The sequence below is a fragment of the Phallusia mammillata genome, chromosome 3 (assembly GCF_965637545.1).
Source record: "Phallusia mammillata chromosome 3, kaPhaMamm4.hap1.1, whole genome shotgun sequence".
NCBI classification, from domain to species: domain Eukaryota; kingdom Metazoa; phylum Chordata; class Ascidiacea; order Phlebobranchia; family Ascidiidae; genus Phallusia; species Phallusia mammillata.
In genome coordinates, this window is record NC_137254.1 from 16873031 (window position 1) to 16945119 (window position 72089).

General features: G+C 38.3%; 5 protein-coding genes, 2 long non-coding RNA genes and 1 pseudogene across 8 annotated transcripts; 3 read left to right on the forward strand and 5 right to left on the reverse strand.

The window, feature by feature from the left end:
• Positions 1-2623: 2623 nt before the first annotated feature.
• LOC145219723 (uncharacterized) lies at positions 2624-3403 on the reverse strand. The gene has a single exon (XM_080087045.1). The coding sequence runs from the start codon at positions 3401-3403 to the stop codon at positions 2624-2626; it is 780 nt and encodes a 259-aa protein (XP_079943171.1).
• Positions 3404-22204: 18801 nt separating this feature from the next.
• On the forward strand, positions 22205-23488 carry LOC145219724 (uncharacterized). The gene is made up of 4 exons (XM_080087046.1): positions 22205-22378; positions 22583-22762; positions 22832-23031; positions 23218-23488. Exons 1-4 carry the CDS (start codon positions 22205-22207, stop codon positions 23486-23488), a joined length of 825 nt encoding a protein of 274 aa, XP_079943172.1.
• A 3662-nt stretch (positions 23489-27150) lies between these two features.
• On the reverse strand, positions 27151-27774 carry LOC145219725 (general transcription factor II-I repeat domain-containing protein 2A-like). Its single transcript, XM_080087047.1, has one exon. The coding sequence runs from the start codon at positions 27772-27774 to the stop codon at positions 27151-27153; it is 624 nt and encodes a 207-aa protein (XP_079943173.1).
• A 7-nt stretch (positions 27775-27781) lies between these two features.
• Positions 27782-28673, reverse strand: LOC145219726 (general transcription factor II-I repeat domain-containing protein 2A-like). The gene is made up of 2 exons (XM_080087048.1): positions 28199-28673; positions 27782-28113 (listed from the first exon to the last, which is right to left on the reverse strand). Exons 1-2 carry the CDS (start codon positions 28671-28673, stop codon positions 27782-27784), a joined length of 807 nt encoding a protein of 268 aa, XP_079943174.1.
• A 4910-nt stretch (positions 28674-33583) lies between these two features.
• LOC145218655 (uncharacterized) lies at positions 33584-35493 on the reverse strand. The gene is made up of 3 exons (XR_013857685.1): positions 35353-35493; positions 34019-34112; positions 33584-33960 (listed from the first exon to the last, which is right to left on the reverse strand). It is a non-coding gene; the product is annotated as an uncharacterized LOC145218655 (long non-coding RNA).
• A 4054-nt stretch (positions 35494-39547) lies between these two features.
• Positions 39548-49432, forward strand: LOC145219727 (uncharacterized). The gene is made up of 2 exons (XM_080087049.1): positions 39548-40366; positions 41130-49432. The coding sequence occupies exon 2, from the start codon at positions 47987-47989 to the stop codon at positions 49430-49432; it is 1446 nt and encodes a 481-aa protein (XP_079943175.1). The 5' UTR covers positions 39548-40366; positions 41130-47986.
• Positions 49433-59572: 10140 nt separating this feature from the next.
• LOC145218490 (uncharacterized) lies at positions 59573-62552 on the reverse strand (annotated as a pseudogene). Its single transcript, XR_013857628.1, has 2 exons — positions 60772-62552; positions 59573-60538 (listed from the first exon to the last, which is right to left on the reverse strand). The product of XR_013857628.1 is annotated as an uncharacterized LOC145218490 (transcript).
• A 6172-nt stretch (positions 62553-68724) lies between these two features.
• Positions 68725-69368, forward strand: LOC145218491 (uncharacterized). Its single transcript, XR_013857629.1, has 2 exons — positions 68725-68998; positions 69087-69368. It is a non-coding gene; the product is annotated as an uncharacterized LOC145218491 (long non-coding RNA).
• Positions 69369-72089: the final 2721 nt, after the last annotated feature.

The following is a 72089-nucleotide window of genomic DNA, read 5'->3' on the forward strand; positions in this document are numbered from 1 at the left end:
TAATGGCACTTCTACTTTGTAGTTACACATTGATCCATATCCAATACTACAAGTAATGGATATAACAGTCATCTAGTATCAATTTGTTTGTAAATTGAGGAATGTTGAATATATATTATTTCACAAGCTTTTCCAACTACATTACAGATCTTTATTGCACCAACAGCTGCCAGTGTGTCTGTATTTTTCATTTATAAATAACAAATGTAAATTGTTTTCTGGTGATATTCCATCTGCTCTAAATTGATTTCATATTTTACAAAAGAATAAAATGCTCGATGTTGCAAATGTAATGTTGCACTGATGTCGCATTTAAGCTTATGGTTTGCAACAATGAGCATAAAAAAAGCTTGGCATTTTTTTTTCACATAGAAAGGGTGCTGTCAATGGACAGGCTTGCCAACTCTAGTATACAGTATTCTAAGTGAAAAGGAGATTTGTCTCATCAATTTTTTTGCAATGGTGATTTTGTTGTTGCAATGGTGATTGTGATTCGACTTTCGGCGGATTCTCCACTGAGCCTGTGTAGCTCAGTTGGTAGAGCGCGAGAGCCGAAAAGACTCCTGTCGTGGGTTCGAATCCCACCGCAGGCTAGATTTTTCTAGCCTGTGCCTTGCTATATGCGAAATGCTTGGGAGACCAGCTGATTCGGTACACGCCTTTAATAGGCCTGGCGTACTATGATTTATCGATATGTATGCCGTGATCGCTGGTCTGCATCGACACTTTAGGGCTGATCCCAGTATGAATATGTTTATCTTAGCTGATACGGTCGAACTGGTGATCCCTATAATTTACTGCTATTCAAAACTCAACGAGCATTACCTTCAGTTCAAACATCCCAAATGCATCAGTCTTTATCTTGTTCTGACCCGCAAAATGTATTTTTGAATCAAAACTGACAAACAACTGTGAATCTTTAACAACAGTAAAGGTAAAGTCGTCACTTAACAACCTAGACGTGACGTAACGACAACCCATTTCCGCTGTTTGATTGGCTGAAAAAGCCCTGTTGTTCGAATTCGGAAACATTTTGGAAATATGCTATCCGGAAAGTGCAGTCAATATATCCAAGAGAGGAATTATGGACGATCATTTCAAGAAGTTAAAAGTCGTTTTTTGACTTATTTAACAAACCTCGCCCTATTTACAATATGGATAAAAAAGATAGCTACCTGCAATTCCACCAATGATCAGGAACAAAGGAAAAAGATGCAGGCCTGTATATTGCGATGGATTACCGCCTGATAACGAAAAGATGACAACAGACTTGTTTCTTCGGTGGATTTCATTTTCCAAAGTGTAAAACAGGTGGAACGGTTCTTCTTATATTTGGTAGTACAACAGCCACATTCAGCAGTAAGTGGAGATATACTACTTTTTTGCCTCCCAAGTAACAACCACTACACATGAGCTTTAACCAATTGACGAATCTGTGTTTCGCTCTTTTTAACATTATTGGAATCTGGAGGTTATGAAATATTGACGTGCCCCCCCCAATTGGACATAGCCCAGTTTGAATTTCATTTACTGTGAATGTAAATGTGACATAGCCCACTACATTAAATGAATATTATGGTGCAAGATGCAATTTTCATGCATGGGTATTAGATTTTTTTATCAAATTATTGTATTTCAGGAATAGTTAATGCTTGGTAATTGATATTTCTTTTTCATTCTTCTTCTTCTTCTTCTACTACATTAAGGGCATGGTAAAATGGATGGAAGTGTGAGGTTTTTATCACACAGTTTGGAAAGGTCCCTGAAGTTTTCCTTGGAAATTCCTAGCTCTTTGTTGTATAGTTTTGGCAAAGTAATCATTTTAACCTGATGCAAACAAAAGCTCCTAGTGGTAGAATACAAAACCCTTTGGTTCTGATTCCACGCCCAACTAGCTTTCTAACTGGCCACTGTGTGGGTTACTTGCACCGCCAAATGCTGTCTGTCACACTGATGCGTTGCAACAATAAAACGAAGGCTGTATTCCAATACGGAGTACCACAGTACAACGAAACTGGACAGTTCATAACAGTACAGATTAGTACAGTCAGTCAGGTCAGATCAGTTGGTACAAAACATTCAGTACAGATCAGTACAGTCTTTGACAGAGGAGTCCTAAGACAGAGCAGAATGAAACAGAACAGATTTCTGCGTTAGCAGCTCCCACACAGATTTACATTGCTTAGTGTCTTATTCAAATAGAAATACAAAAATAGAGAGTTTAGTTAAGCTACTAACACGAGAAACAGATAAAAAGTATACACGACTAGCGTCAGATTATCACACACATTTAAATTATCCATATATGAACTAGTACACTCCAATCCACTGTAGTTACCTCACACACAACTACTTTTACAAGAATAAACCCTATACAATACTAATTAACAGACCTATGCACTGCAAAACGGAATTACGCAATAACTTTAAGCTGCCTCGTGTAAAACGTACGGTAAACGACACGAGACACGACAATCACCACGCCACAACTAATAGAAATCGATATTGACACGCTTCACTGCATCTTGACCACAACATACCGGCCCCAATAATTGAACAAATGAAATTATTTACAACATAATGGGGTCAAGATGCAACAGACATTCATATATCAAAGCTGCTATCAGGCAGCTTCCTCCAGGAAGCATATTTTACGAATGTCCCTCAGGTAGTTCGAATTCGCACAGCGAATTCGAACTACTCCTTCGCCATCTGGAAATGTCTCCTCAATCAGGGCCTTTGGCCAGGCTCCACGTGGATTGTTCCCATCGACCATCAGCACGAGATCACCCGTCTTGAAGTTGCGTTGTGGTTGCAGCCATTTTTGTCTGAGCTGCAATAGAGGCAGGTGTTCCTTCAACCATCTCTTCCAGAAAGCATCTGCCAGAAACTGGGCATGTTTCCAGGATTTCCGATAACCATCTGCACTCACAAAATGTCCAGGTTCTAGTCTTCTAATCAGTAAAGAGTTTGGTGACAGGGCATCCAAATCTCTTGGATCATCACTCAAGGAAGTCAGTGGACGGTCATTGAGGATTCTCTCAACTTCCACCATAAATGTATGGAGTGACTCATCAATCAAAGTTCTTTTCCCTGCTAGAGCTCGTAGAATCTTGCGAACAGATCGAATGATTCTCTCCCACACTCCTCCTTGGTGGCTAGAGGCAGGTGGGTTGAAGTGCCACTCTGATCCATGCTGACAGCAGTGATTGTGGATCTGCAACTGGTTCCATTCGTTTAGTGCACTTTGTAGCTCTCGTTCAGCACCCACAAAGTTGGAACCATTATCGCTGTACAGGTGTTGGGGACATCCTCGTCGATTGACAAATCTGCGAAAAACCTGTAAGAATGAGGAAGTATCCAATGAGTAGGCTATCTCGATATGCACTGCTCGAGTAGCCATGCAGGTGAAGATACAGCCATATCTTTTGGCCTGGCTGCGGCCAACTTTAACTAGAATTGGGCCCATATAATCAAGACCAGTGTGGTAAAATGGTGGATGTCTGTGGTTGATTTGTGTAATTCTTTTGGCACTAGATTGCCAGACACTGGCTTGGATTGCCCAGTATGTTTCCAAAAATGATTGCTGAAACAAACACGATAAAATAAATCAAAGCAGTAAAACACTAAAACAAGATTTTACTGTTTCAAACTGTTTTATATCGTTTTTATATCGTATTGTATTTCGATTACAGGGACTGATGATGCCACATAGGCGAAATATATATTCCTTCATTTAAAACCGACTGATTCTGTTTAAACCAAGGATTTACAGTCTTTCGGTTTTACTGTATTAAAGTTCAAAAGGCAAACAGTGATCGTCAGTTTAAGACATGCTGTTGATGGTTTTGATCTATTACTAAAGTTATCGTTTTGATCATTCACTTGGACATTGGATCACCATGCACGACAGCAAAGAACAACGAGTATTCATGAGAATTGTTGAAACGGAGCCCAAAATCGCCTTTCTACAAAAATGCGTTAAAATGAATGTGCTGCTACCCTCTAACCAAAAACGGGGAATGGACTTCGATCTTCTTTTATTGCAGCAATCCCGGCGGGTTTTAAAACAGATAACTGAGATGCCGAAATCAAAAATTGCAGAAGTAACCTGGGCAAATATTTCGGCTAAGATCAAAACGCGCCTTTTACGTCACAAGCATGAAAAGCGCCTAAAGTTTGAGCGTAAATTCTGGTGGCTGTGGAAAAAGCAAAGAAAGAAAAGGCAGTGTCTGCAACCAACAAGTACGGCACATAAAGCAAAAAACAAACGCAGCAAACAGCGGTACCGGGCACGTAAATTCTGGCAGAACAAAAATCAAGCTCAATGCGACATGGAAGTTACAATTTTAAATAAATCGAGTCAAGTTCTCGACGATAACACTACATCATTGCTATCCCGTGGGCTTGGTTTTGCGCCCACTCCGGATTGGAGCAATCGTGTAAGAGACGAGGAGTGGTTAAACTTTCATTCGCACATAAGACGAGTAGAGTGGGCACGCGTCTTTAAAGATAAACCGTCTTTTGACTATGTCTCACCGCTGCCTCATAACCTAAGGCTTCCAAACAATTCCAGGCCAAACAAAGAGCAATTGGATGCGGAAACATGTATTTACGTTGACCTTGCTGAAGCGAAACTACGCAACTTAGACAGAAAAGCTCGAAAAGGCTTTCATTTAAGAAACAACCTGACGATGGCTCAACGCAAAGCACTGCAAGAGTTAAGAAAGCTGGTTAACAAACAGGACATAGTAATATGCAAAACTGACAAGGATGGCAAAATTGTGTTACTGGATTTTAAAGACTACGACTATATGATGAAAAAACAGTTGGAAAAGTTTAGTATTTTGCCAATCGATGATACCACTTTCATAAAAAAGTGTGGTGCAATTAGAGAAACCTGCGAATATTATGCAAAAGAACTCTACTCTGAAGGTGTAATATCGGAAGAAATACTTTTGTGTGCTGTTGGCGTGAAGGTTACAGGGCATAACTACCACAGAGTTTCAGGTGCTCGTGCGAAATACTTTGACAACCAAAACCCTGCATATGCTTATCCACTTCTAAAAACGCACAAGCTAACACAAAACGAGCTTACAACTGTTGTGGCCCGAGACATTCCCGTAAGACTGGTGCAAGCGGCTGGTCACACAATGACGTCGCGAGTCACTGCAATGATCCAATACATCCTGCAACCTATTGCAGTGAAATACTGTCAATCGGGAATAAACGAATACTGTCGGGACAGCACGCAATATGTGGATACCGTAAAGAAGTGGAAAGAAGCAAACTCAAATAGAGCTGAACAAATAGGACGTCGCATTATCATAACGGCTGCAGACGTCGTTGCCCTGTACCCAAGCCTTCCGAGGTCACTGATCAAAGATGCAGTTTCTGAAGCGCTTTCAGAACAGACGAACTTCAGCAGCAAGGGACAGAATCAACTACTGCACCTAATACTGTTCACCATCGACAATGTAGTTACCAAGTATGATGGAAAGTATTACACACAAACCAAGGGAATAATAACCGGAGACAACCATTCGGTATCTTTAGCTAATGTAGCCCTTCACTACATTATAAAGAGAGCAAAAGGCATATTACAGCAAGCACTAATTTTTAAAAGGTTCATTGATGATATTATTTGGGTTGCAAGCGGACCTGCTTCAAATAGACAGATACAGGCGGCACTGACTACGGGACTGGAGATATACAATCTTCAACTGACGTTTCGCAGCCTCTGCACTGCAAAGAAAGATGATCAGGTGGAATTTCTGGACGTGCTGCATGTATGTTTTCCCCAAAATCCTTTCGGTTTTATTTTGACTGATTTCGTTAAGCCAACTGCAATCAATCGCCTTTTTTTAAACGGAACATCACACCACCCACTCAGCATATTTAAGTCCATTGTTGTTGGGGAGGCAAGGCGATTGCGGAGACTTAACGAAAATGACGAGCGCTATAATACCAGCCTGGAAAGACTGCAGCAGAAATGTTTGCGATCGCATTTTCCGAAAAATCTAGTAATGCACAACCTTAAAGTTGCCAAAACCTGGACCTGGGACAGCACAACGGCAACAGAGTCAAAAAAGTCAAAAAAGAACAACACCACAAGACTTGTCTGGCCAACGGCTTTTCCTAAGTCGCTACAGATTTCAGGAAAAGAAAGGAACCTGCAACCCAATGTTTGCGTGGTTTACAAACGGCCAGCTACACTGGGAGGATTACTGACAAACTACAGGCGCATTGCGTGTGAAGAGCGTAAATCAAGCACAGCAGGCAGATCCCATCCATGTCAACACTGCGGCCTTTGTGGGCATTACGGCAACTATAAATCAATGGTGCCCAATACTACCACAATTAATACACCCGCTGGAGAAATGCGTCTCAAACAAACCCTTTGTTGCCGCGACTACGGTATTTATGTGGCTAAATGCATAAAATGCAATGCTTGTTATGTTGGCCAAACAAAGAACCCATTTGCTGTACGGTGGCGCGGACACAGAGCGGTGTGGAAAACTTTCAACTTCAAGGAAAAAAATGACAAAGCAGCTCTATTACGGCATTACGCCAGCAACCACACTGATATTTTAAAACAGAAACCCGACATCGCTACATGTTTCTACATTACTTTTGTTGAAAGACCTAATAAAGAAAATTTAGACTTCTGCGAGGCCAAATGGCAGAAAATATTGGACGCTACAATCAATATTCAAGAAATGGTCCTGCCTCGTATACGTTAGAAATTCCATCGGTACCCACCACCGTTGGTTTATTGCTGCATGCGCGTGCCTGCCCTACTTTTCTTATCTGTATTTTCATTTTTTTCTCCCTTGATTCAGTGCCCGGAGTTTTCGCTTGTTCTGGTTGTGTTTGAGGTTGGTTTAGACAGCGTTGACAGTTTGAAACAGTAAAATCTTGTTTTAGTGTTTTACTGCTTTTATTTATTTTATCGTGTTTGTTTCAGCAATCATTTTTATATCGTTTTTATATCGTATTGTATTTCGGTTACAGGAACTGATGATGCCACATAGGCGAAATATATATTCCTTCATTTAAAACCGACTGATTCTGTTTAAACCAAGGATTTACAGTCTTTCGGTTTTACTGTATATTAGTTTAAACCATGTTACGAATGACATACGGACTTCATGAACTCGGTCTGCAGCAACTGCTCTGCAAAAATAATCGATGTGGAAAACATTTTTCATAGTTCGCGCGACCCAATATGTGGCATTTGTGCTGCTCCTGCCATTATACAATCGGAAGCAATTCAGTTGCCCGTTTCTGACCACACTTAGTGCCGAAAGCATAGTATGAAATACATTTTAAACTCTGTTATACGATGATAGTTTGTTTTGTCCAAGTGGATAATTGTGATGTGTTAACTCAGTGTAGCGTTATTATGGCATTTGTCAAAACATTTGTTTATTTACCTGTAAGTAGATCTTCCGAGCTGTTACAGTGTTATATACTAACAGGAACACGAGGAAGAGAAATTATTTAACTTATTTTGGACATTCAGGAAATTGTAGGGTTTTTAAGTGTTTGTGGAGTCTTAATTATATCTATATATATAAAAGCTATTGCTGCCAGGCATAGTATCAAGTTTAAAGAGCTCTTATGGCAAATGTAATTTTATTCCGGCGTTTCGACGTCCTATACAGGTCGTCTTACTTAGTGTAAATAACACTGAATGCGACTAGTACAGTGCATAAACAAAGGAAAAAAGAATGGAACGTAGGCACGTCACAACGCAACGAAAACACCGCGCGATAACAAATGATTGGGCCTCTAATCTTTTAGCAGGTGCCTGTAGCACGCTGGAAGCATCACGTCTGTTTTGATGTTCATTGTGTTGCCCCGTTGGTGAATATTCCATGACTCAAGCAATAGTCTTTTCCTGTAGTCTGGCTCCCGGGCCACAACAGACGCTGCATTGAAATCAATGTGGTGGCATTGTGATATCGCGTGATTGGAAAGGGCCGACTTCTTCGCGCCGCTGTTGGCAACATCCCGTTGATGTTCTTTTCGGCGGGTGTTGAGTGACCTTCCAGTCTCCCCGATACATATTAACGAACATTCGGCGCAGGGAATAGAATATACAACACCACGTTGTTCAAAGGTCGCTATGAGTGCACAAGCGTCGTGCCTGATCTTTTAGGGAACGAACCACCCCTCTTTTCTGGTATGTGGGGTGATGAGAACAAAATTTGAAATACATGCCGGTATTCGTTGGCTTGTGGTACACTCTCGAGTACAAGACACTGTCATCGGTTCTTGCGACTTGAACATCTAAAAATGGAAGACAGTTTACCGATTGGAGTTCCATGGTAAACTGAATGCCTGGTTGCGCCTCGTTGAGATGCCGTAGAAATGCCACAACCTTGTTCTTAGCAATGAAAAAAAAAAAAAAAATGAAAAACGAAAAAAAATGTCGTCAAACATATCGCCGCCAGAATCTTGGTGGGTTGGCAAATGTTGATAAGGCTTTTTCCTCAAGAGCTTCCACTGTCATGTTTGCAACAACTACAGAGAAAGGGGAACCCATCGCTGTGCCTTGAACTTGCTGGTAAAAGCTTCCCCTGAATGTTAAAAAGGATTGCTTCAAGCAAATCAGCAAACCGTTCACAATATCCAACGGGACCCATGGTGTTCTGTCTTTAAGGCTATAGTCGTTTCAAATCTTGGATGATGCGATATGTCCATCGCCAAAGTGTGTGCGGTTTAAGTTAAACCAAGCAACTTAGTAATGCGAACTCCACATCAATGTTTTAAATTAGCGAAAGTTGGATAGATTGCAATGAACAAAATTAGCAAGATGAGGGTATGTTTTTCCTACCTCAAAATTGTAATTCACATAACCCTGAACAGGAATATGCTTTGCAGGTGGGACACCCACTTCTAAATAAGGATCTTCTCCTGCTTGTAAACCATCATCACTACGAGAAGCTTCTAAATTGTATGACATTATCAGGTTTGAATCCACCGGACTAATTAAGTATTTTTTATTACTTAACCTATGAAAATGCAATCTAAAAATGTAACATTTTTGTTTGCTTCGCGCTATACGTTGAATAAAACCTGAAAGGCTACACTTGTTTTCACCTGCCTCAGAAAGAGCGTCCAAATCAAAATAGAAAAATTAAAAGCTTTTACATTCTTTAGATGGCTACTACTTGAGTGTATGCTTCTTTTAAACGCTTTGCTTTAATGTGAACAAGTATAATATGGCCATGTGGTTGTTGTGAAACTGGGTTACCATTGTTCTAGAATTTAGATGACGTCATCCTTCCTGTGACGCTCTGTCGGTAAAGATAGAGTGACGGATATCGGAAGTAAACTAACAATGGCATAAAACTGTTAAGGGGCATGTAATACAGATACAACCTGTAGGCACACAACACCATACATGCCATTTTCATAACTTTCAGTGTCGTTTTCATTGTGGTTACTAAATGCAACACAAAACTGTCAACCACCAAAAGTTTTTGCAAACCTATTCCACTTGACTCTTGCTTTATATCGCATAATGAAAACAGCATGGTTTTACTGCCGTTTACATTAACTTAAAAAATCTTCTTGTGACGAATTCCTCAAACGTACTGCACATCTACGCCTGTGACTTGCTTTCTCTACAACAGCAAGCATTATACAACCACGAGTTTACATGCTGTTCGGTGCTCTGAGCGCTCAAATCAAAACATAAACACACCTGTGGGTGGAATTACAGTGCACGTTCGACTGATTGTTACGATATAGAAGTATTCGAAAGATAGCTGCATGTTCTGTTAAATATACGTCAATTAATATGATCAAACAATCTTTAGCAAAAATTACGTCACCTGCGGTAAATGTTACGACATGGAATTGTTTGATTACATTGATGACGTTCGAGCAATATTGATTTACTAGCTAAATTACAAAATCATTTACACAAGAACTGGTTAGTAATTTTTATTTTTTACACACAGATCAACTTTTGTTTCAAACAAACTAAGTGTTACAGCTGTTAAGTAAGGTAAATTTTTGCTGACAATTACTAAAGCTACTGAATGTTCACTGTGCAAGAAACTGATAATTCTGGTTGAATTGCGCGCTTTATAACACCAATTGTCACTAAGTACAATCATTACTACAAGCACACTTTGGTAATATTTACAAAAAGCCTTGTTGTGCTTATTTGTCTATGCGTGTGTTGTTAAGGGTAATTTTAAAATTTGATTTTTTTCATCAGCTGTCATTTCTGTAAATTCTTCCGCAACACGGAGAGGCAGGTCAGGCAAATCTATGACAGAAAAATGATATATTATCCAGTTTTGGTTCTTTGGACGGCCCCAGAATGTTGCCATAGTAGTGCTTAAACTTTTTACAAAGCTGCTAAAGGTGTCCAAGTATGGTATCTTAGATAGCCACATCTCTGTCGACAATGTATTGCTTTAGTTCTGAAGCGGTAATTTTAACAGTATAATCAATAAAGCCGAAACCCTACAATGTAGGGCCTACATGGATTGATTTAAACACTTCAGCGATTTAAATATGACGGCAAAGTAAGCCACGTTTGCAATGTAATTTTTATGACCGAAATTTTCAGTCAAATGATCCTCTTCGTGAAGGAACCATTTCGTTTCGCAGTTCATAAACTTGCTTGACCACGTGACAACCAACGCACTGCTGTGTGCAATAGCAATCCCGTGTGATCAGCACCCATTTCATCACACAAACAAGAAAATAAACGCTGGTTGAGTGGCCTCGCTTTAATGTAATTGACATATTTTGTTACAGAATTGAAAGTATCATCCAGTTTCACTGATAAATTAATTGCTTGCCTGTGCAAAAGCAGTGCGTCCATTTTGCATATGGTGCTTTGTCCTGAACTCTTTTTATCACTCCCGAATTGATTCAAGTACACAGAAAGCTGAGACAGGCCGGCAACATCAGTAGAATCATCTTAATTAAATTGCACAACATGGAGAAACATTTACTTGAATTACAATTTGGTCAAGAACGTCATTGGGCATATATTCAATCCTACGTTTTCCTGTTGCAGCTGATAGTGAAATTGAATCCAATTTTTTGCTTTCCTTTTCTCCAATCATGATTTTCACTACTTCCTTTATTGCCGGCATCAGCAATTTTTCTCCAATTGTATGGGCGTTCTTTTGCTTTGCAATGTGATAAGAGGCGACACACGAAGAATAAACATCAGCTTTGTTTACTGCAGTAAATGGTTTCATCACGCCTGCTTATGATGCGAGGGATTGCAATTTACGTTAAAAAAATCGGTTGGTTTGTTCACGCAGTCTGGATGTGTTTTTTTTTTCTAAATGACGTGTAAGTTTATTTTTTTTCATCGATTCTTCTGCCCGAACTTTATGGCAGATTACACACTTTGGTTTGCCATGAAATTCAGTAAAACCAAGGTTTCAAAATGCCTCGTCATATAATCTTTTTCTGGTATTTTTTGCTGCCATGCTAGTATAATGCTAAGCTTTACTTACACGCTACAAATTACTGTTACTAAAGCAAACTGTAAACAGCGTGAAATATCTTAACACTACTACTGCATAAATACCTATTCACTCGTTTTGGTGCCACCTTAAATAACACAAAGTTATAGTGTTGAGTCATAATACATGTTGTCCAAACCCATTGTTACGCGATAAATCCATTTTGTGTTTTTCTACTACCACGATTTAAATGCAACAGTAGGTAACAAGCTGTACTACAAAACAAGAGCAAAAGTTGCAATCTAAAACTAGCATAATATTCGTTTTATTTTCTGTGATCAATTTTAAAATGAAATAAATTAAATTCTGTGACTTATCGCGACCCCAGAAAAAGTTTAGGCGACCCCACTTAGGGTCGCGACCCATAGGTTGACGACCACTGCCATAGAGCATGTATTATTTTAAAATCTACATGATGTCAATGAAGCGCAAATTCATCAAAAATGTAACGGCGTACCAGCAGTAGTACCTGAATACAGTTTTTGTCGCGCCTCACTTGATTTCTATGATCGCCATTTTTATAACGCACTTCGAAATTGTTGAACCATGTCACGGTCGCTTAAGTGAAAACAAAATTGCTGACAATAATAGCAACCCATGGCACTGCAGAAAAAAGTTCTTCATAGAGTAATATAACGTTTGCTTTTATTTGGGTTAAATGTAAAACAAAGAAAGGATTGATGAGTTTGTTAAGTCTGTAACAATATAGCTGTTGTGATAATATAATCTAACATTAGAGCTGTTGTTTAAAGCGTACTCGGTCACTAACGAAAAACACGTACATTCAGTAGCAGTTGATTTTTCTCAGTAAAGAAAATTATCTAAGCAAAGAAACTTAAAGCATTTACATGTCCTAATAGTGCATTTATACCACAGCCAGGCAAAACTTAAGAAGTTTAGCAACATGTACCATTATATACGCGAACAAAAAAAGCTAGTTTCATAGTTTTACTAGGTAATTATTTCAATTCAAATTGAATCAGTTAAGAGTTTCGCGCAGTATTGACCTAGAAAGACACAATAACAATTTCAGTTTAGATTTTGTTCGGTGTTAAAATAAGCACTTTGTTGGTTGTGTGCAACAAAGGTTGTTTGCATATCGCAGTTTTGGCAATGCAAATCATAACAAACTATGTGATAATCAAATCCAGCAATAAGGCCTTGGATAAACGACCAAAAAGGGGACTTTTCACTTATTTCTTATGTTATGTGATAGTTGTTTACATTGATGCTACTGATTGTAAGACCTTTGTGAGTTTGGGTAAAACTTGTAGATCATCTGATACCTCAACAATCACAAATCACAGTACGCCAGGCACATTAAAGGCTCCATACCGAATTGTGATTCACCTTTCGGCGGATTCTCCACTGAGCCTGCGTAGCTCAGTTGGTAGAGCGCGAGTCTACGCCTTCCCATATGGTAGTGAATGCTTGTTGACCAGCTCATTCGGTATGGCGCCTTCAATGGGCATGGCGTACTGTGATTTATACATGAGTGTGACGTGATCCCTGGTATGCATAGATGCTTCAGGACTGATCTCATTTATGAATTTATGTTCATATTAACTGATACTGGTAAATCTGGCGATCCCCTACTACAAAGCTGAAATGTGCAGCATACGAGGCATGCAGTGGTGCTTGTGATTCAACTTTCGGCGGATTCTCCACTGAGCCTGCGTAGCTCAGTCGAAAGAGCGCGAGTCCCGGAAAGACTCATGTCATGGGTTCGAATCCCACCGAAGGCTAGATTTTTCTAGCCTACGTCTTGCCATATAGTGATAGCGCCTTCAATGGGCCTGGCGCACTGTGATTTACATATGAGTGTGCCGTGATCGCTGATCTGCACAGATGCCAGTTATGAATTTAAGTGATACCTCAACTTTTAATGTGTGGTTTACATCCAACATACGATAACATGTAATAAAAACTAAAGGTAGATGTCAAGCAAAAAGTATTTTCGCAATAATCACTCTTAAACTCTAGAAAGCAATGCTATGCAAAACAATTTAAAGTCGCACTTTATTGAACGTGTTCACCACCCCCGAGTGAACAAGAAAACAATATCCAAACAAAAGAATTCCAGTACTTGCGATTTAACTTCGTGATTAACAATGACGCTACGTTCGCTTTACAAAAACCCTTGCGTTAGAATACGTGCAACTGGCCTAGGTTGTAAACCACGATATAGTAAATTAAACCCAATGACGCTTAGGAAAGGACAAGCTTATTTGTCTGTTAACTTAGTTTTTTTTTTATCCACAGTCGGTTTATTTAAGACGTGGGACTAAATGACAATGAGGTGTTTTAAAACCAACTTATGAGTTCCGTTTCTGTTTAAACATCGGGAATTTATTAATGGATAATCAAACCTTTTTTAGCCACGTTTAAATGGTTAAATCTCTCAAATTTATTTTTCGGCAGGGTACAGGAACTTGTTTAAACGTCTTTAATTATTTGGATTAGCAAGTTATCATTACTAGCATTTGCATTCGACTAAGACCACAACACTTGAATATACCAGGTGAAATGTAAGTGTGATTTTTCTTTTATTATTTAAATTAGGACCCGGGTCCCCCTGTCTGGTCCCAGGCATAATCTTCCCCCGCTGGTGGGTGCAGAGCTTTCAAGATTGACTTGCCAAGGAACTGTGTATTTTTATGGAAGTTGTGTTGTGTCCCTTCGTTGTCGTTCACTACATAAACTCAATGATACTGTTTCAGATTTTTTCGATGAGTTAAAATCCTATTTTTGTGTCTTACAAAAACAAAACTCTTCCTGCTTTAACAATTTTTAAAATATTTTTGTTTTGTTAGGTCTTTTTCAAAATTGATCCCAAAAAGTGAGTTATCCTCCCAAAAAGTCAAAATGGTAAAATTGGAATTAAGCGAGATATGGAAAACAAAAGAGCCACATACACATGTTCTCATTGTTTCCGTTTTCGATAAAATAAGTGTTTCCGTGTTCAAAAACACTGATTGGCAGCAAAATGCGAAGAAAAGGAAGATAATTTTTATGAATACGTTTGTTATAAGGTAACGATGAGATGTTAAAAACAGTTTGTGTGGACATTCTCGATTCTGTCCTTTTATCTTAAAGTTAAGCTGAGCAATTATTATCCGCACTTAAAACTTTGGCAGTTTTGTCATGCATTTAAAACAAATTTACGCACAGACATTTGTACCTTATTGTACATAAAGTTTCAATTGTACAAACGAAATGCTAAAACCAGTTTTTGTTTTTAAAGTCACATTTCAACAACAAGAGAGCAAGTTTTGTTTTTAAAGTCACATTTCAACAACAAGAGAGCAAAATGAAACTTAATTTGAATTTTCAGGAATCGACACGATATTGCTGTGTTCAGGGTTACCAAATACCCAATATGGATAAAATGTGATCCAAAAAGCTTGCTATTGCCCGATTTGTTTAAAAGTACTATGATTGAGTCACGAATCCTTATTACCCAAATCGCCACACAAAATATGGACACCAAATTTCAAATTGAACTTGCTTCACATAACGAAGCGATATTTAGGAAATGTTTTTGTTTACCGGATGCATTTGCAAAGCAGGTAGTTTTGCTAAAAAGTGTTTTTGTTTTTCACATCTGAATCATTATATTTTTGCAGACATTTAAAAAAATCGTTACATTGCCAACTGTTTTAGGTAAGTCACACAATTAACTGGCTAAAATGCTCTACTTGCATGTAATTTAACAAAGTTGACCAGAGTAAAAACGAGCAGAATATTTACACGGCGGAGCAATTATTAAAGCAATGTTTGTGATGGAACAGAATTAATGGACTTAACTAAAAGACCATTGCCTGAGCGTTTTTAACAAAAATCATGTTTTAATTGCAGTTGATATGCCATCAACCAGCCAAGTTCAGGTATTAAACTTTTTTTAACATAATGCATGAGGGTCTGTCCACTCAAGTAAAAGCGCAATAGGGAAGGGTCCGGAATATTTCAAAAAAGTATAATGCTAGTTTTGTGACGAAACCTGATTTAAACTGATGAGTCGGCTATTAAGATTCTTTGCATACATTGAAACGAGTGCATAAGCTTTTCGATTTGAATGTCGCGTCACAGGTTCTTGTTTTACGAACGGCCGTGATTTTGCCAATAATTTTTGTTTACAAGTTAAAGTTGGTAAAAAATGAGCTTTATTTCATGTTCTGTTTTGGGCCTACATCTTTATATTCCATACACAGTTGCACGTGTTACGATAGTACAAAGCAATACTATTATTTCCTTTAAGCCCGGCGTGCCTCTTACCACAAACGAAATAGCTACAGAGAAATTAAACTGGAAAGCACAACACAGCATGAACACAGTTGGCTCGTTGGGAGGGACAATAAAAGTTGGAGGTTGTGAGATTGTTATTCCTCCAAGCGCTGTTGACGAGAATGTGGACATTCACGTAACCTCTTTCTTCCACGAAGTTAACCTCCCTGGAGAAGCAGTAAGTTTTAAACGTAGACCTACAAGCATTTATTCAATTAAAAACTGACAAAAGATATGTAGCCGGGCAGTTTAAATTTTACGAAAGGTTAACTTTAGCTAACTTTAACTTACAAGCAGATATAATTCGTGTTGCAAACAGACACCAGTGATAAGGGACGTATCAGCTTAAACATGCTGCTATTTGAATACATTGTGTTTACTGGTGATTGTTTGTACTTTTTGTGATCTCGAGAGCAAGGTTGGGCATTTAATTTGCCACACGGGACACTTTGTTGAGGCTATGTATGGTGACGGTCCATACTTTTTTAATACAACGGTAATGAGCTTTACCTCAAACTTGTTTCGCTTTCACACTTCTTACAACCACTTCCTTAACTGCGAAGTATTTGTATCATTTAGGATTCTCCTCTACAGAGTAATGGGCGATTGTTTTCAACAAAAACGATTATAGGCGCATAATCGTAATATTGTTTTGTCTATGATGTAATAAATTTTAACAAATCTTAGATGCGTTAGTTAGAAGAATTGCGTGAAATGGACCTTGCGTGTTGGAGTAGCAATTAAATTAGGTGTTAGCTGTGAACTGAAGCTGTCGTGTTGCTGGGTGAATCTAACCGCCCACGTCTGCTCAAAAAAACAGAACTTTTATACAAATATCAATCTTATAGGGGGCGATTTGGAGTCAGCGCCTTGGTAAGGGGGCGATTGAGCCAAAAAGGTTGAAGACCCCTGAGTTAAAGTGATTCGACATGCAAAATGATACAGAACCTATGTTAACTCATACAAAACACCAAGTCGAATAATAAGTGTCCTAGTTGCTGTTTTTGCAGAAATGATGATCAGAACGTCCAAGTGAATGTTCGTGGAGAGGATGTAAATATAGATCCTGCAGTTGCACACATGCTTAACGTTTATGACGCATCAAAGTCTCATGCAGAGTTTTCCCTATACAAGAAAAATGGAGAAAGTTTAGTAAACCAAAAGATAGAGGTGTCTATAAAGTCAACTCAAACCGGCAAGACTTTTGCCAACCGCATTTTGTTTTTGAAAAACTACTTGTGAGTTTGCAGCGTAACATGCATCTTGTCTTTTCGGCGTTATTTACTCTGTTGTTACTAATAGAATACACTATTTCCAACAAACAAATGCACCGCACGCACTATTTTGCACTGAATATTATTTTGTTTTTGTTTTTTAAGCTTAGCTGAAAACAAACACCTCGAACATGGGAAATGTAGAACCAAACACTTCCAACAACAAAAAGGATTCGACAGAGAAAACTGTCTTGACACAAAAATTTTTTGCCCAGGTAAGAATTTTAGTTAATTTTATCACCTTCTTCAAACAAAAAATAATAATCATCCTGGCACATCTTTGCAATAGGATAATTTCGTGCAGAGGTGGGGAACCTTTTGATTCACAAAGGCCATTGAACGTTTTATAAACACTGTATAAAGGTGAATAAAAGTGGCATTTTTTCACACATTTCTCTTCGACTGATGCAGCGTACAATGTCAAGGTTTTTTAAATTTATTTAGACATGGAAGACCGCACTTACTGCCCCAAAAAGACACATGTCGGCTTTCACAGGACAGGTTCCCCACCCCTGGGTTAGTGTTTTCAAAGTAAAGTTACCAATGAAATCATGTTAAGTATGCAGTACACTTACAGAGTTTAATATAGTCGACAACAGCAAACATATTCAGCACGTTTACATGCCTGGAGCAACAGTTGAAGAATCTATAGTTGGAACTATGGGGAATAATAATTTTAAAGAATGTAAGTGAGACTAATGTTTGTAATAAAACGTGACCATATGTCTACCGATTTCAACAAAACATTTTGATTCTTTCCTTGTGTGCTTTCAAGAAACACTATTTTTTAGACTTACATCTTGTATGGGATATGTGATCAACCAGACTACGTGAACAGGTGGACATTTTTTGCACAATTTTGAGTTGGACAGTTAAACACAAAAAATGGAGAAACTGATATTGCGTCATGTGCATCTGTCTAGCTAGCTCCTAATAGCTTTCTTTTGTTTGCACAATATTTTTGTGCCAAAACATAGCCGCCAAGTAACTTTTAACTAATTGCATAAAATCGTTGCTATATGTTGTATATGTCATCCTGATAGTTCAGATTTTTGAATGCAGGGCGGCCACCTTATGCCTGCCTCTCAAAACGCACAATTTTGGCTTACGTCCTAGATTTACTTGTGCTTGTTTTTGTTTCAAAAATTGTAAAAAATTCTCCGTTTCCCTTTTAGTAAAATCATTCATCCGGTTGTGTGATTCAGAATACCGCGTTTTAATGGCCGTTGGTACCTTGTCGTATTTTTTCTTCCGATCGGTCGTAAAAAAGACTTAGGTAGGACTTCTCGCAGTCCAATAGGAATGAACTTTAGTTTGATTTAAAAAAAATACAGTTATCGTCGACAAAACAGTTTGTAGAATGCATTGCATTGAATCAAATGTACAAAAAGCCACCACGCTTTTATGAAATGGCTTAGAAATAATGACCAAACAGCAGGGTGCAGTCAGCTGCACCCCCTTCTCTTGGTCCTAAAAGTGTTCTAGTTTCACCAAGGCGTTAAGCAAAAAGGGATTGAATTTTGATTGATATATTGTCATCAATAATATTTTGCATGCAGCTGGCAAACTCAATTAGCCAAAAATTTGTAATATCGCATTTTTGTTTGTTGAAGTCATACAATATGTTTTGTGTTGTGTAGGATGTAACTTTTAGTTTATATCACTTTGTACGATACATGACTTGTGCGCTGCTTCGGTCGCACTGTACTTTATGTGAGAGTAAAAAAAAAACACCTCACAGAAGTAAAAACGAAATCTTTCTTAATGCATGCGCCCTAAAATTGACTGCATGCCACACTTTTGCAGTGTTTTGTTTTCTTAAAATCTCACAAGCTGTTATCACATAAGTTTCAGACAAACACTGCAAATCTTCATCTTGTAGCGAAGTTGCTTTTTTAGCGTGGCCGGTTAAGAATGAGCCGTGACACGCTAAAATGAGACACGTGAACGAAACACAGGGAAAAAGGCGAAACAAGTGAAAAGGCGTTTCTAACAAACGTAATGCGTGTCGTCAACAAAATCTAATAATTTAGTCTTGTGTATGTGGTTCCATTATTTTGCCGTGTACGTTTGCATATACCCAGGGTTGCCGTACCGTCCTTATTTCTGAGATTTGTCCTTTTGTACCAGCTGGTTAACGCACCGCATATCATGCAATACACACATGTCACGATTTGGCACGTGTACATGTCGTTCGATAAACCTATATCAAGGGTTGGGCAGCTTGCAATAAAAATTTCATTAGTTTAGCCATGATGAAAAAAACGATTTATACTAAAAAGCTATACTAATAAAACTAAAAACAATTGCAAAACTTTGGATCGATTTGTTAGTTGCAAAACCGAAAAAAATGCTGTTTCAGCCGGGATATTTTTTGGCGGCCTATTATTTTCTGCACGAACGCATACCCCACTAAATACTTCCTAATCGATAATGCTTTGAAATTGCTGTCATTCACATTTTTGTCTCTGAGATATGCGCTGAATACGGACAAACGCCGAATTAAAAACAATATCTTACGGATACAGTATCCTATTGCGGCAGCCACATTAACAGGATCCAAAAAATCCAGGAGCAAATTAAAAGTTGCGTTCTGGTCCAAAACGTCGTACACATGATTTTATCGTGTCAACTGTTAATGCGTGAGTCATGTCATCCCAAAATTGTTTAAAAATTATTATAACCGTATCGTCCGCTTGTTTTACTATACTTAGCAACCGACTTCGTATGGATCTAAGACATTAACTAGATTCAATCGTACGAAAGCACAATTTACAAACTCAATGGTTTGCGTAAACAAAAAAACCTGCAAGTAAAACAAAGTTTGTTCCGAACTTTTCGCTACAGAACAACTCGAAATTCAGTAACAACACAGTAAACGTTTGAATTCGATACAGAATAAATTCTACTTTGGTAGTTTACACCAGGGGTGTGCCACCTTTTTCGTCGGTTCGGACAAGCGAGGGCCACACAATGTTTTTCATGTACCTGATTTACACGTTTTTTTACGCTACTGTTGGTGCGGCTTGCATTATAACATCATGTCGATATTATTTCCACACCCCTGCGTTTTGTTTTATTTTGCGTTTATAATCAACTTGAAAATGTTAGGTGCAGGTGCGCATAGAAGACCATAGGTCTGGGTGAATTAAGTTCCATGCGCTGGTTTAGTTTATTCTTGTTACGTATAGCAACTTAGGAGATTTACTGAAAACGCTAAAATGTGCATTTTTACTTGCTCTGAATCAGAGTGTTGTTGAGGGCCACACTAAACGGCTTGGCGGGCCGGATTGTGACCCGCGGGTTGCACACAGACTGATGGTTTTATCAATCTTGTTATCTATAAAATTACCTACAATAACCACTGCATCCTACAAATTAACATTTTAAGTAAGCGAGTGAGTTTGTGATCTCAGGTGTCTGTCCTATCTATTTATTTCATAGTGAGATCAATTTTTAACATAGGACAGAAACCTGAGATCACAAACGGGTCTAGTGTACAATTGTACGTACATAGGTTAATGACGTCACAAAATCATGAAATTACGTCACAACATAGTTGAGGTCATATGATGACGTCATGCAAAATTTCAGCTCGCTATGACGTGTCATTCACCTTGTTTTTAACAACATGAAAAACTTTGACGTCACTCGTGCGAAGCCTTGTCAACCATTGTTGCAAAAACGTCGAAATAAACTGCCGAACTACAGTTAGGTACCATAACAAATTACAACTTAAGGGATACGTGAAAATAAATGTAAAATTTTAAGTTCCACAAAAGCTTACATTATATCTCTGACAATATTGGGTTCCTTCTTACTTGTTTCAAGACAGGTAACAGTGGATCACAAGACTAGAAAACCTATACGTTATGGGGGAATTTACAAAAGGCTATATTTCCGCTTTGCGACGAGCTATATACAAGCGGGATCCATCGCAAGAAAGCTTAGGGACCGTCGTTTGATGCGCCCTCTGTAGTTATGTCACCAAAGGGCGCTACGCAGTGAGTCCTTTCTCGAATGATCTCTCTTAAAAAAGATGGACAGGCAGTTGGTCGAAAGGTCCGGCGCCCAAGACCCATATACAAACTAAAACAGTTTGTTCGGAATTCGTCCCTCAGAAGCGCCCTGCGCTAAAACCTCTAAAAAATTATAAAAATGCTAATTGTGACGTTATACAATTTATTTTGCAGATCAAAGACGGAAAAACGGGACAAAAAAGCAAGCCCATAGAAAGCTCTTAAGCAATTTTAACTACAACTTGTTGATATTACTGTTTTTCTTTTTTTGGAATGCAAACATAGTTTTGTTAAAATTTGTGCAATAAATTCAACTGTTTGCTATTTGAACCCATTAAAAAATACTGCGTGTGCTTCATTACTTTATAAAATGGTAAGTTTTAGCTACTTTTTGGGCTTGCTACTGATTGAGCTGCACCCAAGGGCGCTACACAGTGGCTGACAGGGTAAAACCTGTTTTTCAAAAATTGACACAATAATGCAACACAAAATCGGTCGGGCCGGGTGTCAAAACATAATGTCAGGCCCCTTACAAAAGACTGCAAAGTTTCAGCGGAAACGTGTCAGTACTTTTCGTTCAGCGAGCCGACATAGTGACGTACCTCGTCGCTAGGCAAAACCCTATAGTGCCGGGCCGCACCAAGTGTAGAGTCGTACGTAAAATCGGTCATGTTTGTGAAGGCTACATCTCGGCTCTGATTTGCGTTTTTCAGGAACTGATGATGCCATTATTAGGCGAAATATATATTCCTACTTTCTAATTTACTGACTGATTCTGTTGGCAGGTGAGACAGTCCTCTCAAATTTCGAGTTGGTTATAGTTAAGTTATTCAGTGTTTCGCCACTAAGTCTCGCATATATACATTTTATTTTGTGCACTAGGCCTATGTAGTATGCACTTAGTATGCAGGGGGGAAAGAATGATACCGTATTTTATACAACAAAAATTCACAAATATTATATTATTTTTCCTGAGTATGTTGTACAAAAACTGGATCGGATAATCCGGATCCTGATTCGGCAGCTGTAAAGTAGTATCCGATCCGGACGCGTTTTTTTTCTTACTATATATTATGTGCAATCCCTCAAGCAGCATTATCGTTACAAGTTTACCAACATGGCTTCCCTAGTTGGAATTAACTCTAGAAGAATGTCACTTTGTGGTGCATTTCTCGAAAATGAAAAGGCAATTGCGTGGGCTCGAACCCACGGTATACTTTCCACCCGCAAAGTTTGCGAATGTGGAGGAAATATGGTCGAGCAACAGCTGAGGTCGGCCAGAGACGGCCGGGTGTAGCGTTGCCCAGATCAGGTAAGCTGTGTCCTTATGGAAAAAGCTAGCTATTTGGAAATAATGGATGTTTAACCAACAACAAACGTAATGTAACGTAACTATTATAGTTATTTTGGGGTTTTGCAGGTTATGTAAAAATTACTGCAAACGTCAAATTATCATGTTACATAGTTTTTTTTTACCATAGATTTTTTTTTGCAGGACTGCAGAAAAAGGGACTCCCTCAGAGTGGGTCCCTGTTTCGATAAAAGCAACATAACAATGGTGCAGTTGCTTACTATTGCGTACCACTGGGCAGAAGAGCGGACGCAGGATGCAATCTGCAAAGAGGCAGAAATTAGCAATAAAACCTGCGTCGATTGGTGTGGCTTACTTCGTGAGGTAAAAGATTAAAAGTAATAAACCACTCGTGTAGGGTTGCTTACAAACCGTTTAAACTGTCTTTTACAGATCTGCACAGAAGAACTGCTAAGACGCCCCACTATCATTGGCGGGCCAGGGCATGTTGTGGCCATCGACGAATCGTTGGTGGCCAGGAGAAAGCCAAGCTCAAATGCCCAGGCGCGACCGATCCCTCAACAGTGGGTTTTTGGTGGAATTGACACCGAAACTAAGTATGGATACAGTATACTTAAAAGAAGATCGAAAATGTAATATTAGAAACAATCGTTTTTTTAGGGAATGCTTCATGTTGTTGGTTCCATCAAGGGACCAACAAACCCTGGAAGGTGTCATACAGAGGCACGTGTTACCAGGCACAGAAATTTGGTCCGATGAATGGCGGGCATACAACAACTTAGGAAGTAGGCAAAAAAGGTTTCATAAAAGTAATGCATTTCTGAAGTTCACAATCTTTTAGATATAGGATACATTCACCGGACAGTAAACCATTCTGTGCAATATGTATCGCCGACGGGGGTACATACAAATGATATAGAAAGCCTGTGGAGCAGTGCGAAGAGAGAGTTAAGACGGAGAAACGGTGTCAAACGGGACTTCATACCGACCTATCTGGATGAGTTCCTATGGCGCCAAAGAAGACCAAAAAACAGGTACTTTGCGGACATCATAAAATCCATTGCAGAAAAACCAAAATACCAGTTTTAAAAACAAATTAGCCTGCCTTCATTTTTTTGCCACCCTCCCCAACCGATTTGGTTCGCTGATTTTTGTGTTACGTCATTGTTTCGATTAAACAAAAAAAAAACAGGTTTTGCCGCTTCAGCCGCTGTGTGGCGCCCTTAGGGGGCAGCAAGTCCAGGGGGGTCTCGATCGATAGTAGGTGCACACACCTTTTCTACACTGGCTACCGCTTGTCTCTCGCTCGTCTCGGAGATGTTGCCTCACAAACATAACCTCATTTGCCTTGCAAATCATTCTTTTTTCAATGGGGGAAATCCCGTTGTTGAAAAGTATAAAAAAGGAACACAAAACGTCGTAAGTCATAGAAATCAACGTTCTAAAATTATTTTTTTGCTTCACTTTAATCAACCGTTTTGCAATGTGTTCGGTGTTAAACATATCTTTTATTGAAGAAATGCATAAGAAAGCAGTTTTTATGGCAAATACGCATAAATAACATAAAAAAGGTAAGTTTGTTTGCTCAAAAGTTTCTTTTTCCTCATAACGCTTTTTAGTAACTGTACCTAATTACTATTCTAGCCGTTGCTTTTACGGACTACGTAAGAGGTTGATGTAAGAGGATGTTGCTGACGTCATAGCGATTTGAAATTTTGCATGACGTCATAATATGACCTTAACTATGTTGTGACGTAATTTCAAGATTTTGTGACGTCATTAACCTATGTACGTACAATTGTACACTAGACCCCTTTCTATAGTTAGTAAACGTTATGATAACAAGTATGTTTTGGATTTAAAGTCAAGATGAATTGTTTTTTTGCTCCTGTCCAAATTTACATTCTGTCTGTAGCCTACACTATGTACACCGTGTCAAAGACCAAAACGCTGAAGTTGTTTGTCTTAGCTGCACTGCAGGACATGTAAAATGTTGTGTTGCTTTACATTAAAGCTTGCTAATAAATAGGCTCCATTGTCAAGCAATGTACATCACACTTCCTATTATTGTTTAGTTTAAAACAAAGGTCCAACTACCCCTTGTGTTACCTTCTCAAAAAAAAATGTCGGTCATATCGAACTATTTCGCTTTATAATGCCAAAGTGAAGTAGGTAAACCGACACATATATTTAAATCAAGTCCCAAAAATTCAAATAAAAAAATTGATTTTATTTGTGCCCTATTCGTAAGTAGTCCTTTAGAAACCATTGCTGCATATGGCTTTATTAAGCGTTCTTCCTCCCGTTTACGACTAAACTGTACTTAGCCCGCTCCCAATCTGTCCTCACAGCCCTTACTTAGCCCCAGTGGTGGAATTCAGTCGGTTCGCACCGGTTCTACAGAACCGTCTCACGAAATTTTATGAGATCAGCGAACCGGTCAGAATTACTTATTACTGTCAATGGACTTTTTGTAACAGAACCGCCTAAAAACGTGACTTTTGTGAACCGGGTGACAAAAAATGTGAATCCCACCACTGCTTAGCCCGTGTTAATTTTGTTAAGCGATTAGTTGACCTTGTTTCGCTCGCCAAGCCCAGACTTAACCCGCTTAGACTTGGCCCCTGTTCAATGAACTACGTCAGTGATTTTCAACCGGGGCCCTCGGGGCCACCCGTGTCGGTTCACTAGAAACATTCGCCAAGAGACATTAAGTCATTTTTCTGTCGTGGCGTAACCCCTTTCTTTCGCAATGCACAGCGTTTTTGTGTGCAGGGGTCACCGGGTCCTAAGGGATTACATATTGGGGGCACGATCTACGCCAAGTTGAGAACCACCGCACTAAGCCATCGCTTAGCACACCTGGCCCGGGCAAAGCCTGATTAGGCGATGGCTTAACAAACTAAACATGGCCTTGGTGAGCGAGGGCTAAGCCAGCGTGTATTTTTTTACGGAATCCTTAAGCTCGGACTGTAGCCTGCGCCTATTACGTCATTTTGCAATTTTTGACACGCCGTGTAAGTCCGAGTCGGTGGAACCATAAATGTTTGTTAAAAAAAGTTTGCAACAAAAAAACTTTTTTGCACTGAAAAATCAATGTTTGCACCAAAAATAAAATGTTTGCATCGAAAAATCAATGTTTGCACTGAAAAATAAATGTTTGCACTGAAAATAAATGTTTGCCAAAAAGTTGTTGAATTGCACTTGTGAGCCACCGTAGGTGGCATCTAGGTTGCGCGACTAATTATACTAACTACTTAATCTAATGGTAAACGTCTGGTCATATCAGCTCAGTAAGGCTATTTTTTTCTGTAGCAAGGTGAAACTGGTTGGTAACAAAAGTGTTTAATAACAGCGAAATTTGTTGAATACTAAAACATGTGATTACAGGTGTTAGTGAATGTGATCTTGGCAATCTAGGCTTTTGGCAAAAAGATTTTGGAGAGAACGGTTTGTTCCAGGGGGTTCAAATAAAACGCCTAATGTTGAAACACAAAATAGGAGAATAACATCAGGACATGTTTGTAGAAAAGCCTTTTGAAAAGGACCCATATTAACGCACACCAAAATACCTTTGCATATGTGCTTTGTAAGAAAAGATTTAGTAATTCAGGAAGTTTAAAAAAAAAAACATGTTGCAACACAAAGCCTATTCATGTGTTGTTTGTGAAAAGAGATTCAGTCTCGTGGAAAATAACAGGTTGACGAATATTAAACCATTAGCCAACTTAACAGTAATTTGATGCTATTTTTGTTCCAACTTAGCAGAATGCTACCCCTCGTATACTGCATATGTCAGGTTCTCACGTTTAAATGAACAGTTCATCAAATTCATCAGCTAAGATAAACTTACTCAATACAATGAACACTAACACTCTTGATGTTCGGTTACAACCTTTCTTGTAGCTTATAATCGAGCTGATATCAACAACTTCCATTGGACTCACAGCCAAGTACTACATTTTAACGAACTTAAGTTATCCAGAAAAAACTAGTTCTTTATTTTTTGACAAAAAAGTGATTATTTGAGTAGAATTTTATAATTCTTTTATAAATTTCCCACCAAACGAATCTTTTTTTAACAACCATCACATCGAAAAGATTTCTCATTGAAGTGTGTACAACATGTGACCTTTTCAAATTATCGCTTTAGTGCAGGGGTGGCCAACCGGTAAGAGTTTAAGAGCCATATTTTTTACTGTGTTTCCACGAAGAGCCACATTATACAGATGGGCCCGCATGTTTATTGCCTCGTCTCTTCTTCACACACAGAGACCTGTGCTTAGCCGGATTTATTCTAGATGTCGCACACAAACATATTAACGACACAATTTGACTTGTACACACCACCGCCCAGTCATTTTTAACAACGAATGGTTTGCACACACAAACTCTCATTTCAACGAATCCCACAAACAAAAACCTAATAATTAAATTATTTATTTTTTCCTCTTTCTATCAGTAACGTGCGGTGAGATTCATGTCTGGTGAGGCATTGAAATCATTAAAGTCAAATTTACAAAAAATGAATATTTGAAATTAGCATTTCGTCATTTGAAGTCTCACGGTGAGCCTCAACAAATGCACGTCTCTTCACGTGATTAAAATCGTAAACACGAGAAACTTAAGATTTCAAAAAACTAAATGAAAGTTAAAAACTAAAAGAAAAGAATTTTAGTACTGAATAAATATAACAGTCGAAGCCATTTTTCCATGCCTCCTTTCACAGCACTGCATATTATGCATGTTGCTTAGTGGGACTTCTGGCATTCCTTGCCTTGAACAATCCTCTTCGGATCTGGCTTGTAATCAGTAGTTGCCACTCGAAGCAATTCTTTAACATGGGTGTCAGTCAGAACATATCGGTGCTTTGATTTCACGTGTTTCCGGGTAGAAAACACAGACTCGCAGACGTATGTTGATCCAAATATTGACAGTATCTTAAGCGCAGCCCGTTTGACATTGGGGTATTTTTCCATTGGCACACTTTTCCAGAACTCGATGGTCCCTTCCCTTAAAGCGGGTTTCAGTCGGTCCTCCTCGCAAAGATCACTAAATTCTAACTCAGCCGCAGCCTCATCTGTGACCAGCGGGGCTTTTAAACAGTTGGTCTCTACATTAAGTGGGTCAACGAGGAATGAAATCTGTGGCCTTTTGAGTTGTAGATCGCGGAACCGGGTCACGAAATTTTGATGCAGGTTTTCAACCAGTGTTGCATATCCAGCTGTTTTCTGATTCAGGGCGACACTGGTTACTTGCCCGCTGGCTTTTAGCAGAGTGGGAAAATGCATTAAATCTCCCTTCTGAATATGCGCCTTGAACAGCATCAGTTTGTTGACAAACGCAAACACACTTTGCACTAGGTCAGGCAGCATTTTAAACTTACCCTGCAGGGTCAGGTTCAGTCTGTCCAAGTGACACAACAGGCTTCATGACATTGTCTAAATTCAATGATTTAGACACGAGTTGCTCCCTGTGAATGATGCAGTGAAAATTCCAAAACTCGGGAAAGGTTTGGTCAACTTTGCACAGCCCCACAAGTCCGTTCACAGACCCTATCATGGCTGGCGCCCTATCTGTGACTATTGCAGCTAGTTTCTGCACAGGCAGATTTGCATTCGCAAATACAGTCATCATTGTTTGTTTCAAATCTACACCACGAGTTCTGTCTTTTAACGGCACAATATCAAGAAGTTCTTCTTTGATCACACAATCTTGACACAAATCGTGCAAATATTGTCAACTGAGGTTTGTCTTGAATGTCACAACTCTCATCCAATGCGACACTAAAATACTCACATGCTTGAAGAGCAGAGTGCAACTTTGATTCAATAGTGCTGTTAATGTCAGATTTTCTGTGTTTAACAGTGTGACGGGACAGCTGGACTTCGGATACCATTCGCTTTAGCTTGCCGTTTTCAGGAGACAAGATTTCAATCATGTCACTAAGGCATTTTTTAACAAACTCTCCTTCATTGTATGGATTTTTAGCACGTGCAATGTTCCAAGCCAATTGATACGATGCAAGCGTTACGATCTCTGAGGACTTTGTAAATTTGTGGAAGAACTGTTTTTGCTTTTCTGCTTGGGTTTTCAAAGTGACCAATTTGTGCTTGCGAAGTTCAGTTCCTTTTGGAAATTCCTGGTCAATATTAGCATGTAATGAGCTGAAATGGCGCTGAAGATTTGACGCCTTAAAATTCGCCAATGATGCCTGGCATATAAGGCAAAATGGCTTGCCATTACACTCAACAAAAAATATAAACTCTCCCATTCTGTTAAAAACATCCTGTTTTCTTCTGACTGTTTTTTTTTTTTTCTCTGCCATTTTAATGGCTAACCTGACAAAAATTGTTTATTCAAAAGATCTTGCCCCGTTGAAGAACTTCTAACGCGCATGCATAACGGATTTATAGCCCAAAAACAACAGATTGGAACATTATTTATTTTAGAACACGTCGTTGTACATATTACTGTTGCTTTGTATCTCATTTGCATTGTACGTAACAATGAGAAATCATTCATTGTTCAACAATTGGATATTTGTCATCATAATCAAGCCATTTACCACATAAAGTTGCAGTTTCAAGGCAAGGTTTGTGGCCACACCCAGTGTTTCTTTTAAGGTGTTTTGGGGGACTGGAACGGTATAAGTGGAGGTACAGCTAACAGCTGAATCAAAGAGTTATTCACAAAAGAAGTGCACCTTCGATACTCGTCAATGTTTATTTCTGATTTATGGCGCATAATGATCAGTTTTTACGTGTGGAAACATAACAAGCAGAAGCCAACAAGCACACTTTGTTTGATTGTGCAGCAAACTTGTTTGGCGGCCGTGTTGGGCAGGCTGTTTGGTCGCTGTCACAATCATTTAAGTTGTGCCTTGTCGAATAATTCATTTTATGTTGCGTTGATTGTATGTAGTTTAAATGCCTAGGTTTGTACCGCATCTTTAGAGATTAATGTTTGTCCTAAAGCAGTGCGACCCAGGGTCAAAAAATGGGTCGCGCTGCAGTGATTCAATTCTGCCCAAACGAACTATTACTGTTTTAGGTAAATATAAACGAATTTTCTTAAAGTAGTAGTAAAGACACCTCATTTGACACGTTGTACAGTAAATGAACCAATCATTACAACATACCGACAATAGCCTTCCAATTTTACTGTTACGCACATAGCGATTGTAACGTCATAGCACGGGGAATAATAGGACAAGGTAATCTTGCGAAACTAGACGTGGAGATGTAACAGTTAGCGTTTAAGGATTATTAAGTATTCATACAAGGAAACTTTTTAGATTTGGGATTCAATTCTATCAATGATCATGGTGCTGCAAAGCCTCAATGTGTGTTTGTTATGCAGTGTTATCAAACGAATCGACCTCGTTAAGCCTGCAGCCATTTAGACATGGGCAGACTCCTATGCGGCGACGGCGTGGCCTCGAAATTGCAGTTCGTCTCGTTAATAATAATATTTAAATTTTTTGATGCTTGAGTCGTGAGATATTCATAAAACTCAGATTTGGGTCGCGGTCAAAAAAGTTTGAGAACCGCTGTCCTAAAGCAACCTTTGAAATCAGAAATAACGTAATAATTGCTTTTCTTGCGCAACCTAGATTCGAGTTAATTCTATTCCTTCTGGACTCTTCTCTGACTTAAACTGAATATTATGAAGCTTATGATGTCATAAACGTATTTACTCAACCTTACGTTTAGTTTTAACAATTGTTTGTGACGTAACATATTTTTTGGCATTAACTAAGGCGGCATATTTTGAGTGTAAAAGAGAGGAAGGACAGAAATTAAGAAATACGTTGAAGTGCTGACAGTTGCTATCAAGTTTTAATGCGTTATTTGCAAGTGCTGTTGTAGATTACATCGCCCTTTTTGCCAGTTCTCTGAAGATTTTAATCAGCGATCTCAGAAGTAGAACTATTCAGTCGTTATTTGATCAGCGATCTCTTTCCTGGTAAAAGAAAAGGAAGACGTGACAGTCGCTATTTTGAGCATTTCTGAGATAGAAAGATTGTTTTTGCGATAAAATTTAGAATAGGCTATTTCTTAAATACTCTTTCTATTTTTTAACTTAAAAATTTTAAGTTTTTGTGAGTTATTTCAGGTAAAAATGTCTTAGCGTAAACGCTTATCCTCTGATAAACCTAACAATCGAAGTATAAAGCAGTTCTTTTCTGGTAAACCGAAAACACGTACTGCTGCTCTAACCCCCGAAACCGCATCTGCCAACAGCACCACAAGTTCTGATTGTGTTTTACTAAATGACCGCAATTCTGCTGAAAATGTTCAAGAGCAATCGACTCTTCCTGTTGCACCGTCGACGACTGTTCCAGCTGCACCATCCAACGAGATATTTCAATCGTGGATCAAACTGAAAGGTTTTGGTGATGCTCTACGAATGAACGTGTTCACCCTCCATGCTGACGGAGGCATAATATGTTTGCTTTGCTCTAAGCATCCAGTAGCTATCACTGGCCGAGGCAAGTTTGCTGATGTTTACACCAGCGTACCCGCCAGACCTCAGCGCCCCTCTCGTCTGGATATGCATCTGAGCTCGGAGCAACACCAGCAAGCAGTTAAACTGGAACAGAACCAACGTGTCTCGCTATTTCACACAAAGTATCAAGATCGTGTATTAAATAAAACCAAAACAGTGGCTGAGAGAGTACACCTAATTTACTGGGTACTGAAAGAGGAAGTAGCGAATCGAAAAGTTGCTTCCTTGCAAACACTGGTTGAAGGCATCGGTCACAATGACCGGCTACGTGACCTGCGACATACCAGTTCAACACCAGTGACGGAGTTTATTTTACTCATCTCCGACCATCTGACTGATCGCATCGTTGCTGATGTCAAGCAAAGCCTATGCTGGGCTACCATGGTCGACGAGACAACCGATATTGCTACTTTGCAGCAATATATTACATTTGTTCAGTACGTCAATAAAAAGGGACGCCAGGCAACTGCATTTTTGGATATCCGTCGGATAGACGCTCGCGGGGCAACTGCTGCCAACCTATTCCGACTCTGGAAAGAGGTCGCTGCTGACTACAGTCTTGATGTGGGTAAACATGTCGCTATTGCATGCGATGGAGCTGCTTCAATGATAGGCCGCCGAAATTCCCTCTCACAGAAATTGACTGCACAAAATCCGATTACCTACACAGTGCACTGCCATGCGCATCGCCTTGGCATGTACGGACACGGTAAAGGAGCTACAACACATCCATGATTGCGAACGTGGCTTAGTCCACACGTGGAAGTACTTTTCAATTTCGCCGCTCAAGACCGCAAAACTACAAGAAATGCAAACTGTTGATTCGTCTGCGCGAAAATTAGTTAAAGCCTCCGGTACTCGCTGACTATCTCATGGTCAGGCTGTAATCGCAATGAAAGCAGAACTGCCTGCTGTACACGCTACGTTCCAATATTTTGCTACCGAGAAGAAAGATTGCACAGCAGTTGGTATTCTTCATTTAATTTGCTCCAAACGCTTTCTTTTCTCCCTTTACTTGCTGAATGCTGCTTTGGTCCATCTCAACAAGTTATCATTGTTGTTTCAAAAAGGTAGTTTTCACTTTTCTCACATGCAGTCGGCACTTTCAATATGCAAAAAAAGAGATTAGGAGCATTGCCAATTCAGATCAGGTTTTAAACAGCCTAAAACTTGACTGGGAGAAGATTTCAAAAATTTTACCAAAATCTAAAAATACACTTCTTGAAGATGATTTTAAACTGCTGCGATTCACCACAGAAACATACTGTGAGGCACTGCTCTGTAATCTCGAAGAACGTTTCCCTGAGCCTGAGGTACTCTCTGCTTTTCGAATCTTTGATGCTAATGAGATTCCTCTTGATACCCCTCAGCGCCAACTTTATGGGAATGATGATCTCTCGCTGCTTATCAGAAGATTTGACATTGTTCCTGCTGAACACACCTTGAAAGTACTAAATGACTATCAAACGTTGAAAGATAGAATGACAATGCCAGAATTTGAGTTCTGCTAGGATCCCGGTGATGTCTGCAGCAAAATTGCTCGAGACAACGTATTCCAGCAAATGTTTCCAGAGCTGCATCGACTTTGCTGCATTGCATTGTCAATTCCTCTAGCAACCGCCTGGCCAGAGCGAGGATTTTCGACTCTATGTCGTGTTAAAATCAAGCAACGAAATAGGCTACTAGATATCACCCTGAATGTTCTAATCAACATTTCGATGAACGGTCCGGAGCAGCTCACTGACGAGGATGCACAAAAGATAGCTGAGAAGTGGCAAAAAACAAAGGACCGACGAACAGTGACAGTGCGAGCATTGAAGGCGTTGGAATCTGCAAACAACGAAGAAATGGAAGCTGGCGGATGGAAACGGGATTGCGAATCTGTTTTGTTGCATGAGATAGAACCTGAAAATTTTGTTCTGTGATTGTGCACTGACAGTAGCCTAATAAATAATTCGTTTAAGCAAATATGGCTATTTTTTGGTATTTAAATGAAACACTTGCGGTCTCTTAAAACTACTTAGCGGTCACCCAAACCAAACCTTAAAAAATAACCTGCACATGTCAATCCACACCAACGAGAAACCGTTTGGATGCACTGCTTGCGAAAAAAGTTTTCGACGAAGGAGTCATTTGTTACGTAAATATGATATATGCATGCTGTTTTATCCTAATATATTGTTTTTAGTGACTACTTGTAAAATGATAACCACAATAAATTGTGTTTAGGATGACTTTTAATGCGGACTTTGCCTCATAGTTGCATCCACTCCACGTGTCATTTTTTCGCATTACAAAAAATAAAAATACGGATAATATTAGTTGTTGGTTTCATGAATACACCAACTTTTAGTTTGTATAAGTTCGTTAATACAATCGCCAATATATAAATACAGTAGTTGCAAGACTTTTCGCAGTTTCCCCTTTACCCTCACCGAGAAATTTACTATCCGAACATTTGTTACGGTTTTACATGATATCTGACACAGTTCTTGACAACAAAAATGTTACATTGTAGCGGCCTCTACCGCTATCGTGTCCTTTCATACTACAGAAAACCGAACAGATTGCCTTATTTCTTTGACTCTCGTCTTATGCGGCGTATTCGCACATTGTGTTGTTCCATTAAGATGTATCTCAAATAAACACCTCGCTACAACATAATATATGAACTACCAAAAAGCTATAGTTTAATAAATACTATGTGTAAAAACAATGGCATACAATGACACATAATTTACCGATTCTTAACAGGTATGCCGTTACGATCAACCAAAAATGCTTTATTTTTAGCAGTCAGTAATATAAAATCTATGTTAACTCTATGGTCGAACAAAGTACTTGGTCCGTGTAAAACACGTAGCTATTAAAAATATTCGCAGGCCACACAGTCTTTTTTAATGTACAGCAAAGGAGACATGCATAAGTTTTGGGATAAATTTATTTGCCACGTGATAAAAGAGTATTGATTAGGGTTACAATATTTTCTTTAAATCTGGTTACACAATGAAGTTTGACGATTGTAAATATTTTCCAACGTAAACAAGCACCTGAAAAAGAACAGGATTGGCGTTTTTAAAAGATTTTTTGTCTTTTCAACCTTCACACCTTGCTCCACATCTCAACAAACTAGATGGGAAAGATTTCAACATCGTTAGAATAAATCTCCACCAGTTCCTACAACTCCTTAATCGTCTCGGCACTAAAAGAACCAAAATTGAAACAGTTATGTCGCAAAAAGCACAAAAAACGTCAACGTAATTAAATTTTATGACGTCATAATAAAGATTGTGACGCATGGTGTATCTGTTTTTGGGCATTGTTTGCACACGAAAGGGTTACAAACAGTCTTTGGTTACTAGGCTGGTTATCAGTTTCATCATGGGCATTAACGAATATTCTTTTGCAACAAATTAAACGTATTTCACTGCAAGTAACAAATCAAAGTCTTGTCAGTCCACAGTTTTAGTATAGGCCTTTGTGATGTCCGGGGACGTGGTAAACTGCAAGGTAATTTTAACTTCGCGAAGCCACATGTAATTTACCCTAGACTCTAGAGGCTCTCGAAAGAAATATTTAGAAAACCACTACTATACGTCAAGCAAAAAGAAATGCAATTTTTTGTTTTTCGAATCAGCGATGTGTTGCGTTGTATTGTTGACTGGGTTTAAACAATTAACTTAAAATATATTAGTTGGTTTAACTATGACAATGTTCAACATTTGCTTTTCTGAACTTTTTAACTATAAGATAAATTCAAAACGCCCTAAATCTGCAGAAAAAATAATTTCCAAAAATCTAAAGTCATTAAACGTTTTTACAAACAGCTCACAAGCGTGTTTTTAAATGTCCATTCGTGCTAAAAAAATATTTAACAAGACACAAGCCAACACAAGTGTGTGTCAACAGGTGTAAGTTTCCACCTTGGGGCGCTTGCGGGAAAGAGACCATATGGTTGTGTGAACTGGTCCCCTATTTTCAGTGCCTTGCCGTCACACAATATCCTTAAACAATGGGTGTCGGAAGAAAGTACAAAGCAACATCCAGATTTAGAACTTGCAGTCAAGCACATGGAAAAAAATATTATCTGCAACGAGATCTTATTGACAAAAATGTTGCAGTAAAAACTGTCATAAATGAATGGCCGTTTTAATGAAAGGCAGAATTTCTTTTTCAACACTACTCTTTGCTAATGAACAAAGATGATGCCCAAAAGCAAATGCTCGACAAAATGTGTGGCAACATTCAAGTTATTTACAGGTACCAATGTGGTTTTATCTCACACCAGTTTAAAAAAATGCAGCAGTTTAATGGTGGTGTTTTTTGCAGAGCATTAAAAATATGCACTAAACCTTCAGTGAGGAGAGTATACAAACAAATATATCTAGAAAAAAAACAAAACAATGGAAAGCAGTCTTCCGAAACTTATCAACATAATCAACCTTTTGGCCGCATATTTCATGAAGGATGTTCAAGTCCTCTCCAAATGCTTTCTTGTAAGTTATATTTCCTTGCTCTATAAATGTCTGGGTTACAACAGCCAGTAGCATTAAAAATAGGTGAATGCCTGAATGTTTTTGTAACAAAACTCTGTATACAAAACAATATTTAAACATGTGACATAAATGTTCTCAAACTATATCATTTGTAATTAAAATCATTTTTTTGCACAGGGATCTCGTATGGATTGGGAACAGAATTTATAGTTCTGTATGAAGGATTAAAGTTGATTTCGACAGACAACTTTTTTGAGGCCCTTGCCTACTGCTTTTGCTGTTACTATGTATACAACATAGAGTACCCTGTCCAGGTTGTGGCCACCCTGGAATTAATTCAAAGGTATGTGGGTTAGATACAAAACTTCAAAATATCTGCAAACATTCTTGTAGCTTAAGGTATTACACAAACTAAACTGTTTTGCATTTTCTTTCGGGCACTTGGCAGGCATAAATTATCCTAGCAGCAAAAACTTGAAGAGAAAAAAGAATACTACTCATCCAAAAGTTTTAATTAAGCAACGGCAATGATTGTGCCAAATACAATTTTCCAGAAATGACATGTTGGTGTGTATTAACCAGTGTTTCATACCGGAACGGAACGAAATCAAATAACGTTATTCGTTCTGAGCAAATTATTTATTTCGTTCTGGACCGATCAATTCATTTCGTTCCGGTCTGACCGAAATAAATTTAGAACGGTATTTCGGTCTTAACAAAAGAACATTTTTGTGGTCTTTGCAGTTATTAAGCGATAAAATAAAGAAAGTTGCAACACCCAACAATTATTGTCGGTAGTTCTTACGTCACATAACATTTGTCAATGATGGTCAAACGGATGTAAATTGTGGAGCTTCAATTTTTATCATAGTTCAACGGCGCGAAATTTTCAGCAATTGTTTCATGATAAACGTCCAGAACGAAACACCGGAATAAAAAATAACGGTATTTCGTTGCGTTCCGGTATCTTGAATATTTTTTATTTCGTTCCGGTATGAAACACTGGTATTAACTATGTAGCTGGATCAAAAAAGACAGGACAGTAAACGTATGTTGAAATTACGAAACAAACCATAGGAACTGCCAGACCGATTTCAGTTAATTCGTTTTACCGACTGCGTTCGTAAAAAAAATACTGGAATTTTGTACGTAATTTTATTTTACGATACCCAAAGTAGATTGTTTACTGACCCGCTTGCCGTAAAATTAATTTACGGAACAAAACATTGGAACTGCTGCCAGACTTTTTCCAATACATTTTTTTTGAAAGTGTAAGTTTACAAATATTTCTTAGAAATAACTTCTACTTTATTGGTAATTTATTTCCAATATCTCTCAATTCCACATTATGATGTCAAACTTCCATAAAAATTGCCACACGTTCAACCACTTGCTATATTCGTGACGTAATAGTCACTCGATTGTCTGTTCTTGCAGTAACAAATCATTTGTCATGTGGTGTTAATTTTAAAAATGATTTTAGAGCTAGTCGCCTGTGATCCTTACATTGTAATTGAAAATATGTATTTGGAAAACAAGACAGATCGGTAATGGAGCTAGGGGTATCCGTAAAGGATGGATAAACTATTTTTTAGTCGAAATAAGTTAAGATGAACATAAATTCATAACTGGGATCAGCCCTGAAGCGTCTATGCCAGGGGTTCCCAACCTTTTTACGATCCCGTACCACTTGGAAGCTCTGCACTGCCACGCGTACCACCATAGAGCACCACTTCTTACAGAACAACTAATTTGTTCGAATCATATTTTATTCAACACTAGCTTAAGCTACAAAACAGTAGATTATATCTATCAAGAGCAATCATTTGACATAATTAACGCCCACTGTGCCACAGCGTTGTTCGGCTTTTCATATAGCAACTATGCTTTTTGTTTTGAAGACCCCTGTATTTTGAAGATCGTAATGATACGAAACAACAGGAATAGTTACGTAACAATGACAATAGGCCTGGGGAATGTTTTTTTGTAAACAAAACCAGATAAACAAAATATAAAGTTGCAAATCGAGATTTTTGTGAACAAAACAGAAGCTACTCGCGTACCACCTGAAAACCCTTCGCGTACCACTAGTGGTACGCGTACCACCGGTTGGGAACCCCTGGTCTATGCAGACCAGCGATCACGGCACACTCATATATAAATCACAGTACGCCAGGCCCATTGAAGGCGCTATACTGAATCAGCCGGTCACCAAGCATTCACCACCATATGGCAAGGCGTAGACTAGAAAAATCTAGCCTGCGGTGGGATTTGAACCCACGACAGGAGTCTTTCCGGGACTCGGGACAAACCTGCATGCCTTGTTTGTTGCAAACATGTAGCAGCAAAAAAATCAAACCTGGAGAGATGATGTATAAAACCACTTGTGCTTTGGGTAATTTTACGCGGAATTTGAAAATATAAAAATATTTGTTCCGCCCGAAAATGTTGTGCAATTCATGCGGCCTGCAGTAGTAAGTAGGTTCCTCCTTGCCTTAGTGTAACCTTTTAGTGTTTTGACATTTAGCAAATAATTTTTTTTGGGAGACTATAGAACCCTAAAGTTTAACGAATACGAGTATTTGTGTTGTACTCCCTTCGTCGAATCCCTGAGTCAGCGTTAAGAACCACTGCTGTAGTGTAAGTTATTTTGAAGCAGAGAAAACTTCAGAACAAACTCTGTCAAATAAACGAAAGTGTTATTTTACTTGCAGGTATTTTTAAATGTTCACGCAAACCTCCAATAGTTAATTTTCAATTGTTTTTGTAAATTGTGCTTCCTTATGATTGAATCTCGTTAAATAATGTCTTAAAGAAGCATACAAAGTTAGTGGCTAAGTATGGTAAAACATGCGAACGAGGCGCTAGTAATAACATGCTAAACATTTTTGGGTTGACATAACTCACGCATAAACAGTTGACACGGGTAAATCATAATTGCGACGATTGTAAGAGTTTTTTTTTTGCCCCTGAATTGTTTTTGTTCTTTTTAATGTGGTTGCCGCAATAGTGTACTGCAGTGGTTCTCAAATTTTGTTGTTGTTGCGACGTCTCTGGAAAAGTTTTCTGGACTTGCGACGCACCAGCAAATAAAAGTTAATGAGGATAATTATTATTAAAGTTGTGTTTATTAGTACAACAATAAAAAGTTACGAAACGGAACTATTCTGCGACGCCCTTGAAAAATTGAAACGACGCAGCAGGGCGTCGCGACGCACAGTTTGAGAACTACTGGTATAAACAGATACAAACATGTTTAGAAATCTATAGCTTGCGATTTTACATACATTATTTGTCTGCCTTGTCCCCAGCTGGCGATGCACCTGTACACTCCTGGAAGTTGATTGTCCAGTAAGAGTTCTACAAGTATTAGCACTGACACGTTCGGTTTGTTGCCTTGATAGTGTAGTAACAACTGAAGTCAACTGATTTACTACTTCTCGCAAGATAGCTAAGTTGCGACAACTTAGCGTCGCAAGTTAGCTATCTTGCGGCAACTTAGCGTTGCAAGTTAGCTAAGTTTCGTTGCAAGTTAATTAAGTTGCGGCAAGATAACCTAGCTTGCGGCAAGTTAGCTAACTTGCAACGCTAAGTTGCTTGTTAGCTATCTTGCAGCAACTTAGCTAACTTGCTGCAACTTAATTTATTCGACAACGGCGCCCCATATAGAAGAATGGTTATAGTGGAGTGCGAAAGCCAGAATTTTTCGGGTTCAGGAGTTTGTTAAATTCTAAAAAGTTGACAATGTGCTTGTGAAGAAGTTTCAAAATAAGTTAGACATAAAGCACAACCTAAAGTTTATCTAAACTGTAACATTAATCGTATAACAGTTTAATCCCCCCATACGACCTTAAACATTAAGCGTGAAACGTCAAACATAAATCAAATTGCACCCTTTTTTCAACAAACAGTATTATGTTTTTATATTTATCATTTATGATAATCAACCTTCGAGACTCCATGCCTTGCACTAACTGATAAGTGTCCGCCAGCACCAAACTTTACACGAAGTCTGCTGGAGAACCACACTTCTAAACAACGTCGTAGTCCCCTTTTCAAGACTATAGCAACGGGTCACTGCGGTCTTATATATTGGTTCGTGTGCTGGTTCGACAGTCAGAACACACTTAGATGAACTAGAATGTGTTGTTTAAAATAAAAAAAATTGGTTACAGCTGAGAGAGAGAAGACATGTAGAGAGGTTTGTTTATTTCATATAATGATTGCAAGAAGCAGCAAAACCCAAAGTCGTCAGGACATGTATTACTTAATAAATGAGTTAACAGCAGCCTAACTGCCATTAATCAATTAACTTCAATAAATTACTACATATATTTGATCTCGGACTTTAGGATACCCACACACAGTGCAAGGACAGGTTTACTTCCCCCAACCCCGGATCAAAATGATTTAGGTTGGCAAGAAAATACAACCTGATAGTTGACTCGTATCGCGACAAAGCTGCGAGACAAACGCAAACGCTTAAATTGTTTGTGGCGTGAATAGTGATTTAATCTGTGCCTTATGGCAACGATTTCCTGACATTATACAGCTGTCAATGTAATACTTCAAGCTTGTCAAAAACTTGCCGAAATTTAAGCGTTCGTTATTAGATAAAGATGTATTTCACGTTATTCCAGATACAAAACAAATTATTGAAAGTTACCACGAGGATGCAAAAATTGATCTCTGAGCTTATGGATGCACAACTTCCAGACTCTGCAAAAGAATTATGTTTATCTGCAATCTTTCTACAGCATTCTTTGCAAGAACCTCACAAGGGCCCATTGAATGCTGGATTTTGTACAAAAGATTTCAGAAAAGAAAGTGTAGAGCAAGACATTACTTATACCGGCAAATCTGATGATGACTTGAAACGAGTTAGTCATATTTACAACAAAAAATACAACTGCCATCGATGTTGAGCTCTTCTGAGCATTTGAAGTACCCTTGCATTCAGGTTAGGCGTGTTTTTTCCTTTCTTCAACCTGATTCGCAATAGCAATGTAAACCACGTTTGTACAAAAGTGAATGGATAAATGAAGCGATATGTTGGCCCAGGGTATCGCGTTTTATGTAAATTGATTGACCGCACATCACAATAATTTTTAACTGGACGTTTGACGTGTACAGAGTACGGCTTGCTGGCCATTGCAGTAATGATTTATTTAAACTGACAACACACATTATTTACCTGGCTGGCTGGTACATACAACCCAATGTTAAATTACATACATATAGGCATAAATTATGTTCACTACTTTACGACTCAAACCAGAAATCATTTTTGACAAAATAAATCCCCACGTACATACGCGTCCATAACGGTAGTATTGCGGTGTAGATTTTGGTCTGTTCGAAATACAATAAAACAGCAGGTTATGGTAGGGCAGACATCTCTAAACTCGCGACATTCAACTGACTTTCTTCACTTTACTTCGATTAATGTGGTAAAATTTATTCCAAGGGCACCCATAGACAGAGTATTAAAAAAATACACAACTGCTCCCAACTTTGTATGTACATCATGTACCATGGGACCGTTTTTACACAATTATACATCCAACTACATTACCTGTTTTATATGAGTCAACATATGTCTTTTTAGGTTTCCAAGCTGTCTAAATCTCTTTGCACAAACATTACATCTATGCAATTTCTCTTCCATGTGCGTTAGCATATGTATTTTCAAATTTCCTTTAAATCTAAATGTCTTTTCACAGACACGACATCGATGAGTTTTCTGTTGTGTGTGAGTCAACATGTGCCCTTTCAAAGTTCCAGCCAATCCAAACCTTTTCTTGCAAACATCGCATTGATAAATCTTCTCTTTAGAATGAGTCAACATGTGTAACTTTACATGCCCACGGAGTGCAAATGCTTTTTTACAAACATCACATCGATGCGGTTTTTCTTTTGTGTGAGTCAACATGTGCCCTTTCAAAGTCCCAGCCAATCCAAACCTTTTCTTGCAAACATCGCATTGATAAATCTTCTCTTTAGAATGAGTCAACATGTGTAACTTTACATGCCCACGGAGTGCAAATGCTTTTTTACAAACATCACATCGATGCGGTTTTTCTTTTGTGTGAGTCAACATGTGTGTTTTCAAATTTCCAGCTTGACTAAATCTTTTCTCACAAACATCACATCGATGTGGTTTCTCTTTTGTGTGAGTCAACATGTGGGTTTTCAAAGTTCCCCCCTGACGAAACCGTTTTTCACAAACATGGCATCCGTGAGGTTTTTCTTCAGTGTGAGTCAAAATGTGTGATTTCAAAGTTGACCCATACCTAAATCTTTCATCACAAATATTACATCGATGTGGTTTTTCGTTTGTGTGAATCAACATGTGTGCTTTCAAATTACCATCAAGGATAAACATTTTCTTACAAACATCGCACCGATGGCTTTTTTCTTTACTATGAGTCAACAGGTGTCTTTTCAAATCTCCACTTTGCCGAAATTCTTTTTCGCATACGTCACACCGATGGATTTTTTTCTTAGTGTGAGACTTTCTTAGTGTGTATGTTTTCAAAATTTCCTTTCGACTAGACCCTGTTTAACGAACATCACAAGGATGTGGTTGTTTCCAATTTCCAGTTTGGTGTAATTGCTCATCCATGTCCCAGCTAACACACATTGAAAGTTGTGGTTCTAGTAAGTAGGTGATAACGCACTACCCGGTTGCCTTTGCAATATTATATATGGCGCTGTAATAAATCAGGGCGGTTGGAACATTATGCACTCCCTCACAAAAAGAAAATTTGAATCTCATTAAACCTTTGAAATAAACAACATGGTTAAATGTTACATAAAATTGACTACTTCTGACCAGAAATGCGGATTGACTAGCTGTTACCATCGATTTCGTTGCTGTTATAAGGTATTGTCAACATAATAAATCATTAGCAAAAACGCATCACAAAGATTGGAAAGTTAAAATGCAACAATTACTCGAGTACACTTAATTACCACTATCACCAACTAATATCACACAACCGCTTCCAAAACCACGAAACAACTATTTAAATATTGCCTAGCGAGAAACTATTTGTTTGTTTACCTGCATCTATCTACTGCTACTTTTCTTATTTTTGACTACCACAAATAAATCGATGGGTGAAATAAAATCAACCGAACAGCACAATTAGATAAGAACAGTTCCATCACCAACAAAACAACAGTCCGACAACGTTTTACTCACATACACGATATTGTTTCATAGTAAAGCCAACTGCATCTGTTTTTGTGAAATAGTTAAAAGCCGCTGATGGTAGGGACAAATGCTAGCTAGTTTCTGCGCGAAACATCCCAAAACGCGTCGTGAATGTCAAACTGGGCCATGCGTCGCAGCAAAAATAAAGTGTGCAGTGAACCGTAGCTGAAAGAAAAAAAGCAGTCGTGCGTTGCCAGTGCGCAGACGTTACTAATTTGTTAACTTGAAAAAAACTAGTCTGGCGAAGTAGCATAAAAATGCTGTATCTTTTTCAGTAATTCGCGTCTTGACAACTGTACAGAGGAACTATAATTCGTTAACAACCAGAATAACGTTTTTGTGCTCATATTGCAATTCCAACTTTGCCTGACTGCAACGTAAATGAACACAAAGTTTTTGTTCACAATATTATTTATCGAAGTTAATACGCTTTGTTGTTATAAACCAGGGGTGGCCAACTTGCCAGTCGTTAAGATCGACGAAAATATTTCTGAATTGTACACGATCGACTGATCAGTCGTAATTTAGGCTGCCACTAACACAAAGCAATAACGCACATTTCTTCATGGTATTTGATTGACAATTACTGAATATTAATAGCCATGGGTTTTATTGTCAAGCATCACCTAGTTCTTACAACAATAAAACGTCGCATATGTATATATTTTTTATCCAAGTAGTCAGGGGGAACTTTTAAATCTCCCCAATCAATTGCAACTGCTTCGTTAACGCAAACATTCGAGTTGTGACGACAAACATAGCAGTTGTTACGACATAATTTGGTGCCAAAATAACAGTTGTTACGCAACAAAGAAAGTGACAATTACATAGGTATTGTCTTATTGTACTTTGTGTGTTGTGTCAAAATGTCAGAAGTGCTGTTTTATATTATTTATTTGTTTTTCAATTAATCACCTGTTATAAACGATGGAAAACAATGGAATGTTACAAAATGCAAGTAGGCAACCGTAAGCAGTGAGTATAAACCACCGCATTAGGTGTATTTCCACCACGCCGCATGTAACAAAAATCAATGAGTTTGGCCTTGCGCTTTCTATGTTCGACGCAGTGTTTAAGGTGAATACTAACCACCATACCAATATGTATTGTTTGTACTAACCAAACGTTTTGTAAAGAGTATTTGTTTTCGTTTTAAACTCCATGTGCTGGAAAATTACCAACTTTCTATGCTTTTTGTGGATGCAACTGTTTACTAGTTGATGTCTGCTGAAAAGTCTTTTGAGTGTTTGTTACGTTAGGTTCAAAAACTTCGCATTTGGGTGGCATATCATACTGTCGGCGCATTGTGCAAAACTAAATTACTGTTTTTTTACGTCACCTTTTTTTCTTATTCATGTGAAGTTGAGTCTTTTTGTGAATATGCTTAATGACAAAACACGACCGTGCACCATTAGAGCGACTTTTAATGCATCTCAATGCAGCTAATTACAAGGAGTGCGCGGAATTTCTGCAGCTGTCGTTTATGTAACCACGGCTCTTTGTAACATTTTTTCGAAGGAAACTGATCATTGTATTCAAGCAATACACGCCCTTGATGAATGCTAAAGCAAGTTCTTGTGCGTCCGTTCAATTTATGCACGGACTATTATAAGATAGGTTCATTAATTCAAACAATAGACCTTTGTTTCATTAGTCAAGTACGGAGAGGGGATTTTTGTACATCCGTCCTTTATACGTGCTAGTTTATGAGGGAAAGTTTGTTCATGAATTTTATTCTTCCTACTTCCTTTTCGTGCAGCTGTTTCTTATTATGAAAACACTAGCGTTTTTTGGTGCAGTTAGAGTTGTGAGGAAAGTGCGAGACTGTTGCTCAGGTTTTGTTTTAGTGAATTTAGGATGTCTTAACCAGTCAGAGTTTAGTCGCTTTTAAAGTTTGACAGGTGTTTTGTCTCAAATTAAGAGCAACAAAGATAATTGCAAATGTGCGAAAGAAACTAAAAACATCCACATAGGTTGCTAACTAAGAACTAAGAAAGGGGAGGCCAACCTATGGCGCATTGCATTCTTGCACTTTTAAAGTGGTCGCGAAGATTCATCCCAACTTAAAAACTGTAACGTTTTTTTTCCTATTTCATGTCAGGTTGCGAAATGTGACTAAAGTGTAAATTGTGGTTGAATGTAAATACGTCTTTAGTGCACAATACTAAGAAACACTAGCAATTGTTCGTGCACAAACTTTACTTTTTTGTTTTGTTTATTGCTGTGTAACAAATTTTCCTTGCATAATCCAAAACGCGGTCCTAAAATCCTAAAAAGGTTTCCTAAATGAGTAAATTAGCTTTTTTCCTTAACTAAAGCTTAGCTGAGATTAACACTGAGCAGAAAACAGTTGTAAAAAGACCGCTTGCAAAATTTAAAACTTTGGGAACCATTCATGATTTTGAATGTTGTTTAGTGCAAAATAGCATAATAATGATCCATTCTGCCAGAGTTTTTGGCTTTGCACGACTGCAAGGCAAAAAAGCTTACTTTTATATTGACTTTTAACGCTAAATTATATGACAAATACATTCTGGAAGCTGTGTTAAAAGAATCAAAAGGAAGTTCCACAAAAAAAGGTTGAGAACCACTGTTTTAGCGAATGTTATCTTCTTCACATTAATCTGTTTTCGGTAAAAGATATGCTTAATTAATCAAACTAGGATAGCCAGGCCTCTGACCAAGGAGTGAATGTCACCTTCGTTCTTGCAAGTTAACAACTGAAGCTCGGTCCAGCCAACGTATGAGACAAGTTGTCAAAAACTTATTGTTACTTATTTTATCAAACCTGTTGTTACTTATAAAAACTCAATTTGCTTCATGGTCGCCAGTTTGTGTCCAAAGTAATACAGCGATATAGTGGAAATAATGCATAAATTGTCTCGTTTTGTAAATTAACGCGGATTTGATTGGGCGAATGGTAGAACCAACAGTTTAATTTGATTTGACTGTTCAAATGCTCGTCAAAACAGTTTGTAAAAATCACGTCAAGGTATTTATTGCGCATTTGTATCACTTTGTTAAAATGCACCCCCCATCAAATCAAAGGGAACGAATCCCTCATATATAAAAGAAATTGCCCTTCAACGAACACAAACCAAGTACGAAGAATATTGTGAAAAATAGCGGTACTGTATTAGTAAAACATTAACGTGCGTTGCACATTTACCACCAACTGCAATAAGGAGGAATCTAAATTCGCAAGGCGATACATTATATTAACAAATCCCAAATTAACTTGCGTGATTGCTAAAAACACCGTGCCGGGGCGATGCAACATTTTAAGTACAGTAAAATCGGAAATGCAAAACAAAACATTGCAAGAATCTACAGCGCATGAAACCAGAAAGTAATCATAATCTCTTCCTTCTGTGGCTGCAGGGCTGCCAAAATGCAACGCACTCAAACAAGATAAAGTTTCGAAGCTCGTTTGGTACAATTACCCCAAAACAGAGGACGCAAAAATAAGTTATACGCTCACACCGACACGCGAAGAAATGTTAGGGTGCTGAGCACGAGTTAACACTTTTATTTGAATTACTCGGCGACGAGAGGGCATTTTTAACAGTCTTTTTGAAGCTAAAGGTATTCAACTTTATTTTACAACATTTTATGCACGCCGCACATATCTTTCGCAACATTTTGTTTCAAAGTAAATCGTGAGGGAGACGTCATGCACACTTGACTCTGGAGAGCAAAAATCGGAATTCTGCCGATATTATTGTAGTGCAAAGAGGGCCATATCGATAACTGAGTCCAACATATTTTAATTCGAAGACCGAGATTATATGAAATTTCGATACAATGGATACACAGTACCGAGTACTTACAACTAAAAATAACCCAATAACTACAAAAATAATCCACCCAATGTTGTAAATAGTATCCATCTAAAACAATTTTAAGCCCTCACACTGTTGCTATAAAAACTAGGTTGCGATAGGATTCGAACCCATCTTTTCACGACTCGCTCTCTGCAAACTGAGCCACACAGGATCATTGGAGTACCCGCTAAAAGTGGAATCACAAGCACTGTTGCCTGCCTCGTATGCTGCACATGTCACCTTTGCCGGTCGCCAAGCACTGGTATGGAGTAGCCAAAAAACAGCCTGCGGTGGAATTCAAACCCACGACAGACATCTTTTTGGGAGCCCTATTTTAAGGTTTTGCATGAACTAAAACTTATATAAGCCCTACGTCGCCTGGTTGCCACGTACGGTGTCCCGTTATTGCTTGATTGGTACATAAATTGGCTTAAATCGGTAAAACGGCAGGAAAAGATAATTTTAAATGACCTGTTTGTGAAACAGATTTTATTTTGGATTTTTGCTCTCTCGTTAGAGATATAAAAAGGCAGTTCAAATTTTTAACAGTGATCAGTGGGACAGTTACGCGAAAGTTGACCGGACGTCCATACATTTATAGTTTTTGGCTAACCTTCCAATAGTGGCAGGCGGTTGGGCCCAGGCTTAGGATCCTATCTCCAATAGCCCTTACTGTGAGCATTTGCAGAAATTTCCACTGCAGCAAACCTTTGCACACTCGAGCCTTTCTGTTAAATGTATAACAGACGTTTTTGTTACCACATGCTCTCCTTCATGTTTAAAAAACGTTTTAGTCCAAGTGTGTGTTTACGACATCCTATCCAAACATGTTTTATCTTTATATTTGGCACTATAGACACGATTGCTAGGCGTATTTACGGAAGACCAAGTTTTGTTACAAATGTAGCGAAATTTTTTTGGGGGGGTTTACTTGACGGAATGTTTTTTTTATTAATAGATGTTGGATAATTTAGTGAAAAATATGTGGATATTATTTCTATTGTTTGCCTTCGAATGTGTCAAAGGTGAATGTCCGGACGAGGATCACAGTCTTGCTCCTAAACCTTATGCAAGTAAGATTTTTGTTCTTAATCTGGTTAAACAAAAAAGTTTTTAATTTGGTAAATCCTGGCTTTGTCAGCTGTAAGCGGGCGTTTGGACCCAAATTCGAAATTACAAGCTTTGACGTGAGTAGGCCCTAACGATTGGCAAAACATTGTGTGAAAACAGTATAATTACACATTTAGATTTGTCGCTTTTTGCGTAATGATAAACATTCACCTGAATCCTTTTTTTGCCATTTTTTTAGAATATGTAATATAAAATTGTTGACAGCTAAAACAATGCATGACCCATTTTTGCAATATTTCCACTCAGTCTGGACCAACCGTTAAGAACCACTAGTTTATGTCTTTGCAGCTCACATATGTGTTTATTAGTTACGTTTTTTATGATTTACCCTAGAATTTGGGCAACGCACCTTTTTGAATTTCCTGTTAGTTGGACTCAATGTATATAAAACGTTTTCTGAAATTGTATGCACAGAACTTGCGAGAGACCGTACCGTGGTCCAAACTGCACCTGTCCTTCATCAATGTTCGAATGTGCCTGTCACAAATTTGGTCGATGTGGTAACAAACCAGGATGCATACCGATGTCGAAGGTAAATGACTACTGGGGGAACGACTGTGGAGATTGGAGTGATGAGTTAAGTGATATTTGTCCAAAGGGCATGTTTCAGTGTGACTGTTTCAACAACACTTGTAAGGGATTTTTGGGGTGTGTGGAAAAGGAGAGTCGATGTAATGGGGGAGTAGATTGTCTGGATGGAAGTGATGAGGTTAATTGTACTTGCCCAACTCATGAGTTTGAATGCGATTGCTACAAAAAGAAAAACTGTATCACTAGAAGTGGTTGCATTAGCAAAAGTAAGCAATGTAATGGATACACTGAATGTGGAGATTGGAGTGACGAGGTTAATTGCTCCTGCCCAAGTAATAATACGTTTAAGTGCGATTGTTACAAAACACAAAACTGCACTAATAGCAATGGCTGCATCAACACAGACTGGCAATGTAACTCGATCGATAATTGCGGTGACTCGAGTGATGAAGTTAACTGTCCTTGCCCCAATGATAGGTTTAAATGCGATTGTTACGAAACAAAAAGCTGCACCAGACATTATGGTTGTATTTTAAAAGACAGACAATGTGATGGCGAAAATAACTGTGGAGATGGAAGTGACGAAATTAATTGCACTTGTCCAGCTCATAAATTTGAATGTGCTTGTGTTAGCACGAAACAGTGCATTATCCGTACCCAAGGAAGTTGTATTGAGCGATCTTTGTTGTTCGATGGTAACCGTGACTGCGTTGATGGAAGTGACGAGACACATTACACACGCACCTGTTTTGGCGTTTACGCAAGATGTCCGTGTTATCCTGGCAAAAAACATTGCCCTTCTACTGGCAGATGCATACCTTTCGACTGGTTAGGTGACAATATAAACGATTGCTTTGACAGGAGTGACGAGCTTTGCTCGTTCTCAAACTTTACGTGTCAATCTTGCAAAATGTTTGTAACTATTTGTAACAATGAACGACTTGCCAGGTATCTTGTACATTCCACAGTTCCAGCAGAATGCAGCACAATAATCCATCCGTCGTGTGCTGATGACATCAGAAGTTGTGAAAGTCAGTACGTGATTTGCATATCTTCAGCGTGCACAAAAATAGATACAATTTGTCACAATACTTTTATTTGTAAAAACCAACAAGTCATAGCTGGAGGTGACTTCTGTGACACAATTGGTAGTTGCAGTGACAATAGCGACGAAATCAAATCGGGATTTGGATTTAAATGCTCTGGTTCATCAAGACAAGGTGTTTGTATTTTGCCACAAATTAACGTTTACGATTCAGTAGCTCAATGTTCTGATGAATCTGATCTCTGTTCAGACAGTTCAGATGTTTTCAATGTTTAGATAAAAAATTAATAATATCACCCAAACAAGTGTGCGACGGTATAGTGGATTGCTTTGATATGTCAGATGAATGTTTGTGTTTGAATCAAAGTTTGTGCGACGCGATTAGGGGTGTTTGTCCGTCAAATCAGATGAATTGCCAAAATAAGTCTGTCTGTTCGCTACAAAGTGGTAAGTTGTGCAACCACAGCGTTCATTGTGTTGACCAAATCAACACTAAATACTGTTCCTCACCTAACAAGTTGGAACAAACTCGCTGTTTACCAGAGCACTATCAAGGCCTTGAACTTGGTGAAATATTTAAGTGTTCCAAAACTGACAACAAAGCAATGAGAATATGGTTTCGGTTACACATAGATTTTGGCTTTAACGCCCTAGATTTGTTAAAGTCAATTTGTGATGGAGCAGTTGGGGACCGTCTTGGCTTACGTGGAGAAGTAAAGTGCCCAAATATGTTCTACTGCCCATCAAAAGGAGAAATCAATATAAAAAAACAGTCGTGTGTGCAACGGAGAAGTCGATTGTGACGACGGATCAGACGAATTTCTGAAACGATGTCGCAATACCCGTTTTTATTGCAAAAGTAAAGGCAGGGTTTCTATTGACAGAAAAAACGTTTGTGACGGAGTTATCGATTGCGAGAATAAATCTGATGAAAGCAAGTGCCGCTGCGAAAAGAAAAGGTATTATTGCCAAAATAAACAACCTTTGTCAGTTGAGTTAAGATTGGTGCAAAATGGAATTCGGGATTGTTTGGATGGTAGTGACGAATGTGTAATATTGGCAGGGGACGCATTTGCAGATCTTAGCGAAATGATTGCCAAACCAATATTTCGAGCCTTTTTTTGGATAACATCCATGTTAAGCTTGGGAGGAAATTTGCTTGTTTTTTATGTAACGGCTTACAGCTTATGGAATTTAGACAGGAACAAAAAAGTTTCTATTAACACCAGAGTTTTTATTCTGAACCTCAGTTTCTCTGATTTTCTGATGGGAATTTATCTGCTTGCAGTTGTAGTCCAATCAACAAAAATTTCTGGCTCGTATTGTTTGTTTGATAAAGAATGGAGATCAAGTAGTTTGTGTTCAGGACTTGGAGCACTTGCAATTCTATCCTCCGAGGCATCGGCCCTAACTATGACAGCCATGACCAGAGTTCTACTTGCTGAATTGATTTGCTGGATTTTAGCTGTTGTTTTGGCAACTGTTCCTTTGCTAAACGTTACTTCAGAATATTTTACAACTGCTGTTTGGTTTCCAAACAACTTCTTTGCAAATGATTTTGTTACAAGGAAAAACATGTCATTTCTCGCAGAAAGAATTGCGGATATAAAACCAGAAAGTTGGAACGATGTGAAACGTGTCATTTACGAGGCATTTCCCCGCAATCCAATCAGGGGAGAGTTCGGATATTATGGTGAAACAAGTGTCTGTTTGCCACGTTTGTTTGCCACAACCAGTGAATTTGCTTGGGAATATTCAACTTTCCTTGTTACAATTAACTTCCTCATGTTCATATACATGGTGGTTGCGTATGTTCTTATCTACAAACAGAGCAACCGTATGAAAGGATCCAGGAGCACTGATGTCAGTTCCAAGATGCAAAAGAGAATTTCGAGGTTGATTTTGACCGACTTTTGTTGCTGGATTCCAGTTTGTGTCATGGGCTATTTGAGTGTTGGAGGAATCAAGATGCCTCCGGATGCTTACGTGTTAAGTGCTTGTCTGCTGCTTCCCATCAACAGCGCTCTCAATCCCTTGCTTTACTCGAAAACATTAGAAAATCAACTTACCAGGGCCAAAAAGTGTGTGGTGGAAAAGATATCATCTCTACAGACATCTACAAATCGCTCGTCGCATTTTACTGTAAGATACAACGCTAAAGCAGAGGAAGAAGGTGGCGGAGTAATTGAGATCGTTGAATGAAACGCGAATCTCAAATACATAACGTTGCCCCTTCCACCATCGTTTTTTTGTGGATTGTTAAATCATGTTTTTTCTTGATTGTAGACTGTTAAATCATCTGTATCTTCGAATGACTTTGTAATGGGATTGTATCATAAAATTTGCACGATATCGGAGGCTTACCAAGCAGTTAGATTTGACTTGCTGGCTCAAAACTCGCAAGGATGTCAAATGGTGTACTTTGTTTAAGCGGATTGCCGAAATTTGTTCTTAACCCGGTTGTATTTACTGTCGCAGTTTAAAATTACTGTCGTGTATTCTAAATTTCCTGTACATCGGTGCACAACCTTTACGCTGTGTCGGCCACATTGTAAATCCTTTTTGCGCCTGACAGCCTTGGACCATTTCTAACTTGTTCCGCAGATTGAGCTGAACAGTCTAGCGACCAGCCTTAACTGTTTATAACGTCACCATCTATATCAGGGGCGGGCAACATACGGCCCGCGACGGGATTTTGAGCGGCCCGCAGTCAGTTTCAGGTATTACATGATAATGTGGCCGGCGGCCACAGTCTGCCGCAATCCCCACTACTTGCTTACTGCGTCAAATTATAGTTGTAACGGACAGTAACGCTCCCCAATAACAAAAAAACTTTCCCGCCGTTGTTACCATTGCACCATACGTCCATTGTTACGACATAACTGCCAACCTTGTGTGTGGCCTGCTTTCACGGTTTCCTTTGTTTCCACACGTACGTGTAGCCTAGTTAGTGTTTCAGCAGTGTCCAAGTCTGTGGTGTATAGAATTAAATTTACTGTGGTGAATAGTTTTATGTTATATCAGTTAGATTGTTTGGACCGTATTGTAATTGCGACGTTCTTGATTGTATTTAGTTTAGGTGGTCAAAAACCCGTTTTAAATCACTGGATAAATATTCAGGAATCCGGCCCGCCAGGTACTTCATTTTTCCATATCAGGCCCGCCGACTGGAGAAGTTGCCCGCCCCTGATCTATATAGTGACGCAAATGATGCCTGTTTTTTCGCAGTATGCCAATAGTAGACTTACAAAAAATCTATGGCAGATATGGCTCCTGGGTTGTTAAATTGTAATAAAGATGAACATTTCGTATTCGAACGTTGCTTAATCGGAACAAGAAGGTCTTTCAAAGAAAATATAATATATATTCCGATTTAGCTGAATTAGAAAGGGATGTCCAATTTAGGCACAAAACCATGCCAAACTGAGAGAAGGGTCGGACCATCTAGCAACGACAGGGTACAGCAGCGGGGATGTTTTTGATGACGTGGATGTGAACAAACCATTAACGAAATAACTGAAGGTGTTGAGACAGTATGTATAAAATACAAATTGAATCTAAACAAAACAAAAAGCGTTTCAACTCTTAAAATTTGGGTGTAGCACAACTAAGTAAAGTTAACATTTTATTAGTTTGCATGTTACTTAAATTATTTTGACTGATCGAGGCCTTATTTTTAAATAGTTGAAACTAATTGGTGAGTTTTGTATCCGGAGCATGTACGGACAGGCGAACATTACATCTAGGTTGTTGATGCAAAAAGGACTGTATGCGCTGACACTGTACACAACAATAACGGCTGACATGTTAACAGCTGGATTGTAAAACCGTGACCAAATCATAATATAAAATCCAGACACGTATATGACAGATTGGTTCCGACTTATATTGTGTTTGTCGTTTGCTGGTGTCGGTGCTGCCTTATTAATCAACATCAGCATACCGAATTTATTTCCAGGTTTCTTGCGTCTTAATTGTCAATTATGAATGAGTGGTAATGTTTCTAATTGTGTAAACTGACCAAGCATATAAACTATAGTGGCAATTTATACAGAAATTATAACTACATGGTAACTGAAATGCAATGGCGGTCGTGTTCTGCAATATACTGGAGAAGCAATATACCAGACTTTGGTTGGTTTATTTTTGCTGCAGACAACTACAACAATGTAGTGCGATTCTACGTAAAGCCACAATATGAATTTGAATAGTAGAAGTTGTCTAGGCAGAAGACCAAGCAAAAATTAACTGACTACTGACTCTTGATAACATGAAAGACACAAGTATATAAGCACACATCAAAACCCCCTCATCAAACTGCGAACGTTGGATCTACGATTGGCCTGAAAGAACATAACACTTCTATCCTGTGTCCAAACATCATTTGGCAATTATAAGGACTTTTCCCACTGCGGTCCCACGCAATTAAACACTTAGCGTACACAAAATTACGTAAAGGAAAACTGACAAGTCACGTCGGCTCTTAATCATGACATCGGTATAGCTGCTAACACAGGAATTCACAGTACCCAGGTTTGCTCAATTCCGGTAGGTGGCGAACGCAAATATTTGAAATATAGTTTGTGTAAAGAATACTGACGGTTAGGGGGCTATTAGGGTTGGTATGAGGTTTCATAACAATAAAATCAACCTAAAAAAACTGTTCTTTAGCTTACATTCCCCCAACCCTGTCCCAGCACTATTTTTTTCAGGTTTACCGAGAAAGATTAGCTTGCCTCAATACAAATTCTTTTTTAAAAGAACATTGAGCTTTACCACAAGGCTCAATAAAGTGGTCTCGAACAGTCGTTTACGTAGTATGTCTTGGTTATTCGCGGACCCCTGGTTTGAAGAAATTAAAAGCCATAAAAGAATAACAAAAACATATTTACTGCTAAAAACTTAAAATCAGGGTTGCCCAACCTTTTTAAGTGTCTTCATGCCAAAGCATGTCAAATGGGTAGTGTGCTCATTATGTTACGCGCTAACTGTATTGTTATCAAATGCTGGTAATCAATCACTGTAGTGCGGTGATACATTTATTGATGATTACACTGTACGCAGTATGAAGCTTAATCCGCATTTTGCTGCGGATGAAATGCATTTTGAAGAAGATTTAGTTCATTTAACAAAATGCCTTGGGATAAAACTAAAATACTTACGCTGAAGTCTTCACCGAACTTTCTTTTTGCTAAAGGTTGGTAGCTGTGCCCAATTAATAGCAGATGTGCTTATGCGAATGGAGCTGAACAAATAGGCCTTGGCCTCTTGGTAGTATTTTAAGATATATGAGTCATGTTAGTAGCAAAACTTAGTACAGCATAAATAAACGATACTGGTATGCCAAACGTTTCAGCAATGTGTGTCCAACCGTTTTTGCAGGGACCACAATGAACAGGTCAGGAATGTGTCGTATAAGTTTTAGAATTTCGGCTTTTCTGGCATTAGCTGCAATATTTTTTTGAATTCTCTGCTTATTACAGCGACGAATCAAAAAATTTGACGCAGGTCTTGGCAAAAAGATAATCGATAAAAAGGTGCGTATCGCATTATCTGTTACAATTTGATGTATGTGTACATTTATTTTAGATAATTTAATGCTTGTGTCTATTTGTTTTGGCAGCCACTGTTTCAACTTATCGAATTCCCGCTCTTGAAACAACACGTAAATATAACTCCAGTAACCAAACTGGAGAATAAGAAATGTTCCAAACCTATCCTCAAGTTCGTGTTTGTAAAAACTCATAAAACTGGTTCTACCACTGATTTTGGTACTTAAGTGTAAAGTTGGTACGCAGTTCTGTTTATAAAAGATAAAAAAAAGGTTATGCATGTCATGTAATTGCATTTTGCAGTTGCAGACTGCGGGGTTTCCGAAATCCATAGTAGGGGGATATCCCGGTCGTTTTAAGTGCAAGTTCAGTTTTCCCAAAGGATCTACAATAGGGTTGCCATACGTCAGGATTTTCCCTAGTGTTTAAATCAGCGTCAGGGAGAAATGATAAAATGTACTTAAAAGTCAGGAATTTAAGAGAACAAAATATATGCTATGAAATTAATGTACCAACGGAAAAAGTTTCTAGTAGTTAGCTATAATCGCGTCAAAACCACTGATCTCTATAAACACTGGATTGCGCTTCTGGCCGTCACGGTTGAAGCAAATTGAAGCGTAATGGCGGCTGCAAAAGGAAGCCCCAAAAATGCATTGCGGGCAATTGGGAGAGTGGAAATAAGTCGATAAATCTTGTTTCAAGCAATTTTTGCACATATGATTTGTAGTTTAATAGGACACATCTGTCCCAATAAATATGCTTAGACTGACTATGGTGTGTGTTAGTGTAGGTGTGCTGGGAATACATTATTAAGTTAGTGTTGAAATAAATCGTTACTGAGTGGTAATAAATGTTTTATTGTGCAATATAAGTAGTTTTCGTGCTTTTTAAGTGATTTGGACATAAATCCAACAAGATGTATATTTTATTCACACAAGATGATGTGATACTTTGTGTGACATTACCTTGTGCTAATCCAACTGCTCTTTTTGACTGTCATCTAACTCCAGGAAATTCTGAGGAATGGTATAAACGTTTTAATTAAAATCACAAAAAAAAATAATATTTCAACTATTTTTGGCAGTATTTGCCTTTTTTTCTGGATTGAGTGCATTTGATGTGGGTCTTTATTATCTTGCCATGGTGATATTATCAAATTTTGCAGTACCATTTTACATTTATAATAAAGTTGTTTCAAAACATTTCAGACACAATAGGGTTTATGTTTCTATAATAAGCAACCTTAATTGTCTCAGGAAAAATTCCACTGGAAATGTTTCAGTCTCTTCCCAAACCCTCAAGCTTGATGACACTGCAGGATTACAATACAGCCATTTTCGACAACAAATACACTACGGAGGGATTGGAATCACATTAAACATTTTTTGTGTGTATACTGTTCTACTTGCACCATTTATGTTTTGTAATCATTTATGACACATAGCCTGTGATATGCTGCACATTTTAAATTTAAACAACTTTGAGGTTGTTGTTTTTTTTATCTTGTGAATGCACCATCTGTTATAATGGGATAACCAATAATGGTGATGCATCTGACAAAATTTACAGGATATCTGTTTGAACTTGGCTGGTGCAATTGTATTTGTTGCCTTTATTCCTGTTTAGCAAAGTGTTGGTGAAAAGTGTTGTGTATGCGTGTTTTTGCAGAAAATTGTTTATTAAGTGGAATAAAAACAATATCTCAAGATTCTGACTGAAATAGTCGCCTACATAAACAGGCAACTCATTTGGGTAGTTATACTTGTCCACCCTAACTGCTATGATTTCTTAAATGCATTTATATGCACATGTATCTCTTTGAGATATTGGAATTTTGTTGAGAGTTTATAGTTTGAGAACTCACAATATTATAACAAAAATTTATTCCACACATGTTGGATGCAAACTGAAAAGGGTATATTAAATGAGGTAAAAAATGTGAGCTTTTTAGATTTATGCTGTGCAACATACAAGCAAAATAATGTTGAACCGACTACAAAAAACTTTAAAACAGTCACATTTAAGGCCCAAGACTTTGGTGACAATCAAAAACAGCAGTTTGGATCAGCACATGCTAAATGAAGTATCACATCGTCTTGTGTGAAGGAAAGAGCCATTCTTGTTGGATTTATGTCTTAAATATATATGAACGCACGTAAACTATTTATATTGCACAATAAAACATTTATTACCACTCAGTCGCGATTTATTTCACCACTAACCTAATAAACGTATTCCCAGCACACCTACACTGACACACATCACAGTCAGTCTACGCATATTTATTGGTTATTACACACTGGAATAGATGCGTCCTATTAAACTACAAATCATATCTGCAAAAATCGCTATAAAATTGCTTGAAACAAGATTTATCGACTTTTTCCACTCTCTCCCCATTGCCCGCAATGCATTTTTGGGGCTTGCTTTTACAGCCGCCATTACGCTTCAATTTGCTTCAAACTCACCCAACCGTTCAACGGAGTAGCGCAATCCAGTGTTTATAGAGATCAGTGGTCAAAACCCATATATGTGAACCTATATGTTAACGCACAAGCTAACTGTTTCGTTTTGCAGTGTTTGTGCGCGCGTAACAATATCTGTTTGCTACTGGTTGTCTAACAATACTTAATACACAAATAAAACTCCGCGTCTCGAGAAAACACAGCATTCGATGCTACGTGTGAACGTGGGAAGTTTCATTTGCTTGAACTGTGTATACAATATGCAAGGAACTAACTAACAATATAAAGTCGAATGTCGTGACTCGTGGGACAGAAAAAGTGGCATTTTATTTCAAATTTAACTATGTTCGTTTTATGTTTGACTCCCAGTGTTTGTTTTTTTCTGTGAAAATTTGAAATTGTTTCGAATTGACTTTATAGTGGTAAAGGCTGGCGACCCCTGACATAAGTGCTTATTGTTTCAAGGATAGTGAGAGTAGTCAGCTTAGCCCAGCGGTTCTGAAACTGTGGTAGGCGTACCACCAGTGGTACGCCGGAACTTTTCAGGTGGTACGCAAGTAGTTTTCTGTGAGACCTAATTTAAGTCTGATTTAAAATTGCTCCCCGACTGACCCAACTGATCAGTCCTGGTTTGGGCGAAACTCGTTTTCTGGACATTCTTTTGAAATAACGCACTATGCTAGCCAGGTCGAGAAAATAGGCCTATTTCTTGCTCTATTAATTCAAACAGGGTTTAGGTCCGTGGTTCCCAACCTGGGCTTCGCGGACCCCAAAATATACGTGAGATGGCTTCAGGGGGTCCATGGAGGCAAATATGTTTAGTGTCATTTGTCAACAGAATTTTTTTGGTTCTCAACCGTTTTTACAATCCTGCATAATACTGCAAACTATTTATCACACCTTAATTGGGCCAAGAACAATTACTTTTTGTGATTGTTATTCCTATTACAGACTTCATTGCAATAAAATGACTGTGAAATAGAATTAAAATACATCAAAAGCGTAACAACGTAAGAATCGTGAAACATAAAAAGTCCTGCAGGAAATTGCGATGGGGGTCCACAGACTTTTTAAGGTGTCCGTGACTACAAAATGGTTGGTAACCACTGGTTTATGTGGTACGCAGCGACAGAAAAAGTTGTCAGGTGGTACGCGATCAGTATAAGATTGAGAAACACTGGCTTAGCCTAATAAACTTAACTAAACAGAAGCCTACGCAGAAAGTTAATTTGCAAGGATCAGAGTATCGTATCTAACGTTTTCTCGTATCACCGTCCGTGTGACTTTCGAATATTCTAAATTTATTCCGCAATAGAAGTAATTGGATCGCAAAGTGATTAACGCAGCGGTTCTCAAACTAGGGTCCGGGGTCCTTTAGGGGTCCGTGAGGCAATTTTGCGGGGACCGCGAAAAGGTGGAGGTAATTATATTTTCTTATTTGGCGTCAGTTTGTGCAACTGAATAAGTTTAAATCAAAATGAAAGTGAGAATCGACCGTCTCCATTGCTAAACCATAGGCTTTATTGCATGACAACTAACACAAATGCAATTGTTCGCGCACAACTGTAACGTTTTTGTCTTGTCTGTGATGTCAGATTAGGATCATTGTTATCCGCAATTTTGCATAACTAGCTAAAATCATGCAATCAACTTTCGTTTTTCTGAAATACACATTCGGGCTTAAGGACCGCGAGCCCTCGAAATTATGGCAAAGGGACGGTTTAGAGAAAATAACGAAAAAATTGAGAACCACTGGCTTAACGCAACTGAGATAAATTGTTTTAGGGATTGTGTATCTTAAAATATGGCAACCCTAGTCTAGTAGAAAAGAACCCATTTAGCAATTGTACAAGCAATCTAGATGACCTGATTTAGTTTTTTAAGTATTTTTAGAACAGCGACAAACTAAGCTGAATTGGAATTAAAATGGCGGCGTATGTAAGTGTGACCAAGCGCGTTAATTAAAACAATTATAAAGTTACGGTCTTTGAATGTTTTTTTTTTTTGCATTTCGTTCGAAAAAACTGATGAAATATTATTATTTTTTTCATTATGGAGCAGATCTCATTAAAACACACTTGAACTTTGCCTGGAAACGACCCTTCGTATCTTCAAGTTGCGGGGCAAATAAATTATAAGCAGTAAGGCTTTTCCGAACTCTCTCTAGCACTCCCCCGTATTTTAATGCGTAGTGCAGTGCAGAGCTCGGTGAATTTTATCCTTTTGCATTATGTGGATCACTAAGATAACATACATCGACTTCGCAGCGTCCAACAGTCGTGCCGAACCAATTTATCTTAACAAAATTAGCGCCAAGGCAAGATTAATTGGACACGTTGTAATTTGCTACTAAACCGCAATTCCAAAGCATATATAACGTAAAATCTAACTACATTACCGACAATCATAGAAATTTATTGCAATACAATCTTACATGTTTCCAGGCGAGACCAGCTAGTACAGGCACAATTGACAAAAACTACACACGGAATTGGCCCAAAAACTTTCTGTGTAGCTATTATACCCAGTTTCCAACAGCATGTAGATTGAGGCAAAAAAAACGCTTCACAATTAGGGTACAAACATATTCTGTGCACAAACACACACAGTAAGGAACCAAATCACCTGTTAAAGACAATCCGGACTAAATTACTCTACCGCTGCAACAATTTCAATGCTTTTGCACTTGTGTGTATGGAGGCAAGAAGCTGAAATGAAGTTCTTTGTACATTTAGGTCACTGCAGTTTTTTTAGCTTTCTTTTTCCATGTTCTGTCTTCATGTGTTCTTGAAACTTTTCTATTCTTGGAAAGCTTAGTGGACATTCGGTGCACTGATGACGTTGCGCTGTTGTGTGAACTTTCATGTGACGCAACATGTTTCCGCGCTGCCGAAATTTCTTCTCACAATACTTACAACCGTATGGCAACTCGCCGTTATGGAGCAACATATGGTTGTGCAAAGTTTGACTATATCCGAAACTCTTTTTACAAACTCTGCATTGGTAAGGCTTTTTCTTACAATGAACTTTTTCCTCGTGGACCGTCGCTTGTGATTTTGTTGCAAAAGTCTTTTTGCAGACGCCGCAATTAAACTGTTTATTTCTAGTGTGCATCACCATGTGACTTTTAACATGATGCTCTCTGCGGAAAGTTTTCTCACAAATGTCACATCGGTAAGGTTTTTCGTCATTGTGGACTCTCATATGGGCGATCATATTGTGTTTATAATCTGAAGAGAACGTGCATTTTGAGCACTGATGACGCTGTTGCATGGAGAGCCCAGGACGATGTGACTTAAAATGCTTGACTAGGTTAGACTTGCTGTCGAAATGGTCTTCACACTCGATGCATTTGTGAAGTGTATCTGTAAAAATATCGTGGTTGTATTATGGTTTAGCAGAAGCAATGCCACCGTAGTGATAGTATACAATTTGTTTGTTGCGATATCGTTGCCGTTACAAACTGTAAATCTGCTATTAGTCAATAAGGGTTATTCTGGTACTAATATAAACAAAGTTTATACAGTCTAATGCAAAAGGTATTTTACGCGATCGTATGGAAACATAGAATTGCAAACCAAAAAGTACTTAACCAAACCTTGATGATTTTTTTCGTTAAGTTTTTTGTTGTGCAAATTGCTTGTCACAAAACTTGCATCTATACGGTTTTTCTCCTGTATTTCCATTTAAAAACCTTTTGACAGAAACCACAAATAAACTCCTGTCCTTGATTATGCATAGATCGCTTGTGACTTTTCATGGCGCTTGACTGGCTAAAAACTTTTTCCCACACAAGTCACATTCGTACGGTTGTTCAAAAGTATGCGTGCGAATGTGAAGTGTTAGATGTTCCTTTCGCTTGAATCGTTTCTCACAAATTTCACAGGAAAACAGGCGTTCCAGACTTTCCTGAAGCGACATGTTTGAACAGCGAACGAAACCCACAAATTACTAAAGAAGCTTAAACTGTAGCCTTTGCACAAAATACACGAATAATTTTCAACTTCGCGCAGTGACTGAGCAATGAATAATTTGACCAAAAGTGCGCTTTAAGCACACAAGTTATCATTATTGCACCTATTGTTTCTCTTGCAAACTTAGGTCCAAAACAGTAGTTCGAGAAAACCGATAAGACTTATCGATCTTTGTTAACCGATAAGACTTATCGAGATTGCGAATTTTTACTCTTGTGCCACAGTAAAAAGTCTTTTCTAATGCACTAAACTACTAGCTAAAAAAACGTTTATGAATAAATTTCAAATATGGTATGAGATAGTTTTTGGTAAGTTTGAAACAAATAAATATTAATGAGCTTCTGGCGTTTTGTCCTGAAGCTATAACACAAGCCTTGATGGTCGTATTCTACACAACAATAATTTTTCAGCATGTTTGTTAATCTCTACAGATCACTACTGTTTATCATTCAAACCCATTTTTGAATTGGTTTCAGAAGCTTGTCTGGCGTCTAAGTTTACATAAATTTCGAGCCAAAATAAGCGCTCTACAGTCATTTGCGTCCCAATTATCATATAGATGTAATAAAAGCGTGAAGTCAGGCGCTCGTCAATACGGGTTGTTTGGGAAGTTTGCCGGGATTTCTCGCCGAACGATTCTAGTTAGGTGGTAAAAAATAAATTCGTGCACCACATTTCACCGACAATGTCAATAGGAGAGGTCTATCTAGCAATCCCAAACACAGAAAACCCAATAAGCGCGACGGCTATCGTATTACAACAAGAAGTCGTGTGCAGGTCTTTGAAGGAAGCTTACGCGCCTACCAGCAACAATTGTTTTGCTATTGACAAGGCTATTCTCTCGATTTTTTTGCACACGTTCTTGTGAGAGGTTTTTACAGTTATTGAAAAGCGACACAAGCAAACGTTAAATTTCAGACTTGTCAGCAAATAGAAAAACTGTCAATTTATATTTTATGTATGACAACATTTGTATCAGATCAACATAAACTGGACAGTTCAAAATGGTCTGTGATATTCTTTAAGCGAAAACAAGCTTCATATCCATTATAACAAGTGTTTTGTGGGCCTAATTTTTTTCGTTGCCTAGCAACACAAGCAGACCTGCTACACAACGGTGTCATTCCCTACTCGTAAGTTCCCATTTTCTTCAAAAATGGGGACATAACATCTCAAAGCCTGAAATGCGTTTTTTGCATTAATGCGTCCGCGTTTTGCAAGTACCACAACATTGAAATACTTTTGACACTGCCTAACAATGCACGAGGAACAGCAATACTGATAAATTCTTGAAATCGATTGTAATTTTATTATTCGAACTAGTCGTTTACCAACCGACTCAGTTCCAAAATAGTTGCCACATTTAAGTAGCTAATCGATAGATACGCATTTGCAAAATTCTCGATCCCTACCGTATAACTTTCGGTGCTCAGCCGAATTTAGTCTATCCACGTTTAACTCAAATTTCTAGTAAACTTTAAACTCCCTTCTTTCCTTGCTTTTCTACACCAAATCAGTCAATTGTTGTGCGGCGATAGCAGGCGTTCTTGTCAGACAGGAAGCAATTCAATTTCGCGAGCATGCAATGTGAAACGGATTAAACCAGCAGTCGAAAGCCAGACCGTGCGATCTCTGGTACTTGCAAGGCACGCGGAATGGTTAACTGATATTCCAACGCAGGTTATATGTTTCACTACACGTTGTCCGATGAAATCTTTTCAGTATTTCCTTTAAAAAAAAACTCCTTGTATTTTAACAAGATACGTATTGGGAAATGGGTCCCAGAAAAGGCAATTCCTCGTTCTGTTAAAAATGATAAACCGCAGAGATTTGAGACAGCTGCTGCTTTGAAATCCCTAAGCCAAAAGTTGAATGTGGATCAAAATTCAAAACTATGTCATTATTCAACACATAAACCGTTAACAGTTTTCTCGCTTTTGTTCAATATTTAAATGTTTATTGCAAAATTGGCTTTGACTTCAGGCTTTGTGGTTAATTTTTTGCGAAACACAAATTATCTCAACATGGTTTAAAATACCAGTACGTTAGTAATGGAAAACCGTATGCTTTAGTATGGCAGTAAGTATGAAAATCATTAGTATTTCAAACCTTGAGCGTAATCTTTCACTAACTATATTTTAGCACTTAAAAAAACTAAAATGTAAATATGGTAGGGGTTCCCAACCGGTGGTAGGCACGCGAAGGGTTTTCAGGTGGTACGCGAGTAGCTTCCGTTTTGTTCACAAAAACCTCAATTTGCAACTTTATATTTTGTTTGTCTGGTTTTGTTTACAAAAAAACAGTCCCCAGGCCTATTGTCATTGTTACGTAACTATTCCTGTTGTTTCGTATCATTACGATCTTCAAAATACAGGTCATGTCAATTCTCAACAAAAAGCATAGTTGCTACTTGCTATGAAAAGCCGAACAACGCTGCGGCACAGTGGGCGTTAATTATGTCAAATGATTGCTCTTGATAGATATATCTACTGATTTGGTGCTTAAGATAGCGTTGAATGAAATATGATTCAAACAAATTAGTTGTTCTGCAAGAAGTGGTACCATAGAGCACTGTAGAGCACATTAGTGCTCTATGGTGGTACGCGTGGCAGTGCAGAGCGTCCAGGTGGTACGGGATCGTCAAAAGGTTGGGAACCCCTGTTCTAGTGCAGTGGTCGTCAACCTATGGGTCGCGACCCCAAGTGGGGTCGCCTAAACTTTTTCTGGGGTCGCGAAATGTCGCCGAATTTAATTTAGCGCATTTTAAAATTGATTACAGAAAATGAAACTAATATTATGTTCTTTTAGATCGCAACTTTTGCTCTTGTTTTGTAGCACAGCTTGCTACCTCCTGTTGCAATTAAATCGTGGTAGTGGAAAAACACAAAATGCCTTTATCGCGCAACAATGGGTTTCGACAACGTGTATTATGACTCAACACTATACGTTTGTATTATTTAAGGTGACACCAGAACGAGTGAATAGTTATTTATGCAACGTACCCAACTATGCCAAATTTTTCTAATCCCGTTTTTAACCACGTGGCTGTGTGAAGCAGGATTTAGTGCAATGAGTGTATTAAAAACGAAACATCGTAATCGATTGGAAGTGGAGCATGACATGCGGTTAAGCTTGTGCAAAGTCAAGCCGTGGCTTCAAAAACTTGTGGACAGTATACAGGCGCAACCATCTCACTAACAGTGCAAATTAAATGTTGAACAATCTGACAAGTTTGTGTTCCGAAAATTGGGTTTATGTCTTAAATGAAACGCCTTAAAAACTTTTTTCGTAATAGTTTTGTATCGCCATATTTGTTTGTAATTATGTACAGTTTGTGTAATTGTTCTTTCGGTTCAGCATTACTAAAAACATTTTTTTTTGAAAAAAATGGGGTCGCATGTAAATTCTGATTTCATTTTCCCTTAAATTGGGGTCGCCTATAAAAAAGGTTGAAGACCACTGTTCTAGTGTAATGGTGATTCAAGATGATACAGCTAAGACTGCGTTCAAAAAGAGGTACCGCCACGTGGTTTCGTAACAGGTGTTCATTCTCCACGCGTTCACACTGAGCAAGCAACGTCGTTCATGGTTTTCGCAACGAGGCATCGCGTTTTTTGCTGGTGTGGACGACAGGTTTTGGCGTCTGAAGACAGGTTTCGCGATGAGAGAAATGTGTGGTTTCAAACCTGCTGTTATTGAAAAAAATCACTACTATCGCCAGTTTTTTTTACTCTCGGCAATGACAGATTAGAGTTTAAATGAACTTTGTAGGTCATGTTTGAAAAAGTTACTTTTTCAGTTTGTACTTGATTTACATGCATTTCAGTTTCATAAAAGGATGAAGTGGAAGGTTTTCAATTTTAAATATATTTTGGATTCTTGCTACATAAAAACGAAGGCGTGTACAGCTTAATCAAGATTTCCTTTTTAACTCATTGATACATCTCACACCCAAGGGCGTCCGCACATAGGGGCAAATGGGGTCAGCTGACCCCCCCTGGAAAATTGTTGGATAAAAAAAAAGCGAGAACATGCAAAAATAGGCAATTTTCTGATAGGGGGGAGAGGGATGAAGGTCATACGAGTGATGACTGGCTGGTCAAGCTCTCCGATTGTGATCATCACCCTTCTTCGGGAGTATCCCACTTCCTCTATTAATTTACGAAGATACCTACTAGCTACCCGTAATCGCAAAATTCGACAACTTGAGCTCCTGTACTCTCAGAACCACATTACTAGTGCGGGCACTGGCTTTACCTCACATAAATCTGAAGAAGGATAGGCTAATTCACAGTTTCAGTTAAAATCATCTCGTATTTCGTGTATTCAATGAAGCTGTTCGTAACATTGAATCATACAGAAAAGAACAATCAGCCACCAGTTTAGTTAATCAGTTCTTGAATAAAAAGTTAAGTCGACGTTGGTCTTTGCCGAATTTTTCGATGACTTTTTGAATGAACGAATTTTTGTCCGAGTTTATTCGGCTTCTGTGGACACTCATCATACACAGCCCGGATAGCCTGTCGTCAGACATGGTTGATCTGAGCCATGTTTGGACCCGCCTCATTGTGCTGAATGATCTTTCTACCGTACAAGTAGTGGCGGGGAGGGTCAGTAATGTTATCATCGCTTAACGTACAGCTGGAAAAAGTTCCATATTTTTCACCAAGTCCACAAATTCCAATTCTTCCTGGTCTTCGGACCGAGGAAATTTTCCTTTTATGGTTATGTCATACCACGACATGGATTGTCCAAGTTGTACAATTGGTGTATGATTTTGACCAGGGCTTTGTAGTCTGAACGGTAAATTTTCTCCATCTGCGCTGGATGCAGTCGGTATAACATGAATGCCGGCATGTTCGTCTCTGAGAAGCGGCTTGTCAGAGACTGGATTAAAGAGTCCATGTAAGGAAAGTAAATGGAGCGGCGATAGTATTCCTCACTGGCGCCACCAGTATTTGCTCTGAATACTTGACGGACACATTGCCGTGGGACAGATATGGTGACACCGATTTCTTCGGCTGACTTCAATGCCGTTGTATAAATGTTTTTCTGCAAGAAGTGTTTCTGCATTTTGCCGATGATCACAAAACATTGATACGAGTTTGTCAATGTGCTTCTTGACACCTAACATGTTCAGTTGGACTGCCTGAAGGGCTTGTGTGACAGGCTCCAAAATTGATGAATACTTGGCGAGGATATATAGCGTTACTACAAAAGTATAGCGGTTCCAGAAGCGGTCCGCAGCTGGTGTGCGGTCTGCCGTTCCTTTGCATTCGATTCGTGCTGCGCTAAATTGTCCAGCTGCCTGTGAATTTCGGTGAAATTAAAAATGATAAATTGTCTGGATGGTGTAATGGTCAAATTTTCAAAAAAAAATTGCATCCGGCCGAAAGGGCGGAGTGAACCCACCTTGATCCCCCTAACCGAAAACTTGCGGACGCCCTTGCTCACACCTATTGGCATTTGTACATCTGCAATCCTGAGTGTAATGTCAAAGGAAGAAAGAGAAGTGTGGACTAAATCAAAAGCAAATTTTGGATGCTGGGAGCGAGTGTTACTTCAATGGACTGATAGTGATAATCCATATCATCTCAGAGTCCAAAGGTAACCATTTGATGCCAAAATATTTGAATGCATTCGAAAAACCAACAACATATTCAGTCCATTTTTGTTTTTAAAAATTCAAATCCAGTAAATTTAAATACTGCATTTGTTCGTATTCACTTGATTAACTTTAAAAACATGGTTACATTTTATCACAAAAAATGTGTGCATGTATATGTAAACTGTTGGAAAAACAAAATCATTGGAAGAAAAGGAGAAATTCACATGTCAAGATTGCCAAAAAAGTTTTATGTGGGGTTAATCATGATCAGTGGCGGCTCGTGCCTAAAATTTGTGGGGGTGCTGCCTGTTTATCTCAATATGAGCTATGCTTTATTGTTAAGATCAAGCCAAAAGGTCAATTACAACGTGAGCCAAAATAATGATTTCAATAGGAGCCATATTTTAAAGTCGACATGAGCCAAACTGTCAGTTTTAGCATGAGCCAAAATGTTAAAATGAAACTAAATTGTGCCAAAATGTTGATAATTTAATTAATTCACGTTTTACCAAAAATAGTTTTACACTTAAGCCAAAATTTTAGGTAAACTTGATCTAAACAGTATATTTGTCAGACATTAAAAAAGTTATTTATGACAGCCTTTCACTCCGGCTATTTGGTGAAGGAACTTTAGTACGAGTTACATGTACATGTGTGGAATTTTCAAATTACCCATTTACCGTGAGGAAAAAAGTTTGGGCATTTTTCAACAAAATAAAAGAAAACAACGGTTTTAGAGAAAGTGTTTCTTGTGATGTAAGTAATTTTTACCATACATTGGTCATTTTAAAAACATAACGCGATGATGCTGCAGGACTTGACAAGTGTTTCTGGTAGTTTGTCGGATTCCATCCCTTCAACATCGACGGTTGGGCGAAAAAACAAAACGAGGCCAGAAGCGACTAAAGTTTATTTCTCTTATGAATGAGGAAAAAATCACCTTGAATGTGATGGCACAATTTATGATGTACACCAATCCAGATAAGTGCGGCATTGTACATTTGTACAAACACCAAAAGTTAATTTTTCTTTCATAAATTAAATTTAGTACATTTTTATTTCAAAAATTATTATTTTGCAGTGCATTGAGGATTTAGCTCTTATCAAAAAGCTATTGCACTGTAAAATTTGAAGGTTGTAACAATCCACCCCAGGGTGGAAATTTGTGAAAAATGGTGGTAAATTCCACCATATTTTGAAAAAAGGTGGAAGTAAAACTCCTAAGGCTAGATCCACACACACGCTCGCGCGCCAGCGCATAGTTGGTTTGTTCTTTTATAGCCAGCGTAAAACGCCGGCACGGGAGCGTACGCTTTCGACTCGGCTGCAAAGCGTGAGATTTCGCTCACAAGGTGGCGCGGAGCTTGAAACCACGCTCGCGTTTTGCCGAGCGCGCGAGCGCTGGCTAAATAAATTTGATTTAGCTCACGCCGGCAAGCCAGCGCAGTTTTGAATTGTGAACTTCTGATGTTCAGGAACTTTACTTGCTGGGCGAAATGTATATCATGTGTGTAATGTATAGTGATTTTAGGGCAGCAAATATATATGTAGTTCTATTTTTTTAAGTGAAGAAAACCGAAATACCAATTTGAATGTCCTCTATTGCAATGATGGCAGGCACTTTAACATCAACCATTGCACATCAATTGTGCACAGTTGCTTGTGGGGGCACGCACCCGTTAACTTTCCTGATAACCTTTGTTCGTGTTTAATGAATTTTTCGTATCCCGCTGCTCTAGTTCGTATTCGTTTTTGTGCTCCCACGAAACCATTTCATTGTTCTGAAGTTGCCCACCAGTTCAGCAAAATAAGACTTGTATCCACTATTCAGCATGGTTTTGTCAATTTACAGCAATCAGGAATTGTTAAATTATATTGCATGTGTTCAAGCCTACCCGCAAGACATGGTTAAAAATGCCTGATGGAAAATAATTTTGAAAGTTAATATATGTTGTAAGTTTGGTTATGCATTTTGGAAACTCGTAGGAATATAATTATAAAACTGACATTTCCTTGCATATGTGCAGGTGAAAATGTAAACACAGCCAAGGTTGTATTTAGGAGTTTAAAAAAGAAACGGAAAAAGGATAGCAACCATTGGTTTCTTTTATTTCTAAAAACTTTACAAAATACTTTTAACAGGAAAGCACGAAACACCAGTAAAAAAGAGGTCCAGGCACTCTAAAAACTGGCTGATGCTGTAAAACATTGTGTTACCTATCTTGGAAACACTGCAAATGAAGGTATTTTTTAATTGTAAAAGTATAATTTCTGCCAATATTCACATTTACAAACAGATAGACAAATGTTTACTCATCTGTTTGTTTTCAGATACAACTGATCAGTTTGTGCCAAACTGGCCTATTTTCCTAGAAGGATTTAACGGAAAGAAATATTGTTAATGGTTTATGAAGCAGAAGAAGACTTATATAATTGTTTTTAGTTAAACATGTTTGTGTGGTTTATGTTTAGGTGAATTAACTTTTTAGCAAGTTTGGTTCTGTTAAAACTACATTTAACCTTTTTGCAACACATTTATTTGGAACTACCAAGTTTGCTTATTTCATGATGTCATGGTTTATAACTCTTGCAAATAAAACAAATTGGAGCATTTTTGAACTATGTTTATTGGTAGCAAAACACATGTTGATTTTGCCAAAGGAAACTTCCTTAATCACTGTTATAAGTATACCAGACAGAACTAAATTCAAATTATAATAAATAATAAGGATAGAAAGAATAACCTTTATCTATATTAACCGATATGGTACAGCCAAACATTGACCATGTGAAAAGCACATGTAAAGAGATCCCAGTGAAAGTGCGGCTGTGTGAGCCGGAGCGCCAGCGCGCGAGCTCGAGTTTTATGTCTGTGTGGACATCACTGCGCCAGCGGGGCAGCTCGTGGGCGTACGCTAAGCTCGCGAGAAATCCTGTGTGGATCTAGCCTAAGCGTGGAATTTTCCACCAACATCGTGAGGTTTCAAGCGTGGAAATTTCCACCCTCGGATGCTGAAAGCGTGGAGTGAGCCACTCCACCCCAAATCATAGAGTGGAATTTTCCACCGTGTGGTGGTTAAAGTGGGCATTTCCACCCTCTGGCACAAAAATACATGATTTTTTCAACGTGGAATTTTACACCCTTTAAACGTGGAGAATACCACGCATACTCAAAACGACATTAATATTTAAATTAGTAATATTTATTTGTTAAATTCGATCACTACAAAAAATATTCAAATGTCAAGATGTTTGTGGCAGCGTGGAGTGTGTAAAACGTCGCTACATACAGACAGAAATTGAATTTCGGCAAATGCTAAACACATGTCAGTAAATATTGCAACCAGGGAAGCGGACAAGCCGTTCCAATTAACAAATCCAGTAAAATTGTAATGGCATTAATTCGCACTCGCAATGCCACTGCGCTGTTCAATCGTTTGAAGTTCTCGCGCCACCGACTTTGAAGTTAAGACGACGCTCTGATTGGTTGATAGTAAAAGGAGGTCATAATTTAATAAGAAGCGAACAATAGGCACCAGTTTGGGCGGGATTGCAGCACAGCAGGATGACGTTCTTTGGCAACCAAGCAGGAGGGAAGAAGTAGCTGTCTCGTTAGTCTGGTGATTGATCGCATTCTCCACAGTTTGTAGTAGGATTTGTTGCAAGATGAAATTGTATTTGTGCTGATTTATTGTTCTCAGTGGTGGGGTATGTATATTAGTGTTTTAATTTGTAGATAATTCTTATTCACAGGATAGAAAGTATTAAAACAAAACTAATGGAAATACCGTGTCCGCGTGCTAATTGTATGGTTAAATGTGAAAAAAGGTTATTGCTTCATCACCTGAAACAGTCTCACTTAACAAGCGGTTCTTACACGTGCAAAATTAATAACTGTCACTTCACATATTCAAGCATTAGAAGTTATGAAAAGCACATGCAAAGAGACCATTCCAATCTAGATTCATTTGTTGCTGAAGAACCGAATGAAGAATGTACCTCAGTGTTTTGTAGTTCTGTGATTTATGAAATGTTAGAATCTGATAATCTTGGTCAGGATTTTGAACATAAACTTGCAAAGTTTTGTTTAAAATTAAAAGAGAAATGTGTTCTTTCAAATACCACTTTCATGAATATAATGGATGATACAATTGGATTGTTTTCATCTTTTCATTCCGATGTATTGGGTAAACTTCAGGGTCGAAAAGATTTGCTTAGACTGCACTTCTATTTTGATGAATTAGAGCTGTGCAATCCACTTGGGTCATCAAAGTCCAAAAATAAACTGGCATGTTTTTATTTTTATGTGGGTAATATAGGTCCAAAGTACTGTTCACAACTAAGAAACATATTTTTGTCAATATTGGTGAAAAGAGAAACATTAAAATCTTATGGTCTTGATCCAATTGTGGCTCCTCTTATTAATGGACATACAAAAACTGGAATTTGAAGGGATACTTAGGGTGGAATTCACCAAGCAAGATTAACTGAATCTGGATTAGGCCATAATCTAGGATTAACTGATCCAGGATTAAGCACCTGGATTAGTTGGTATTCATCAACCAGGATTAAACCGAGACTAGTTAATCGGTACTTTAATCTCGATTAAGTTCCTAATCCCCGATTATGCTGAGTCATATTCATGGCCGCATGGGTTTTTAGGCACTTTTAAACGATGTTTTGACTTGTATAAAGGTGTAAAACTGTGTGTTTTGGGATTTTAAACACTTTTAGGCGTTTTTGTGTATATACCTGCAAGCCATGTATTGTATATTGAATGGGTGGTACTTTTGCATTTGACACAGGGTATTGTAATACTGTTTTTATGTTAGCAAACCCAAACAACAAAATATGTCTTGAACAACTATCTCAGTTTATTAGAAAATGATATTTGCTTTGTTACCAAAGCTCAACAAGATGATGCTGGGAAGGATATAACACAAAACTTCAACAGCAATTCTTGAGTCAAACAAGGTTGATTGATTAGTAAAATTGCCCTGGAAAAACTTAAAGCAGCAAGCAAGAAAAATGCAGCTTATGTTAAAAGAAAACGAGCAGAAACTAAAGGTGGACAATCGCCTACACCTACAGATATAGCACTTTAGAACAAGTGAAAAGTTCAGTTTAGGTTTATCACACGGCCCAGTTGCAAAAAAACGTAATGCTATGCAGATTTGCAAAATGGGTGGAATATAATCGTTTATAGTTGAAAAACACACAACTATAGTTGTTGTTTTGTTGTTGCACAGACAAGGTCATCTTCAATTGAACTCAATACCGTTTTAATTAAATTGTAATTAGGTCGCGTTTTTTTACCTTACCATTTGTGCGACT

Coding starts and splice junctions, on each gene's coding strand:
- LOC145219723 (XM_080087045.1), bottom strand. CDS start 3,403: ATGGCTACTCGAGCAGTGCATATCGAGATAGCCTACTCATTGGATACT.
- LOC145219724 (XM_080087046.1), top strand. CDS start 22,205: ATGGCTTCCCTAGTTGGAATTAACTCTAGAAGAATGTCACTTTGTGGT. Junction 22,763..22,831: donor GGTGTGGCTTACTTCGTGAG/GTAAAAGATTAA, acceptor TGTCTTTTACAG/ATCTGCACAGAAGAACTGCT. Junction 23,032..23,217: donor CTTAAAAGAAGATCGAAAAT/GTAATATTAGAA, acceptor AAAGTAATGCAT/TTCTGAAGTTCACAATCTTT.
- LOC145219725 (XM_080087047.1), bottom strand. CDS start 27,774: ATGCTGCCTGACCTAGTGCAAAGTGTGTTTGCGTTTGTCAACAAACTG.
- LOC145219726 (XM_080087048.1), bottom strand. CDS start 28,673: ATGGGAGAGTTTATATTTTTTGTTGAGTGTAATGGCAAGCCATTTTGC. Junction 28,114..28,198: donor GCACTCTGCTCTTCAAGCAT/GTGAGTATTTTA, acceptor ATTTGTGTCAAG/ATTGTGTGATCAAAGAAGAA.
- LOC145219727 (XM_080087049.1), top strand. CDS start 47,987: ATGCACAGAACTTGCGAGAGACCGTACCGTGGTCCAAACTGCACCTGT.